Source organism: Lepidochelys olivacea (genome assembly GCF_965140295.1).
Source record: "Lepidochelys olivacea isolate rLepOli2 genome assembly, chromosome: 10".
In the NCBI taxonomy this organism is placed as follows: Eukaryota; Metazoa; Chordata; order Testudines; family Cheloniidae; genus Lepidochelys; species Lepidochelys olivacea.
In genome coordinates this window covers 26,452,517-26,524,605 of record NC_140420.1, presented here as the reverse complement: position 1 = coordinate 26,524,605, position 72,089 = coordinate 26,452,517, and the positions used below count along the sequence as shown (strand labels likewise).

At 41.6% G+C, this 72,089-nt stretch overlaps 1 long non-coding RNA gene across 1 annotated transcript; it reads right to left on the bottom strand.

Annotated features, from left to right (window-relative positions):
* Positions 1 to 22,021: 22,021 nt before the first annotated feature.
* LOC311527873 lies at positions 22,022 to 63,803 on the bottom strand. The gene is made up of 3 exons (XR_014713470.1): positions 63,443 to 63,803; positions 50,868 to 51,064; positions 22,022 to 24,680 (listed from the first exon to the last, which is right to left on the bottom strand). It is a non-coding gene; the product is annotated as an uncharacterized lncRNA (long non-coding RNA).
* Between the last annotated feature and the right edge of the window lie 8,286 nt (positions 63,804 to 72,089).

Genomic DNA, 72,089 nt, shown 5'->3' with positions numbered 1-72,089 from the left:
AACTAAGGACTGGACCCCATTGTGGTTCAGCACATTGGGGTTTTGCATGATTGGGCCACAAACAAGCATTTAGTGCCCAGGCCCTATTCAGGACATAACTTGAGCATGTGTTTGTGTGTGTTTAAGTGCTTCTCTGAATCAGGTCCTCAGTCCTGAAAGATGCTGCTGGCCTGACTTTCAGAGATGCTGAGGACCACAGCTGCTATGAACTTCCATAGGAGTTGGTAATGCACCAGCACCTCTGCAGATCAGGCCATGAGTGTCTCCTGAGAGCTGCTGAGTGTTCTGAATGCCCCAAGTACAGTGGGAGTTGGGGGGCCTTTGTGACCTTGCAGGATCTGGCCCTAACTATCTTCACATAGAATATACAAATATATCCCTGGCTTGTTTGTAATTTCTGTTATGCAGACATGAAGGAAAGATACATGTGTCTCAAGCAACCAGATACGGTAGCTTCCAAAGTATAGTGAGTACATAAGACCGTCTTTAGAACTTCAGCTATTCTGAAAAAAAAAAAAAATATATTTGTTTATACTTGCCAGCAGATTCCAGATTAATACTATCATGCAGGTGATAATTCACCTTGTACAAACCACTGCTGAGAAACATGATTATCACTTTAGTATGTTTTTAATTTAGAGGTCAACTTTGTGGGCTCTAGAATGTATGGCCACAATTAAAATGTTACAATCATTATTATACCGTCTTCTGATTCTTCATAGTTCCAACAAGTGCTATAAATACTATTGTTATGCTAAATTATGGATCCCCAATGTAGACATTTAATTTCATGGTATGTTAAAAGCCATAACAGCCTTATTAAAACAGGGGGGAAATCTGTACGTTTCCAAAAAAAAAAAAAGAAAGAAAGAACTAAATGCTCAGTAGTATTTCTCCAAGAGAGCCATTCATCAAAACCCAAATCTAAACAGATAAGTTATTTGAAATTCTATATTCCCCACTGGCTAATGAAAAGCTTGATGTTGACGTACTTTTTAGCAAATGTTCACTGCAATCTCAGAAAGACATAGAGATGGGAGATTAAGAGAGGCTGTGCTGAAACTCAATTATGCAGAATTATGCATAATGTATATGACTCTACCAAAGATCAGCCTTCTCCCTTTATTTTTATTTAAAGAACTGAAAAAGCTACAACCGTTAGTGATTTTCCTAATATAATGTGGTTGGAGAAGTCTTTGATACTGTACTAGTGCCCAATCCTGCAAAGGTTTGCTTAACTTTGGAACTGTGAATAGTCCCGTTGACTTTATGCACATGAATAGTCTCATTAGAGACAAGCATATGATTGGCAGGATTGGATCCTTAGACACTATACTAAGTAAACAAAAAGAAAACTGTGTCCATCCCATGTCAACTCTCAAAGCATTGTCATCACCAGGCTTAGATCTTTCGGTGGAACTTGATCAGAGCTAATGAGTTTAACCCACCATCCCAAATTGTTTCCCTGTACTTCCATAGCTGCCAAAACACCAACACTCAACTATCAAACCTTTCAGTGCCTAGGTCATCAGTACAAAAATCTATGGGATATCCAACACTGAAAATAAGAGGTGTTGCAATAGAAAAAACTCCCAGGCTACCATACTATACTGATGGTATGATTGAATTCCCTGAGTGCCTGTTTCAATGCCCTTTGAAAACAACATGATTCTTTCCCCTGGCATTAGGAAGTATTAGGTTTGTTCCTAAAACCCTACCTTTAGAAATTAAATGAAGTTGCTGAGAATTTTCAGCCACAGTGCTGAGGAATCCAGAAATGTTGGTGTAGGATTTAGATCCATTTTATGCTGAGGAGATACCATCTGGGAACCATGGAAGAAGCTGAAATAGAAAGAGCAATTAAAAAATGTGAAACTCAATAAAACATCTGGCCAAAGAGCTATTGGCCCATATTGTGCATTTGACCCATGTTCAGAGTTTCCATTGTCCATTATTATTTACATCCCAAGAGCACCCAAAATGTGCCAAGGAATGAACAAGTTACTGCAAGGCACAGTCCAGGCTCCAAAGATCTTGCATTTTAAACAGACAGATGAAGGTACCAGGGGGGAAATGTTCAAAACATTGAGTGGCCAAGCTGGCAAGCAGCCAACTCCTGTCATTTTTTCCAGATGATATCATCTCAATTATTCCCAAAGGTCCATCTTCCTGGCCATTATCAGCTGAGTAATTTGTAGGTGCCATGGTAGAAGTGGATGTTTAGGTGGGGGTCAAAACCTGGAGAATGTAGTGGCTTGGGAGGCTAGCTCAGCCAGAGTGTTCCATGTGTAGGCAGCTTGGAAGGAACCATGGGCATGTTTTTAAAAGTGGACCTGGTGTCACTGGTAGACAGAAGGAGACAGGGTCAATGTGAAAAGAGCCGCTGACAGTCATGTAAAGGGAGCAGAATATTTTGGACCTGGAAGGCGAGGACAAGAAGCTTGACTGTGATGGGAGTCAAAGAACATTTGACTTTGAACTTTCGATGTTGAGGCAGTAAATAATCAGGGTCTACACGAGTGTGTTAGCTGTGGAGACAGAAAGAGAAGGTTGGACCTTACAAATGTTTGAACATGGACTGAAGGCAATATGACTAGTACTGCTGCGGTCTTTCACAATATAATAAGTTTCTGCCCCTAAATTAACGCTTTTCTTTAAAGATCTTGAATCCAAAACTAACTGTCAAGGGAGCTTCAGAGAAGCGTTATTTATTTTCATTCCTAAACCTGACGTTGATCCAAATTTTTATTCCAACTACCGTCCCTTTTCCCTTGTAAATTAAGATTGCAGAGCTAAGTGGCTAAGATGGCTTCTAGGACTGAAAAAGCAATTTCCCACACCATAACTCAGTCCCAGGTTGGATTTGTTATATGTGGATTATGCACAAACAATGCTAGAAACGTCTATAGCATTATCTCTTGAGCCAATAAGCTCTTCTCCCCTACCAAATAGCACTTTCTAATGACACTGGGAAAGTGTCAGACTACTTAGAATGGGATTACCTGCTCCATAATCCTCCAGTGTTTTGGCTTTGGCTCACACTTAATAAATCTAATTTTTCTCCTTTATAAAAAAGCACCCCAAATGTTATGATTTTGTGAATGGTATTTTTTCCCATTGCTTATAATAGAGAGATATGAGGCAAAGATTCCCTCTCTGCCTATTTCATGGTTCCGCTACATGTCGTTGCTATGAGTAGATGAAGTTGTACATAGAGGGCCTATATATTTAATGAGTACTTGCACTACATTGCCTAGTGTATCCCAGGCATCACTAGCATGGATGGGTTTTGTGGGGGGCGGAGAGTGTCCATGTTAATTAGCTTTGGGTTTGATCCATTTCCAATAAACAGTGTGTAGGTCATCACACAACTGAAGATAGATTTGGTATCAATATCAGATAAATGTGTTGCTTTTCTCTGCAGCTGGGTTTAGACACTTGATCCTATAGACCAGGGGTCGGCAACCTATGGCACGTGAGCCAATTTTTAATGGCACACTGCTGTCTGCCGGACCCGGGCAGACAGCAGTGTGCCACTAAAAATCCTGCCCGGCCCAGCTCGCTCTTTTCCGCCCCGCCCCCGCTCTCTCCTTGCAGGGCAGGCAAGCTTCCGCCTCCCCGTGCCTCTTCCGCCCAGCGTGCTGGGTTCCTGCCCCTCCCCCTCCCCCTCCCCCTCCCTGCAGCCGATCAGCTGACGGCCCCTTGCTATGGAGGGGAGAGGGAAAAGCGGAGCCACAGCATGCTCTCTGCTCCGGGGACCTTGGGGAAGGGGGTGGAATCAGGGCATATCCCCTCCAGCCCCCTGCCGTGAGCCGTTCAAAGCAGGGGGCTGGAAGCACCCCCACGACCCCAGCCCGCACCCCCAGCCCTCTGCCCTGACCCCTGCACCCCCCCACACCCTCCAGCCCTCTGCCCTCACCCCTGCACCCCCACCACAACCCCAGCCCTGAATCTGGCACCCCCCACACATACCCAGCCCCTTGCTCTGACTCCTGCACCCCCCACACATACCCAGCCCCCCCACACCCCATGCCCTGACTCTTGCACCCCCCACATCCCCACTCCCACCCTGAGCACCAAACGGGAGCTCCTGCACACACACACACACACACACACACACACACACACACACACATATTCCCACCTGCACCCCTCACACCAAATGGGAGCTGCCCAGGTAAGTGCTCCACACCCAAACCTCATGCCCCATCCCTGATCCCCCTCCTTCATTCTAGCTCCTGGCCAGACCCTGCACCCCAACCCCCAGCCTGCTCCTTCGCCCCCAGCCCTGTTCTCAGCACACTCCCACCCTCATCTCAGTGCATAGAGAGGAAGAGAATGGCTAGAACCAGGGAGAAGGTAGGTATCTACTCTATGTGGGCAGGGCCGGGACTCCAGACCGGCAGCGGGCTGAGCGGGGCCAGCAGCCGGGTCCCTGGCTGGCAGGAGCTGGTGGACGGAACCCCAGACCAGCAGCGGGCTGAGCCTCTCAGCCCACTGCCGGTCTGGGGTCCCAGCCACCGGCCCTGCTCAGCCCACTGCCGGTCTGGGGTTCTGGCTGCCTGCCCCTTGCCAGTCAGGGTCCCGGCCACAGGCCCCGCTCAGCACGCTGCCAGCCTAGGTGAACGGAACCCCAGGCTGGCAACGGGCTGAGCAGGCCGGCAGCGTCAGATCAACATTTTAATTTAATGTTAAATGAAGCTGCTTAAACATTTTGAAAACCTTGTTTACATACGACAATGGTTTAGTTATATAATATATAGACTTATAGAGAGAAACCTTCTAAAAAACGTTAAAATGTATTATTGGCATGTGAAAACCTTAAATTAAAGTGAATAAATGAAGACTCAGCACACCACTTCTAAAAGGTTGCCGATCCCTGCTATAGACACTTACTATCAGGAGTAGTACTTACTTCTGGTGCTTAATTTGTAATGAAAGTGGTGCCGGGGCTCAAGCAATTAGGTACAGAGGCTCAAGCAATATTTTTACAATCATAACTGATGCAGCAAGCCCAGAGGTGCCAGGGCTGTGAACTGCCAAGCCTAGAGGTGCTAGGGATATGAACTGCGATGCCTAAAGGTGCCGGGACTCAGCCCTAGCATACCCTGGCACAAATTAAGCACTGTTTATTTCTGTAAACAGTTGCATTGAGTTCAGTGGGGCAGCTCATGGTGGGTAGTAAGCTCTCCTCCCAGCAGTGAGTAAGTGTCATTTCATGGCTTACAATGTGACTCAATTACTACGGTGCAGAGATCTTACTGCCCCCCTCCTACCCCTACCTCTCTCCTGTGCCCCATCTTCTTTATTCAGTAAGGGCTAGATTCAGACTTGGATTCTGTGTGAATGTAAGGGAACAAAAGGGAATAAGGACCCCTTATGTAGGCTACCTTGCATGCAGGTTTGTAAGGAGTAAGCAGGGCTAAGCACCCACTCTCTCTTCCCTTAGAGGCGGTGGATGAAGAATGGGCAGAACCTTGTTTATACCTCCCTACTCACTGGCCAGAACATCTGAGTCAGCAAGGCTTTTATACGCCAGCAGTAACTTACTGTCACTCAGGAGAAAGCAGAGAGTTACACTGACTCCCAGGCCTTGCATACACTAGAAAGGGGTTGCCAAGATACCTATGTAGTAGATATATAGCCAATACAGGTATATCTATCCTGATGAAGACACAGTTTATACCCACAAAAGAGTATTTTTGCCAGTCTGGTTTATACGAGTTCCCTGAAATAAGCTTTATTGACAAAACTTCGCATCAGGGACAAGATAATGGAGAATCAGGCCCCTCATCTCCCTGCCAAAGACACCAAACAAATATGAAACATGCTTAAACCTGGAGCTTCAGAAAAGTTCCTGGTTTTCCCTAATTCTTACAAAAGAGAGAGAAACACACCACCCACCTATCTACGCTGACAGTTCTTGGGAACCTGTGAGAAAATACTTTTCACAGAGTGATCACTCCATATCTGACCTTGCAATCCTCATCCTCAAAGGAAACTTGCACAGAAGATGATCATGGGAACTTAAATTCATAACTCTACTGGACACTAAAAATCATGGCCTTATCAGGGACACTGATTTTATGGCTCATCATAACAAACTGTAATACACTGCTGCCTACTAACCGCACTTCGTTCTACAACTGCAGAGGCGTTAAGTGCCCATTTCATTTTAAGTGGTCTCCTTCACCGTGTGTAAAAACAACGAGGAGTCCTTGTGGCACCTTAGAGACTAACAAATTTATTTGGGCATAAGCTTTCATTGGCTAGAACCCACTTCATAAGATGCACCACGTGTGAATTCCTTAAGCTTAACAATCTGTCCCACCTTGTATTTAGCTGTAACGCTCTAGTTACCATTTCACAACCTCTGTGAAGGACGAGCTCTGTGAAGCTCAAAAGCTTGTCACCTCCACCACCAGTCCAATAAAAGATATTACCTCATCCACCTTGTGTGTCTCATATTTTTGGAACTTATATTTGAAGCAACCCTTAAATTGATCATGTAACATATCGAGTTAAAGGTTTAAAAAAGGAAAACCAGTATGTATCTTTCAGCACCTTCTCTCTGATCTTCCAGCTCTGTACAGTCAGTTAAAGGCTAACAGGATGTACATCTCTCTTCTGTTTTAACCTAGAGTATTAGGAAAAACTTTTTGATAACAAGAACAATCTGGTAGGAGAACAACCTGTCTCCTGCATTAATGAACAAACTTGGTAGAAAGAAAAGTTAATTGTATCCAGTTTGCAAATTAATTCCAATTCAGCAATCTCTTGCTGGAGTCTGTTTTTGAAGTTTTTTTGTTGAAGAATTGCCACTTTTAGGCCTGTAATCGAGTGACCAGAGAGATTGAAGTGTTCTCCAACTTGTTTTTTAATGTTATAATTCTTGATGTCTGATTTGTGTCCATTTATTCTTTTACATAGAGACTGTCCAGTTTGGCCAATGTACGTGGCAGAGGGGCATTGCTGGCACATGATGGCATATATCACATTGGTAGATGCTCAGGTGAATGAGCCTCTGATAGTGTGGCTGATGTGATTAGGCCCTATGATGGTGTCCCCTGAATAGATATGTGGACACAGCTGGCAACGGGCTTTGTTGCAAGTATAGGTTCCTGGGTTAGTGGTTCTGTTGTGTGGTGTGTGGTTGCTGGTGAGTATTTGTTTCAGGTTGGGGGGCTGCCTGTAAGCAAGGGCTGGCCTGTCTCCCAAGATCTGTGAGAGTGATGGGTTGTCCTTCAGGATAGGTTGTAGATCCTTGGTGATGCGTTGGAGAGGTTTTAGTTGGGGGCTAAAGATGATGGGTAGTGGCGTTCTGTTATTTTCTTTGTTGGGCCTGTCCTGTAGTAGGTAACTTCTGGGTACTCTTCTGGCTCTGTCAATCTGTTTCTTCACTTCAGCAGGTGGGTACTGTAGTTGTAAGAATGCTTGATAGAGATGTTGTAGGTGTTTGTCTCTGTCTGAGGGGTTGGAGCAAATGTGGTTGTATCGTAGAGCTTGGCTGTAGACAATGGATCGTGTGGTGTGGTGTGATCAATTACAGACCTAAAAGTGGCAATTCTTCAACAAAAAAACTTCAAAAACAGACTCCAATGAGAGACTGCTGAATTGGAATTAATTTGCAAACTGCATACAATTAACTTAGGCTTGAATAAAGACTGGGAGTGGATGTGTCATTACACAAAGTAAAACTGTTTCCCCATGTTTATCCCCCCGCAACCCCCCCATTCCTGTCAACTGCTGGAAATGGCCCACCTTGATTATCACTACAAAATGTTCCTCCTTCCACCCCCCCCACTCCCACCCCCCCGGCGCTCTCCTGCTGGTAATAGCTCACCTTACCTGATCACTCTTGTTACAGTGTGTATGGTAACACCCATTGTTTCATGTTCTCTGTGTATATAAATCTCCTCACTGTATTTTCCACTGCATGCATCCTATGAAGTGAGCTGTAGCTCACGAAAGCTTATGCTCAAATAAATTGGTTAGTCTCTAAGGTGCCACAAGTCCTCCTTTTCTTTTTGTAAATACAGACTAACATGGCTGCGACTCTGAAACTTGGTAAAAAATTAATTAGAGCATAAGCTTTCATGAGCTACAGCTCACTTCATCGGATGCATACATTTTTGCGGATACAGAGTAACACGGCTGCTACTCTGAAACCTGAAACTTGGTGGAGACCCTTAAGTGAAGACTAGCAAAATAGTAGGAAATTATAGGGTAGGATCGTCCCAGTTTGTAGTGAAGCTGTCTTCTCATCCAGTTGTCCTACATAGGAAGGTCAGTTCTGGGTCTAGTGCCCTCTGCGAGTATGATCCTTCAGAGTGCTGTCAGTGCTGTTACATTCTGATTCTCCTCTGATCCGGAACTGATCTTTTTACCTCCTACACTTGCTCTGCTTTGAACCACTTGGGTGCCATGGCAGTGCAATTTACATCAATATTCAGCCTTATTTTTGTGAGCCAGTGGGAAGAACAATTAATCTGGGAGCCTTTACAAGTGAAGAGAGACAGACTTGTTTACCAGATCTCACATTTCTGGCAAACAGCTGGCTGTAGCTTTAATAATAAGCTGCTCATAATTGGCAAGTATTTAATCCACGTTAACACCACATGCACTACACTCGCTAATTGGGAATTTCTCTTTATAATAAGAATATTACTCTTGCTTTCTCAACTGATGCTGAAGAGCTGATACAGCGGAGAGTGCATCTCACTACATGAATCCAGCGAGCAGGCCCCAGCGCATGGTAATTTTTGAAGAAAACATATGGTAAGAGAAATGGCTGAAATCCATAGACAGCTTGCCTAAATTACAGTGCATCCATTGAAACCAGGACACATGCTAAGATGCTGAAAGCAAAAAGGTGTCATTAAAAAATGATTCATATACCTTTGCCTTAATGAGTGCTCACATCTGAGGATTTCCAGTTGCATGATCGATATCGTCAATGCTGTGCAGAACAAAATACTTTTGTACGAGGGAAATATTTACTATTGCCAAAGTCTGTAATTTGCACATATACACTTTTTGCCTTAAGGAATTTGAAAATAATTATTACTTTTTATTTTTTTCAGAGCTGTCTATATCCTAACCTAGCAAGTAAACAATCATGCACAGCCATATGGAGCAATTTCATAACAGCACATGGTGAGATTCTAATGAGTCTTACCATACTGTGCCTGACAGGTGAATCTTCAGCTTTGATTACAGGAGACCAAAAATAATTCATACAGGCCAATAAAGTTTGAGCCTCAATTATTTTTGCTCTCAGCCATTCAGAATGGTACATGCCGTGTTTTCATTTTCAGGCACACAAACTGGCAACAGACTATAATGGATATGTATTGGGCTCTCAAACTCACTCAGTTTTGTTTGCTTGGCTATTGTAATTGCCAATATACTGTAATCCACTGACTGCTCTCATTGAAATGTAGCTTTGGAGTTGTTTAAGTTCAACTCCTAAAATATCAGCAATTATTTTGAAGTTGTCAGTAGGTATTACAGTACTGTAGTTCCTGAAAGCCCCATTGTACAAATACGCAGCAAGAAACAATCCCTGCCCCCAAGAGCTTGCAAATGACCTTCTGTAAATTCCAGCCAGAAGACAGATAGGGTCAGACTCAGTCCTGACATAAGCGGGTGCCTCTCTGTACAAGTCAGTGGGCTTGAACTCTCTTAACAAGGTAGACTTTGCTAGTGAAGGATTAGAAGCATTTTAGGCAGTGTGTAATCTAATGGATAAAGCACCGGACTGGCACTCAGGAAACCTAGGTTCTAATCAGTGGCTCTGCAACAGTCCTATGAGGTGACCTTGGGCAAGTCATTTCCCCTCTCAGTGCCTCAGTTCTCCTAGCTGTAAAATAGATACTGACCTTTTGTAAATCACTTTGAGATCTCTTGAAGAAAAGTGCTATATAAGAGCTAGGTATTATTATTATCTTCCAGGGAAATATATATATCTCAGAGGTATTAGGAACTATGAATTGTGAGACTGGATCAGATCCATGGTCCATCTAGCCCAGTTTCCTGCCTCTGATATCAGCCAACACCAGATGCTTCAGAGTAGGATGTAAGAGTCCTACAGTAGGCAATTGTGGGGTAATCTGCACCCCACATACATCTCATCCAGGTCTCTAATAGTTAGAGAGCATCTTAAACCCTGAAGCACAAAGTTTAATATTGATGTGATAAACTAACCACATTCATTTTCTATGACAAATTCTCTAATATTCACTTTGATTGCTGTATCTGGGAGCACCCTTCACAGTAAACTTGGGCACTAAGAACATCAACAGAGAGTGAATACAAAAGGGGGTGTGGAGAACACAGCTAATGTGAATTAAATTTTTTAGTTGAGCAAATATTTGCGGAAACTCTTGGGGGATTTGTCCATTTCTAGTTCTTGTTTTATGTGAACTTTCTCACCCATTTCTAACAGATCTTGTTAAGTAAGAGTTTTTAGCTATATAGCTGTCACTCTGATTTTCATACAGTGTCCTGATGAGAATAGTGTTTAACAAAAGTCACAGTAGTTTTTAAAGTAGCTGCCATCTTGTGTAATATTCTGCTGTTTAACCTCTGAAAGAGAAGAGATGACTAGTTTTTTTCTTCTCTTTATTAATAAATTTGTACTGATTTGGGACTTTAACCCCTTCTAGCAGTTCTCAGGTATGGAGACCTGGATGCTTTTATGATCACTGATCATAGAGTCAGCTAGGAAAGGGATGACCTATTTTGTATCTCCCTATACAGACAAAAGTACAAGAATCACACATGGATAATGCAAGAACTCTGTATTAAAGATTCAGTGCAAGGATCAGGGCTAGTGAATAACACTTAGTTATTCTGTCCATGATTGTTGCATCATATATGAGTAATTCTGGAACTTTTTCTCTGTGTTGAACTGACATACGGTGGATAGTACTGTTGCTATTGCCATAAAAATAAGATAATAAGAGCCTATTTCTGCCTGAGATGCTCATGTATAGCTCTCACCAAAGTCACTTGGGGTTGCATATTTGGCCATAAGCTTCTCATTAAAATTCCTTCTTGGTACTGCTTCCAGTTTCTCAGCTGTCTTAGATAAACAGCAGGGTTTTATCATCTCACTTGATTTCCTTCAGCCCATTTCCTTATTCCTCCCCATCCTTCCCTCTTTGGAAATAGACACAAGTTCAACAGGTGAAAAATGAACATTTATGCCAGTTCACAAAATTGTATACAGTGTTGGTGTAACTGTATTAGTCCCAGGATATTAGAGAGACAAGGCTGGTGAGGTAATATCTTTTATTTGACCAACTTCTGTTGTTGAGAGAGACAAACTTTTGAGCTTGTTCACAAAATTGGCGAACAAGTGGAATATGTCATTTCTGCTTTGTGTGTGACATTTTATGCAAAGCTTTATCTCTGACCTTTCTTTTCTTACCCTTCGTTACGTTTCTGTTTGCCCTGGGGTTTGATACAATGAAAAGTTAATTAGGACTCCTGCTAGTCTTTAGGGTTTCCTGGGCTCCTCATACACATCTATAAAAATATACCTTAAAGATTCCTTTCATAAAAGAGCTACAGATCTTGACTATCTTGTACTTTCTCTCCATTTCTCCTCCTTTACTTCTAGTGGAACTTTTAGCCTTTAAGTACAGATGATGTACCTGTTCATTATGAGTAATAGTGGTTATAAATTTAGTCCCACTTTTTGGTTAGAGAACCATCTGTGGATTGATTATGGCGAGTTTTCAGAAATTGGTGCCTAAAATTAGGATTCTAAATCCATATCCTAAATAAGGCCTGATTTGCAAATGTGCTGAGCACCCAGGAGCTCCCGTTACTGTTGAAAATCTGACCAATTTTTAGATGCCTAAATATGGCATTGAAAACCTAACTTTAGGCATCCATTTTTGAAAGCATTGGTCCTGATTACCTTCAAATATATTAGTTACTTTTATTCACCAAATAGTTTGGATGAATAAGTTTCAGTTTATGGCCCAGATCCTCTGCTGCTATGAAGTGGCTCCAATGACTCCACTTGTGTTAATATAGCTGTATAAAATGTATTTGTTTAGGGAAAGTACTTGCCATCAAGCCTTTTCCATGGTAGTCATGGTGGGCTTGGGAGAAAGCTGTGATATTGGTGCTTAGAGAAGGACTTCTTCAAAGCTAGAGCCACCAGGATCATGGGAGGTGGTAACTCAACCAGAACTGGAAGAGCAGGAATCTTGTCATCCTAATTTAGAGACCAGACGCAATACTAATGTAAAACCAGCAGCACAGGTCAATTTAATTTCATTTCTGTCACAAGGTTCTCTGAAGGGAACATAATGTGTGCAACTCACTGCAGCCCCAACCTGATGGCTCACAGGCCTGTGACAAGATCTGACATGTTTGGTGTGAAACTAATTAACCCCTGTCAAGAATGGAGAGTTAAAAGCAGGTCAGTAATCTCTTATTTTGCTCACCAAATGCAGGGTCAGATCATTTGAAATCACTGTTACTGCTGAAGTTTAAAGGAGCAAGTAAACGGTTAAATAAGTCGATTAAAAAATTGTTGGACATTACAGGAAAAGGTGAAGGCTGGAAAAAAATGAGACGGGGCTTGTTTTTATCCTCTGGTTTTATGGCAAGTGCTTAGTAAGCTTAAGGTAACAAAAATGTAACTGCGGCACTGGCTTGCCTATGAGATCTAATTTTCAAACAGACATAAATACTACAGAACAACTTGTCACTTTAAAAGGGTAAACAGAAAAATCAAATAAATTAAGTGACATTTAAGAAGTTCAAGGTTTATATTGCTGCCACCAGGGAAATCAGAGACCCAAAGGAAAAAAAATAGTTTCTTTAAAGCATCGATGTGATAAGAGTTTGGGGAGCAAAAAACTAATTCTTCAACCATTGTCCAAATAATTTACAAGAATAATTTTGGAAACGGAATGTCACAAAGAATTAATGTTTTTTTTAATTGTGGACTTTGTGTTTTGGAATTAATTTTAAGCAAGGTGACTGAAAATTAGTTCAGTAAAGCTGTAAAAGAATAATTGCAGTCAGGTGAATAGAGGAAGGAAAAGAGCTCCATCCGATCGTAAAGCCCAGAGACATTGCTGTTTTGAAAGCTGCATAAATTGTTGCAAAGGAAAGAGAGTAGCCGGGGATAAGGGGGGAACTCTTGTCAAGGACAAAAAACAGTATTGTTTTAGAGGGAACCCCACAAAGTCATCTGTATATTGTTTTTTTTTTCCTCTTGAAGCAGGGAAGACTAAGGGCATTTTTATTTTTATTTTTTTTTGAGACTTGTGGAGCACCCATAACTCAAACAGAACTCAATGGGAGCTGTCAGTGTTTAGCACTTCTGGAAATCAGACACTAATGATTGGCCGTTGACTTGACTGACAGCTGGGTCAGACATGGAATGTTTTACTAGGGATATAAACCCTCCCAGGAGAGGTCATTACCCTAGCAGATAAGAGTTCTACTGGTATTTTAAGAAAAGGAGTACTTGTGGCACCTTAGAGACTAGCCAATTTATTTGAGCATAAGCTTTCGTGAGCTACAGCTCACTTCATCGGATGCATTCGGTGGAAAAAACAGTGGGGAGATTTATATACACAGAGAACATGGAACAATGGGTGTTACCATACACACTGTAAAGAGAGTGATCACTTAGTATGGTAACACCCATTGTTCCATGTTCTTTGTGTATATAAATCTCCCCACTGTTTTTTCCACCGAATGTATCCAATGAAGTGAGCTGTAGCTCACGAAAGCTTATGCTCAAATAAATTGGTTAGTTTCTAAGGTGCCACAAGACCTCCTTTTCTTTTTGCGGATACAGACTAACATGGCTGCTAGTCTGAAACTGGTGTTCTAGGCTCCTGGGGAACTTGACTAAGAATGGGAACAATTAACTGACAATGGGAACGTTAGCAGCCTGCCTACTTATTTGTTACATTTCTGCTCTGCCTCAGGGGACAGAGCCTGCCTCACAAAGCCCTTCCCCTCCAAGCCAGGAGCGTCACAAGAGCGAGTGAGAGGGACAGTGTGTCACAGGCACGTGCCCAGTCCTGCCTCCTTGATGTCTCTCCATGCACACCCAGCCCCCCCACCCCTCCGCGCACCGATCTACATCTCTGCCAGCTGCTCTGGGCAGGCGTGCCCAGGTTGCCAGGGAAGGGGCACAAATTTAGTTGCTCCACCATTTTTCTGCGGGGAGCAAAGAAATCTGCAGTTTGTATGAATTCTGTGCCCCCCAACAGTAACTCAACAGTAAAGTGGATAGTCCCTGGAAGGCTTGCTCAGAGCAGTCTCTAACAGTGGATGTTGTACACTTGTTCTCTTCTTTTCAGTGTGCAGTTAGATGTTGCTGTATTACCCTGTAACTGAGGAAGGGAGCAAGTACAAGAGCAAGGTCACCTCCCAGGCTATCACTGCGTATCAAATGGCTTGCTGATATTTCAAACCCCTAGCTTCAGGAATTCATTATCCTCACGCCACAGTGCAGGTGCTCTCTCAGTGCTGTGTTCAGAACATAACATAGGAGCTTAAGGCTTGTCTTCACAACAGAATGTAATAGTGTCAGATGACCTTGAAGAGTCCAATTAACTAACATGATGCTGACTGGTTTCAGAGTAGCAGCCGTGTTAGTCTATATTCGCAAAAAGGAAAGGAGTACTTGTGGCACCTTAGCGACTAACAAATGTATTGTGATGAAGTGAGCTCACGAAAGCTTATGCTCAAATAAATTTGTTAGTCTCTAAGGTGTCACAAGTACTCCTTTTCATGATGCTGACTGTGACTCTTCAGTAAGTGCAGAGGGCTAGTTGTATGAAGTATTGCATCCACTCGCTATGCTTAAACCTAAGTGGGAGCAGGGTTTGACCATTCTAGCCAACTCAGTCCTGAACATGACCCATCCGTATCTATCCTGCCCTGTGAGTGATAATTGCATTAGTTATCTCATTTCTTCAAGATCCTGTTCCAACATGATATGATTCCATAGCAAAGAGAAACCCTAAGGTAGAAATGTATTTTCATGACAAACCTCTATTTTTTAGTGTTTAGGTTGCAAAACACATCCATACAGGACTATTACTTGCTATACAGTTTCTTTCTTGATTTGTTTCCTCCTCAAAATGTGGTAATCCATATTCATTTTGGTCACACTTTATATTAAAGGTACATTCATATACAGTTTATAAAGTGTTAATAAAATGATTATGGATAACGAAACGGTTAATCAATTGTTATAGATTTTTAGAAAGCCCAATAGGTTGCAACTATCTGGAGTACCCTGTGCTGATGTGCATACAGCCATCTATAATACACCACTCATAAGTGTAACAAACTTATCACATCTATGAATCACTTATTACCCCCCTTTTAAACTATGTATAAATGAATGCTTAATATAAATGCTTAATATAAATTTTTAAAAAGAAAAATAACTGCCGGAGTCTTTCTCCACTGCCTCCCCCATGCCAGAGCTTTTCCCTGCTGCTCTGGAGTCTTTCATGAAGTGGGGAAAGTCTCCGGCAGCGCCTGTGGTGGGGAAAGGCTCCGGCAGTAGGAGGTAGCAGTGTAAACATGGGAGGCACTGCATGGGTGACTAGAGAGCTGTGTAAGTTATATAATCTAAGGTTCTGGTGTGTCTTTACTCACTTAAGCTGTGTTTCACCATCTATACTGCTATTAATAGCCATGCTATCTGGGCGTGTAGTATACATAGTCTACATGCTGGTGTAAATGTAGACATAACCTATGATAAAAGATCTCCTATAGCTGTGAAATTTGTAGTTATCACACATGTGCAACAATCAATGTCTGCATAGAAAATGAAAGCTTTGTAACACTCTGTCCTAAAGGGTTTCATAAAATGTTGTGAGTGGAATGGGTAATATTGCTTATAGCTAAGGGTGCTCAATGCTTTCCAAGAGAGGACCCTGTTTTCAGTAGCTTATAATTTTGCCAGGTTTTAACCCTTCAAGCTGAAAATTGTCACGCTGCGTGTCTGCCTCAAGCTGAATTTTTCTGGTAAGTTTCAGCAAAAGTGGTTCAGCCATTTCCAAAACTGGAATTGGGGAAAGAACTGTTTTTCCCATGTCAAGCAAATTCTTAAACCATTTAATTGGGAAGCTCTGGTGCCTCCATGCTTTTGGATTTGAAATGGGGCAGGGAGGCTGCATTAGTGCCAGGGATATGCCTTTTGCTGTCCCTGTGAGAAGTTGTACAAGTTATGAGCATCAGAAAAAATTCAGTTTGCACATGCTCAGTAGAGAGCTAGGGCTGGGCGGCTAAATTTTCCAGAGATTCTATCTGCACTGGGTATGATCCAGCCCAAGACTGCAGGTCTTAAGTAGTGCTTTCCCTACAGCTGCTTCTTCAAGCAACAGTAGCTCCAGACACAGGTATGGAGAACAGGCATCCTGTCTCTCCTGTGCTCACAATGTTCCTTCTTCCCCCACTGAAGCCCGCAGCAGGAGGTGGAAACAAGCTGCTTTGAATGCAGAGGGAGGAGGAAAGATGGGGGGCCAGGGCAGGGGTCAGGGAGGGAGGGTGTATTGAGAATTATCCACATTCGCAATTGGCTGTTAGATGAATTAACAATCCCCCCCCTCCCTTGTTGTTTAAAGGAGTCTTTAATGACCACAGTTGGTTTTAACTGAGCTTCATCCCAAAGACATCTCCCCTAAATCAGATAATTCCATGTGGATTTATGGTGAATGCAGATACCAGTCAGGTCCCAACAAGATTTTAGTTCTATTTTCATGGCATGTCTGTGGTATTAGAATCTAATCTTGTCAGTCGTTGCTTGCATCCAGACGTATTAGCTGTTACTAGAGGGGATATCAATTTGCAGTGACTTTGAGGGAAAGTTAATGCATATGATTTTCTATTACTTAAAAGAGGCTCCAATATAGTCACCATTAGTGTATGTGGAAATGGTAAATACAGAAACCGGGTGTAATCCCAGTATAACTCTAAAGAAGAAAACATTTAATTATTGATCTACTGGCACTGTACATTCAGGTTTACTCAGACTTGGAAAAGAATGGAATTCATTTTGAAAAAGGTCAACTAGCTACAGTACAAATATTTGTGTGTTTTTTTAAGGAAACACAGAGAAATGTGTTTTATATAGGCCAAATGGTGATGGCTTGTGTTTGCAGTATCTTTATTGGTCAGGGGGTTTATATTCATGTGTGAGATACCTTGGGAGTTTGCTGGATGGCACTGGAGACTATTGATATGTAGCTAAGCTAAGTGGTTCTTTGAAATGCAGTCATTGGTTAGTTAGAAATTCCAGAAATAAACAAGCTATTAGCTGTTGCTCTGACTTAATCAGAATGGTCTTGATTCAGGGAAGCACTTATGCATGTTCTTAAATCCATCCTTATTCAGGGAAGGGCTTAAGCCTCATTGACTTCAAAGGGAGTTAAGCATGTGCTTGAGTGCTTGTGGGAATAAGGATGCCTCCCTGCATCCAAGCTAGTACATACAAAATCCTGGAGGGTTTAGATGTACAATCTATTTTATCTGAACTTCCAAATTTTGTGGGATTTAGATTAATGGTTCTAGATAATTTCTAATTAAAAACATATCCAACTCGTAACATTAGAAGCCAAAGAATGCCCAGCTCCTGGTGATGGAATTCACCAGCATCTTCATGTCTACAGCAAAGGGCAGTAACACCTCATAATGTACCCAAGCACTGGAGGAGGTGACCAGGCATTTTATCTCAGTACCTTTGTGTCTGTAGCACTAACATTCTCCTAATGTTTGTGTTAGTTTTGTGACACAACACACGTATATTTATTTTGATTCTCTTTTAATTGCCCCTGGCTTTTTTCTTCAAAATGAAGACAACAAAACAGATACATATCCATGAGCAAGCAGACAAGTGGATATAAAAGAGATGCACACAGTATTCCTCTGTTGGCAGTACCAAAAAGAAAGGTCATGAAAAGCCCCATAAACAGCCTATATTACCAGGAAAGAATGCCTCAGTAAGTGTCTAACAGAGAGCTCCCCAGCTCCCAGTAGCCGTTAAGAGCAGAATTTCATATTCAGCCATTAGAACATAAAGCTTTTTAATGAACGGAAGATGTTTTTAGTCAAATTGTTTTCCTTTCATATTTGTTTCCTCCACTTGAACAAAATGGATATGACAAATGAGTTCCTAAGCTTATGTAAAAAAGTCACTGTTTAAGTGGACAGTGTGAATCATAATTAACAAAAAATGCTGTTTAAATGGAAACAATCCAGACATCATTAAAATAAAGTAGAATTCCTTTAGGGAGAAATTATTTCTGGTTTGATTTCTATCAAAATGACTTTGACTTTCAGAATTCTTTTACAAAATGTTTCCTGAGGCTTTGCCTTTGTGAAGGGTATTTAAACAAAGGAGCTATTTGCTTCTAAACAGGAGGAATCTAATAAAAGATTCCATTCAAGTTAAGTATCTCTGCCTCTTTTTTAACAGAAGCATTTCTTTATTATTTTATATTGTTTTAAAACGTCACCAGATTAGCACATAAATCTTCATTGTGGCCACTTGACAATCTCATTAATTTTCTGTGAATATTTCAGTCTAAAGATAAGATATAATTCCATGAAGGTAATTTATTTCAAAATCAGGTGGTTTGTATTTTTAATTCTTTGGCTTTTTTTAAATGAATACAATATTGATTGTATACTCCTGAACTCAGTTTTCCCTGTGGATATTGCATGATTACAGATCAATATTATAAAGAGTGTAAAATGTAGAAGGCCTGATTCTACTCTTATGAACATCAGTGTAAATCAGGAGTAACTTCACTAGAGCCACATTAGGATAAAAAACAATGTACGCCAAAAGAAACCAGGCCCAAAGGCTTCTTCAGAATTTTAAAAGCAAAGGGATTGATCCTCATTTACATTAGGGCAGTGGTTCTCAACCAGGGTACATGTACCCTGAGGGTACGCAGAGGTCTTCCAGGGGGTACATCAACTCATTTAGATATTTGCCTAGTTTTACAACAGGTTACATAAAAAGCACTAGCAAAGTCAGTACAAACTAAAATTTCATACAGACAATGACTTGTTTATACTGCTCTATATACTATACACTAAAATGTAAGTACACTATATTCCAATTGATTTATTTTATAATTATGTTGTAAAAATGAGAAAGTTAGCAATTTTTCAGTAATCATGTGCTGTGACACTTGTATTTTTATGTTTGATTTTGTTAGCAAATAGTTTTTAAGTGAAGTGAAACTTGGGGTACGCAAGGCAAATCAGACTCCCAAAGGGGGTACAGTAATCTGGAAAGGCTGAGAGCCGCTGCACTAGGGCCCCTTTACATTGCTGGAGTGCTGTGACAGAGCTTTAGTGTAAATGAGAATTAGGGTCAATACACTGAACCTTACATCCCGTTACTTCTATAATACTTGGGCCTGATTGACCACTGTGTCACTCTGGGTTTCCACCAGTGTGGCTACTTTGAAATAAGTGTAGCAAATAGGCACCCACTTTTCACAGATGGGATCTTTACAGCTCTTGTGCTATTTAGCCCAACTGACCATCCTCATGCAGTGAGACCTGCATAAACTGGACTGATGCAGTGATGAATCAGGTCCCTTACATACAGGGCCGGATTAACCTTTTGTGGGCCCGGCACCAAACTTATTTGTGGGCCCCCATGGGAGTAATGGAGCACGGCGCGGAGAGGTCAGTCCCCAGAGCGAGGGGCCAGCCAGCTCCGCCCGGCCCAGTGCGAGGGCACTATTTACAAACCGGCAGGTACCAGACACACACTGGCTCGCCCGGCCCTGTGCTGCCAGCATGCCCCTTCCCCTCAGGGGGTGGGCCCATGCCGTGCCACACAGCCCCCCCCCAACATCCTCCCAACTCCCTATGGCCAGAGCCCCCCCAGACCCACTGTGCCCAGCGCCCCCCATCCCCCTCCACACAAATGCATAGCGCCTTGCACAACACCATTCCTGCCCAGCATCCCCCTGCCCATAGCCCCACCACAACTGCCCAGCACCTCCCACAAAACCCCCACTCCCTAGTGCCCCAACACACAGATCTTCCCTTCCCTTTCACAGCCCAGCACTGCCCCTACAAGAAACCCACTCCCCCACGCCCTGCCTCTGGTCACACTCACCGGCCCTGCTGGGAGGCAACTGTGTGCCAGCAGTGCAGCCAGAGCTGGTACCAGGGTAGGGAATCGCTCTGGTCCCTCAGCCCTGGCCGGGCTCCCTCAAGATGCACTTCTCCTGGAGGGGCCCAGCCAAGCTCCCCGCATTGTCCCGTTTCCCCCCTTACCCCCCCCCACACCACCACCCCCCAGGCTGAGACTGGCCAGGCTTCTGCACCAGTCCCAGGCTGCTCAGCTCCTGGAGGACAGGTGGGTTCCTACAGGTGGTGGGAAGCAGACTGCCCGGAGTCGGAAGTGCACTAGGGTCCAGCCAGGGGGCAGAAAGGAGCAGGGGGGCAGGCCAAGAGGAGCAGGGGGTGGGCAGGGGGAGCCAGAGGGATCTCAGGGCACAATGCAAGTGGAGCAGGCCAGGGCTCCTTCTGAGCATGGGCCCGGCTCCATGGAGCCACTGGAGCCATTGTAAACTCGGGACTGCTTACATACACCGAAGCTGTTTGCTTTCTCTACATCTCCATCATTAAATTTCCGGTACATTCCCAGCAAACTACCCTAAGAGCAGCATTCTATGCTGGGGGGTACTTGCATGTTTGGGGCCTGATCCTCCACGGCCTTGTACTTATGTACTCATTTACATGTGTAAAAAGTGGGGGTAAAGTGCTACCAAATCTGCATTCTCCATTCACTTATCGCAGTGGCAGTGTTTTACTTCGACTTAGCTGTATCTTGAGTAAGCTTTGCTGCTGCTTTTCCTGTTTTATCCATCCTTTTGCAAAGCAACAATCGGCATTTTGTGGGACTTAGCCTGCAACTCTGCTGTCTCTTTGCAACCTTTATGGGGACCTTGCAGCGGAGTGGGGAAAGGGCGGAGCCAGTCAAACTCTCTGATCTTCTTCCCCAGGTAGATACATTAGCGCTGAGAGAGGCTATGTCAGCCACTGGACTGAAGTGAGTCTGAAGCATCTCCAATGCTGACCTCTCACTAATATATTTTGTGCACAGTCTACTACTGGGTCCCCATGTTGGATGCCTGAGTACATACTGTAAATATAGACTAGCAAACAATATCCTAAGTTTGTCTGCTCTCTACTCCTCTACTGAGGAAATAATCAACTTCTAAAATACAGCTCCTGGAGCCTGGACAATACCATACAAGTCAAATATTGTGGCTGTATTTTTAAAAGATTGGCTATATATAGCCAATAATAACTCTGTGCATAGTCCACTACTGGGTCTCCATATTGGATGCCTGAGTGCATACTGTAAATATAGATTAGGAAACAATATCCTGAGTCTGTCTGCATTATAATGAGGGTATTACTATTATATGTGTGAAAGCATGAGCTGGTCAGCCTCGGGGGCAGGAAGGATATTTTTCTCCATATACAGCGGTGAACAATTATCTTAGTGCTCTGGGGTTTCCTTCACTTTCCTATGAAATATTGGGTATTAGCTACTGGAGAGCTCAGGCTATTGTTGGACTAGTGGCCTGATTAGGTATAGTTGAGTCTATGTTCCTACAGCAAAATGTTTTCTTCATGATAATATCCAATTTTCACTGTTCCTGTTGTATCGTTCATCAGGTTCAAATACCTGTGCTTGCAAACCAACATTAGCACCTGAAATAATGAGAGAAATTGCATGAGATGGGAGCAACCTTCCTTCTGGTGGCTTGGACCTTTAGCAAATATAAAAAGCAATTTCCTGCATTGTCTGAGGAGTTTCAAAAACATGCAGAGCAGAGTGTACAGAAAGCAGCTTTCAAAGATGATTTTGGAAATTGCTAGTATTTGAAACCAGCTGGTGTAACAAGGTTATTGATGTGAAGAGAGAATTGCTGCCTGGAGACATGTATTAGAGGGATCAGAAGATGTTGCAAGCAAGTTCAATATCAGTTGCTATTTTTTATAGTGATTTCATTGCAACATTGACCATTGAGAACAACCACCCTTCATTTAACCAGCTAGGCAACTTCTTCGCCCCCCACCCTTTTAATCTTCCAGTGGAGGCAGCTGAATAATACTCTTTTTTTCAAGGCAAGTGCCTGATATATTACATCAATCACTAGAGTTTCTTGTAAGATCCACATTATACTTTAAACCTTGACCTTAAAAGCAATATCAGCATAATAATTTGTAGATATCTGAAGGATTTAATACTAGATCTAGGGAGCAAGGTGTAGAGGGCTTCTGTTATGAACCGTGACAAGTAGGAATAAGATTCTAATGTTCTCCCACAGGGACTGCATTTTCTTTTTCCCCAAAGTTTTTTCAAAGTGGTTATATTGGCTTTTAAGGGGACACATACCCATCTGTACAGTTCTCAGCTTAAGTAATAATAAGCAGTAATAGTAGCTACCAGGCAGACAGCCTTGGAGAGAGATGTGAGGTTCCCACACCAACTATATCATGGAGAGTAGCAGTGGAGGCATCATTGCATCATCCAACCGTGGTCTGGCAGGATCTCCCACCCCTAAGGGTTTGAAAGTAGTTCAGTCTTCATGGCCTGCTCATTCCTTGCCTCACCCCTGAGACTGCCAACAAGGTGACAGCTAGTGGTTTTGAAATGTTGGCTTCTGTGATGGGTTCACCTGTCTATGGGGAAATGGGCTGTGACCATCAACTCACTTTCACATAGGCTGCAAAATGTTCTTCAGGTTATAATGACTTTAGGTCCTAGAAGAGTCTGGATCCCTAGCCATTTACCAGTATCTCCAGTCCTAGAAGAGTCTGGATCCATAGCCATTTACCAGTATCTCCAGTCCTAGAAGAGTCTCACTCTGTAACCACTTAGTCTGCTATCCAATTCACTTGCATGTGATGCCAAAAAACTTTCAGACCTTCTTCTGCATACATAAAACATGGGTAAAGAAAACAGCCCCCAATCAAGTATATTTCCCTAATGCGCAAATGTCACTAATGCCTAGCAAGGCCATTGCGCTCTTCTCACATGAGGAGTTCATTTATCCCCATTACACTTCTCTGGACAAATCTTTAGCTCTCAAAATTTTGTTGATCAACACCTGTGACAAATGCCCAGAATGTTAATGCACTCATGAGGGTCATTGTTCAAGAGCTTTTGAATGACTCGTGCTCTGGGTCACCTGTGTCCAGAGCCACTCATGGAACTGGGTGAACCTTAAGTTCTTTGCAGGCAGTTTTCTGTCCATGGCAGTTCTTCTTGATGGTTGTTTTCCCTCAGCTGTAGCGTAGCCAATTGTGGCTGGGATTTTCAAAAGAACCCAAGGGATTTATGCACTCAGTTCCCATTGCATTTCAGTGGTATTTGAGTGCCTAACCCCCTTGGTCTCCTTTGAAATTCCCAGCACATGTGTGTTCTCTTCCTGGTATTTCATAGAAGGAGCCACATATTCTGACCACTGATTTCAGAAAATAAAAATTGCTGTTGACTGGAAAACAATTAAATAATGTAAACATTAAGTTTTGTTGGCTTTTGTCTTTATCTCAGCATGCCTCAGACACACACGAGAACATAGCAGTTTCGGCTGAATTATCCAGATGGAATCTCTTCTAGTTCACCTGACAAAATTGCTACCTTTGAACCAGGGGAAAAGACAAACTTGGGAAAGGGTGTTCAAGTGGTTAAGCACAGGACTGGGATTTAGAAGATCTGTATTCTCTTCCCAGCTCTGTCCCAGACTTTTTACTTGGCCTTGGGCAAAACACTTAACTTCTTTGACCCACAATTTCTCCATTTTTAAATGGAGTGATAATAGCTATCTCTTAGGGATGTTTCAAAGGTCTGTGCATTCATGTTTAAAACACACAGATCCTCAGACAAAAGGTGCTATACTTGTTCAACATATTCTTGTTATTCACAAAACTCTTGACAAAAATTTTCTCTTCCTCGCTGATCTCTTGCTGATGAGCCAAGTCATTGCATGAGTTCCCCTTCAGGGGATGTCACAGGATTTCGGCTGTAGCCTGTTTATCAAGGGGTTGCTCCAACCGCCACTGAAGTCTGTGGGTATCTTTCCACTGATGTAAATGAGACCTGAATCGGGCTTTAGAAAACATAACCATAGCCAAGATAGGGTAATTGGTGCCTTAGAACCATGTACAATGATTAGTGAGACAGCGAGATCTCAATAAAAACAGTCAGGTGACTGAGTGAGTGACTAAGGACCTCCCTTCCTCCTTGCAATATTTTATAAATAAGGATGGCTGAATTAGTGCTTTATTCTAATGAGCATTCTGAATGACAAAGAGTTGGATCTTACTTCCTGTGTAGTGTCTCCGGATTTAGCCCACCAAAATGTATCCATTTTTGGAAAAAAGGCATATTGTCTCAAGGAATACATGTGTACTGTGCACAAAGAAACACTTCTCCTGTAATCTACTGTGCTATTTCTGCCAGTATTTATGTTTGAATAGCATTTTTCCACTCCACTTCTCCATGCTTCTCAATCCAGTAGTGAAGTTGTCATAATCTTGCATTTATGACATCGTCCGTTGTCCTTGAATTTATTGTGATATGACAAACATAGCATTCAGACCTATAGGATCATCCAAAAGTAGTTGAGCTGTGAAAGAAAGAAAGACTTTGGTTGAACTCCTATTTTTAAGGTCATCAGTAGAGGTGACTAGGACAGCTATGAAACACATTTATAATGGCATATTTTCTATAGCGGTTAAATCCTTATTTAAGACAGTGCTAAAAGTCCTCCCTGGTTGAGGTAAAATCAGTCATCAAAGAGAAAATCAGTTGTTTTTTGACATGTACATTTTATTTTAGGGGACACAACTGAAGCCTGCTTATTATTTCCCTGGTTTGGTCTATTCCTGGGTCGAGTTTTCAAAATGGGGGCTTCATGTAGCATACCTACTCCATGCAAGTTCTTTATAATCATTTACACAAAGTAATTTCTGTTACGGCAAAACTGAAAACTATAAAGTACCCCCACCAAATGTTTTGATCTCAGCACATTTTCATGGTGTGCAGAAATCTGCACAATTCCTGAATGAATTTAATAAATAACATGTCATTCAGCTATTGGCTGGATTATAGCACATGGCATAAACTCAAGCAGTCAGCTGACCTCTCATTCCCCCCACTTTACCAATTCTGTTCAGTGTGAGCAGTTATAGAAGTTTTTTTAAAACCATTAATAGAACACAGGCAGAAGATGATGAATTAAGGGAGCCTCCATTAATTTTTCATTTTGACAGATTATCGTCCGTCAAAAGGCAGAGGAGATGCCTCTTGTACACAGAGCTAGGGAGCTTGTTCTTTGTAACATAGGCTTACGTTTTTCACATGAATTAGGTAGTGGGCACCAAAAGGATAAAAAATTCATGACAATCTATAATTTACATGCTGGAAGATAAATAATGAACTAAATCCTGTCATTAAATTGGTCTTTCATTTTTCTTAATCCCTGGGGTGATGAATCTGATTTTGCAACAACATTTAGTATAAATTGATTTTTTTTTTTTGGTGGGGGCAAAGCTGTTAAATATACCTTTGTTATAAATAGCTTAAGCTGTACGGTACATTGCCTTAGGCTCAAAGATACACCAGGCTATTAATGTAATATTACATTAAGATTGACATTAATTAAAGTCAATATTAACATCACCTTTTATAAACCAGGCTAAGCTACAAAAAAAATCATAAATACTGTAGGGTTTGGTTTAATTAACTTGGCTTTTTCTTTAGAAAAGAAAAAAAAAGAAATAAAATTACTGATATACAGTGACACCTCCTTTATCCAAATGGAATTAATGTGGATAAATGAGGGTTTTCAAATTGTTTAATACACATCAAGGGACATGACCTCATTTCACATAAATTAGGCTTTTTCTGATAGCTGAGGTTAGGGTAAGTGAAGTTTCACTGTGTATAATAAATAATAAAAGTGGAAACCTTAAAAGAAAAGCTTAACAATTCCAGCTCTAGGATAAACAGCTCACCTGGTGAATTTCATGGTGTTCTGTTTCGAAAAGACTGAAAGAACTCTGGGTATGTAAAATGGAAACCCTTTTGTTACTCCCTCTTGTTTCTTTATAGAAATTAGTGTACACATCATGTGGCATGGTTGACAGCTCTGTAAATTACCGTACCTATGTGTGTGTCTAGATATACCCCACAAGACATTGCCCGCATCATTCCCTGCATCTCAAGCAATTGGGCTGCTTTCAAGATAAACTTTCCTTTAAAAGAATAAGGCCCTGATCCTGTAAGCTGTTTCACCTGTGTGAACCCCTTGCCCCATGCAAAACCCCACAGAAGTCATTAGGACTCTGCAGGGGGTACTCCTGGATGGAACAGCCTCTCTAGCCACCGGCCTAGCATACAGTGAAATATTAGGTGCCAACTTCCTCTCTACCCGGGGGGTGCTCGACCCTTCCACTGCAGGCCCTATCCCCATTCCACCCTAAACCCACCACCTCTTCCCGCCCTCATTCCACCCCCACTCACGCCTTCCCCAAGGCCGCACCCTGCCCTGCCTCTTCCCACTCTGCCTCTTTCTGCCCCCTGCCCCGAGCATGCCCCATCCCAGCACCTCCTGCATGCAGCAGAACAGGTGATCTGCGGCAGGCGGGACGTGCTGGGAGGGAGGGGGTGAAGTTGATCAGTGGGGCTGCTGGCGGGCAGGAGGCACTGTGGGTGGAGGAGCTGGCTGCTGGTGGGTGCTAAGCACCTGCTAATGTTTTTCTGTGAGTGCTCCAGCCTTGGAGCACCCACTGAGTCGATGCCTATGAGTGAAATCCTAGCACTGAGACATATGTGGCCCATACACCTCCCCTGGGAACACACTCTCCTCTCTCTATCTCAAGGAGGAGGAAACCCTTATTTGACTTCCCCTAACTCAAGTGGTTTCCGTCCTTTTTGGGCAATTGGCACGCAGAGCAGAAAGGGCAGAGAACATCAGGCTATGTTATCCTATTCAAAAGGATCAGCTGAACTAACTGAAGCTGAGCAACCCCTGGTTGCAATTAGTAATGATAAATAAAGCAGAGAATGTAATCACCTCCATTCAAGGAAATCTAATCAGCACAGCTTTGGTCATCCTTCTTTATCAGATTGGCTATGGAACAAATCATTAATGATGATTACAGAAGCTGAAAGCTGAAGTCCATTTAGCTTGGATGTACTAGAAAACAGGTATCTTAATGCACTACTAACCATATCCTTTTCAATAATGGAGAACATTGTCGTGCTGGCAAAGGTCAGGTGGTTTTAGAACCTGCTGCAATATAAAAGGGAACTGCTGTACACAGCAGGATTTGCCATTTGATCTGAAGTGACGATTTGTTTGTTTCTTTGTTGGAATTGTTGCTAGAGGCAGGTAACCTAATCTAGTTAACTAAATGCATTCGGTCTCATTCTTATCTCAGTTACCATGGTTTAATTTAATTGACTTTAGTGGAGCTACTCCTGATTTACATGGTACAGGATCAGAATCAGGCTAATTAATTTAATGGTTGAGCCATGCCTCAATTAGAAATCTACCATTAATTATCAAGACATTCCTCCTTATGGAAAGATGCAGTCCTTGATGTGGCACTCTAACAGGCAATCCTACATGCAAAGAGTCGAGTGAAATTTATAGGGGGGATCAGTGATTTTGCTGGAGAGTCCTTTTCGCATCATTTTGTAACTTTCTGACAAAAAGAAAAAGAGGACTTGTGGCACCTTAGAGACTAATACATTTATTTGACCATGAGCTTTCGTGAGCTACAGCTCACTTCATCGGATGCATTCAGTGGAAAATACAGTGGGGAGATTTATATACATAGAGAACATGAAACAATGGGTGTTACCATACACACTGTAATGAGAGTGATCCCTTCAACTAGAAACTTTTCCATGCTTTGCCTTTTAGGTACTCAACTTGAGACACCTTCAAGGGGCTGGATTTTCTGACAGAGCTGAGCCCCCCACCCCCAACTCTTTGCAAACATCGCCACTTTGTGGGGTCTCAAACATCAATAACTTTTGACAGTCTTGGCATTTAATCAGTAAGACTGCAGTAGGTTTGCATTTTACTGTTTCAGTGGCATTGTGGGATTTGGCTTGTTACGAAACTCTTCTAGCAGCGGTCAATGATAGATATTTTTTCCCATTCTGTGCATGGCTAGGAATTTGCAGTGATTCCTCACAGATACTCACCTGTGGGGCAAGTGCATAGCCCCTTCGACTTCAGTGGAACTGTGCAGTTTGCACTTGTTAAAGATATGGCTCATTATCTCAATCTATCTCTTTTACTTTTACAGGCGTCCATTTTACAACCACTCCCATTTCCAGAGCCCTCGTAAGCACGAGGCCCAAACACAGTTCCTGAGCACAAGGATTGTTCGTGCCCTACTCCCTAGGGGAGCACAACATCTGAAATGGGCCCCTGTCCCTACCCCATCCTCACACCAGCCTGCTGAGGGCGACCAGCACAGTGGGGAGAGTAAGCCGCACTCAACGTAGGAGCATAGCAGTGAGCTCACTTCCCTTGTCCACCAGGAAAGAGTTCTGCCAGGAGCCACCCCCAGTGGGGCTGTGCAACTCTGCACTGCTCTTTGTTGTGAGCGATACCTAACGGGCACACTTGAGCCCACAAGCAACGGTATGTTTGCAAGTGGCAATTTGATTGTACAAGGATTAAACTCACTTAGATATAACAGCCACATTATCTCAAACCAGTGTGTAGTATTCTCCCAACTTTACGGAATCCAGAACTTGTATGTCTCTTTCTACACTGCTTATGTCCATCTTTTACACAAATACACTTAACTGGGTCCATAGCAGTCAATGGCTCAGTATCCCATCGCCTTGTATTTATATTGTGTGACTGTGATGTCCTGTGAAAGATACAGCTAGGTGCAAGCTAATGTACTGTGATACATTTTAAAATCATGTCTGTAGATCCTCTTTTGGCATCTCTCAGTCAGTTGCAGGAAATGTATCCTAAGGAATTACCATAAAGAAAGCTGGACTAACGACAGATTGATTTAATGCAAGTTCATGCCATTAATTTCTAGAGATTGGTAGATTTGAATGAGCTTCCTGAGGAATATTACAAAAATGTTTCAGTTAATTCCAGACTGGAGTAATGATCAGTAGCTCCCTTTCATGATCCCCTTTCCTGCACAGGATTTTATACATGAAGATTTCCATACAAAACACAGTGCTTGACACCAAATTTTATTATATGCCGTTGTGATGTCAGCACTAGCTGAATACAAAATGATATTGCACATGTAAAATTATCATTATCACTTTACATCACAATAAAGAGGCCTCATCTGCATTGTGCTAGACACTGTACAGATATCTAACAAAAGATGGTCTCTGCCCCAAGAGTTTACAATCCAAGTGTAAAATGAGAGACAACAAATGGACACATCAAGAAAGAATTAAAATGTAAGAATATAAATTAATGCCAGTCAATGTGGTTTTATGGAAAATAGGTCTTGTCAAAGAAACCTGATTTCATTTTTTATATTAAAGTTGGTTGATAAAGATAACTGCATAGATGTAATAGAGTTAGACTTTCGTAAGACATTTGACTTAGTACCGCACAACATTCAGATTACAAAATTATCACCAAAAAGTACCAATAAAGCACACATTAATGGTTTAAGAATTGGCTAACTGACAGATCTCAAAATATAGTTGTCAATGGGGACTCGTCTTTGAATGAGGGTATTTCTAGTGGAGTTCTGCAAGGAATGGTTACAAGGCCTGACCCTATTCAACACTGCCATCAGTGATCTGGAAGTGAATATAAGATCACTGCAGATTTAAAAAAAAAAGATTGGCAGAATGGCAAGTGATGATGAGGATAGGGCAGATATACAGAGCAACTTGGATTACTTGGTCAGAGGGGTCCACTCAAACAAAATCAATTATAATACATTTATATCTATGGAATGAGGTATCTTGGAAAGCAATGACTCTGGAAAGGCTTTAGTGGTCAAATTGGACAAGCAACTCAGCATCAGCTCCCAATGTGATGCTGTGGTAAAACAGGTTAATGCAATCCTTGGATGTGTAGACAGGGGAGTAGGGAGTAGATTTTTACCTTGGTATACAGCATTGGTGAGACCAATACTGGAGTACTGTGTCCAGTTCTGGTGTCAACATTTTTAAAAGGATGTTGAAAAAATGGAGAGGGTGCCAAAAAAAAAAAAAAAAAAGAACCACAAAAATTATTCAAGGGCTAGAGGAAATGCCTTGCAATGAGACACTGAAAGTGCTTCATCTGTTCAGTTTATCAAAAAGAAGATTGAGAGGTGTCTTCATTACAGTATATAAGAAGACCCATCACAGGGTGAAAATACTGAGTGCTCAAGAACTCTTTAATTTAGCAGGGAAAGACAGAAAATGGCTAGAAGTTGAAGCCAAACAAGTTCAGATTAGAAATAATGCAGATATTTTTAACAGTGAGGGTGGTTAACCAGTGAACAAACTACCAAGGAAAGAGGTGGATTCTCCAGCTCATGATGTCTTCAAATCAAGACTGTGAATGCTTTTTTGCAAGCTATGCTTTAACCAAACTCAAGTTATTGGACTCAATACAGGGGTAACTAGATGAAATGTAATGATCTGTAATATGCAGGAAGTCAGACTAGATGATCTAATGGTTCTTTCTGCCTTAATGTCTGTGAATCAGATGGGAAGAGAAAAAGGTAACAATGTGAATGTTAATAAGATGTTTCTTGGCACTTAATGCTGTAGGTCAGTGGTGGGCAACCTGTGGCCCGCATGCGGCCCATCAGGGTAATCTGATTGCGAGCTGCGAGTCATTTTGCTGACGTTGACCATCCGCAGGCACCGCCCGACCCAGCTCCCGCACGTACCTGCAGCCCGCCGCTTCCCGCAGCTCCCATTGGTCGGGGACAGCGAACCGCGGCCACTGGAAGCTGCAGTGGGCCGTGCCTGTGGATGGTCAATGTCAACAAAATGTCTTGCAGCCTGCAATCAGATTACCCTGATGGACCAGAAATTGCCCACCACCTGGTCTAGGTCATATATTTACCTTATCTCTTCAGGGCTTGATATTATTTCTGTAACTTTTGGAAATCTCCTAGATACTGCTCCTAATAAAACTTAGTTCTCAGTGTTGCACCACCTCTTTTTTGAAGAGCATCCTCCCTATCAGCCATTGGAGGATTTTGGATTACTTGCCAATTAGTGCATGGCAGCAGTGAGCTTACCCATGTCATTTAAAAATTGTTAGAGATCCAAAAGAGTGGCATAATTCAGATCTTTCCTAACAGGAGGTGCATGTGTGGTTTCCGGATAACAACGCAACATATTAAAACAAATTAGCTCACTAACCAATTGTCAACTCACCTATAAGGGAGACAGTGTACATGTGTTTAGATAGGACCTGAAGTAAAGTATCCTGATTCTTCTGTCTACTGAGCTCAGCCTTATAGACTGTAGGGAGTAGCAGTAAAATTTTCCAAAGCACCTAAGTTACTTAAGAGCCAAAGTCCCCTTGAAAGTCAATGAGATTTAGTCTCCTGAGCTGCTTAGGCACTCTTGAAAATGGTACCCTAGAGCATTTAGTAAATATTGCTTAGAGAAAAACTACTTTAGGCTACTCAGTTTACCATTAGTTTTGTTCATAACTGTCCATTTCTACTTAGTGTTCTCTGAAGATATTTTTCTTTGTATTGTTATCCCTTTTGACCTGAGCACCTATTCAATATTCAGGGCTTTGCTGAGTTGTTTCCATTCAGAGGAGAAGGGTTGGAGTCAGGTATTTATCTGATGTTGTTTATTTACAAAGAATGTACAAAGTCCTATTTCCCTGAACACAGCAGGAATCAAGCAACAGGAGGCAGTTGCTTTGCTCACAGTTCCACGCCTCTCTCCAGCCAACACTGTGCCCTAAAAGTTTTCTCTCTTGGCTGTGTTACCTGTGCTTCCCTTGATGTCTGCTTCTGGCTCTCCTAGTTTTCCTCTCTCATAAGCATGCCAGCTCATGCATTTGCATTCAACCTCCAGCAAAATCCCTTCACCCACATAGCTCAGCTTCTGACCAGCTTTCCATTTTGGGCCCTGGATCTTACTGTTTCAGCTATTTTACTCAAAGGAACTTAACTGCTTTTTACATTTATCCTGAATGTACGGTAACGATGAGGCTCACCAGCTTCAGGGAGGTTTCACCCAACCTCCATCATGAAATTATCTTCTGGACAGAAATCAGCCATTTCTGTATTATACTGAACATCTTTCATGATTTAAGATGATCCAAAATACTTTTGTGGAATTTGGGCCAGATGGGTGTAATGCCAGTTTACAACAGCTAAAGATCTGGCCCAATATTAGGTACAGTGTGCAGAACATTATTCTTCTGATTCGTAAGGCCAGTCATGGTAACATCATAAAACCAGTCAGGTGGAATCTCTCATTGCTGAAAAAGATTTCTTTAGCCCATGCAGCCTATACCAGTGGTTTTCAAACTTTTTTTTGGTGACCCAGTTGAAGAAAATTGTTGATGCCTGTGACCCAGTGGAGCTGAGGATGAGGGGTTTCGGGTGTGGGAGGGGGCTCAGGGCAGAGCGTTAGGGTGTGGGCTGTAGGGTGGGGCCAGGGATGAGGGGTTTGGGGTGCAGGAGGGGGCTCTGGGTTTGAGGGGGCTCAGGGCTGGGGCAGGGGATTGGGGCCCAGGGCTGGGGCATGGGCCTACCTCCGGCGACTCCCGGTCAGCCACGCAGGCTTCCTGCCTGTCCTGGCACCATGGTCCGTGCTGCACCGTGGAAGCATCCAGAAGCGGGCCCGGCTCCTAGGGGGAGGCGTGGCTCTCACCTGCAGGCATCGCCCCTCCCGCCCCAGCTCTCATTGGCCAGTTCCTGGCCAATGGGGGTGTGGAGCCGGTGCTCAGGGTGGGGCAGTGCCTGGATCCCCATGGCTCCCCTGCCTACGAGCCAGACCCGCTGCTGGCCACTTCCAGGATGCAGTGCAGTTTCAGAACAGGTAGGGACTACTAGCTTTTAATGGCCACCTGCCAGGGTCCTTGGTGCTGAGCAAGGTGACCCAGTGGCTTGCATTCCGCAACCCAGTACTGGGTCGTGACCCGAACTTTGAAAACCACTGGTCTATACCACTGAGACATTTGGGGTGAAACTCTGACCTCATTTAAGTCAATGGGAGTTTTGTCATTGACTTAGCAGGGCCAGAATTATGCAATCTGCATTTTCGGTGTTTTGTAGCAAACGTGTATAACAAATGCATAGGAAATACTGGTGGGTTTTCACTATGGATTAGGCTTTGGTAGTCTCCCAAATTATGTTGGCCTATTTAGGCATATTTAATGCTATTTTGGGCTTGTTGGTATGCACACTGCTCATTGCTTTAAATGTAGCCTCAGGGGCCCTTTGAGCTGGAGTTAGAGATTAGGTTCTCCCAAGGGGGCACTGTGGACTCATACATGGAGGATAATGGGACTGAGCCAATTTGTACTGAAGTCAGTGGTTGTAGGACCGAGTCCAGTATGATGATAAAAGTACTATGTATATGAGTGAGCCCGGGTATCACCTGAGTAAACAGAATGAAAATATCAGAGGAAAATCCTTGCATGCCCATTATTGCAAGAAATGTATAGATTTGTCACAAGAACGATCTTAGTTATACACTGATTGTGTAGAAGAAAAATCTACCAGGCATTTGCCACTGATGCTGCATGACACTTAATTTCTTTCAGGGAGGTTAAATCTGGGATGCCTAAATAGTCTGACAGTGTCTCTTTGTAATGTGATCTCAGATTCATGGGTCTAGCAAAAACGACAGTCCATCTACATTGGCAGTCTGCCGAAGGGATACCTGGACCTGGACTATCAAGAGACGTGCAGGACTGGGGAGCAAATAGAGACCTTGGTGAAATCCTGGCCCCATTGAAGTCAATGACAAAACTCCTATTTCACCCCTTGATCCAGCAAAGCACTTAAGCATGTGTTTAACTTTAAGCACATGAGTAATCACATGAAGTCTATCAAGTGCTCTTATATTTAAAGTGCGTGGCAGTGCTGTGCTGGATTAGTGCCTAAGAGCTTCAGTGAATATGGCTGGGATGAGCATGTGCTTAACACAAAGCATATATTTAGGTTCTTTGCTGAGTTGGGGGTCAAAATTATTTATTTGAGACTGCACTTTCTTGTATACAAGAACTTACACAATTAACTGGTAGGAAAGTTAACTTCCTTTATACATCATAAAAGATGACAATCTCAATCTGCTTTGGAATTTAGGTGTCCTACAAAATATATGCCTTTGCGTGGCCATTGTCCCTATACAAATTTCCTTTTACTAGTTTTTAAATGAGAAATGTGCTATATAGATTCCTTCAAAGAAGAATTAGAATTGAGGATTTAATCATAAAGAATGGCAATTTATACGTGTACATTATTACTCTTTCAATTTAGTAATTCTGAAGGAAGGGACATGTTATGAAACAACTCTCATGTATATGGTGAAACTGCTTGTTTTATCACATGAAACCAATAGATCACTATATTCTCTCCAGAAGGATTAAAATATGATATGCTTGAATATTGGGAAAATTTATCTCTCTATATCTTTAAGGAGTAGTAGATTTTCAGTGATAATCCATTGTCATAACCCTAGCATAACGACCATTCAGTTAGATGGGAGCAACACTGAGCACTTTTGAAAACCCAGCCCCAAGTGATAGGTGTCTTTAAAAAAATGTAGAGACTGGCAAGCCGAATTAATGCACTGTGATGATGGGATTTCACTTTTGATCTCAGAACTAGAAGCAATTCTAAAAAAAATTTCCTTCATTTATCCCTATGTATAGTTTAGTGAATTTTGTTATTTATTTATTTATTTTATTGTGGATCTCACTTGGAGCCCCAGTCATGGACCAGGACCCCATTGTGTGAGGCATTGTACAAACAGAGAACAAAATGGTGGGTCCCTGCCTCAAAGAGCAATCTGTTTCAATAGGTTTGTATTTTTATTATAAGAGGTTTTAACATAAAGGAAAATAAGACCGAGCATTTCAGGGTGCAAAACAAATGTGGGGAGGCAAAGAATGGACTTAGCACTGCATGAATGAATGACAAGCAGCATGATAGATTTATTGCCACATCAGTGACAGGATGGGGATTATAAGGCATCCACCCCCCTCCAAAAAAAAAAGTATGAATAGTGAGAAAAAGAGGTGATGAATGCAGAGTACAGTGATGAGACACATATGCATGACTTTTACAAAGGAAAGAACAAAGTTGGCAAAGATCAAAATGATCAAGTGTCTAGTTTAATGTTGTAATAACTGTCACTGCCAGTCAGAAAAGACCTCTTCTTCAAAGACATGGAGCATTTCAGTGAGCAGCAAGATGAATATTCAAACTTTCAGACAAAAGGAAAGATGATGATTGAAGAACTCTGGGAAGACAACATGTGGCTAATGGAAAAGGTGCTTGGAATCACAAATATTAGCATTGTAAAAAGGAATAGTGTGAGGCAAAAGGGATGTTTATTATGTTGGAAGAAAGCTGTGTAAAACCTTTGAGATTTGCCTGATGGATACTTCACAGGACAGTGATGCTCCGTTAACTTTGCATCCTAAAATTTCCTTGGGATGATATTTTCTCCTGACCACAAACTAATTTCAGTCTACCAAAGGACAACATTTGAGACCAACACAGCCATTTGGAACAAAGCTCTGAGGGAAAAAAAACTGTAACAATAAGATACAGCCATTCCAATTGACTAAATATTCTATTTTCAAAAACATGGCAGAATTTAAACTTCTATTATGTAGGATAATGTATAATGGGATAATGTCCCAGGGCCTAATACGGCTGATGATGAAAGCTTTGCCATGAACTTTCATGGGACTATGGTGGGTCCTGTTTTTCTAATCTTGCCGGCACTTGGTGGCCCATGCTTTTAAAAGGAAAGGACTATATGCTGCTGTTAGTTATGCTGTTGTAAATTCAGATGGCAATACAAAATACTTGTTGATTGCCTGTTCTGTTGGTTCCCGCAGAAGCACCTGGCATTGGCCACTATCGGAAGACAGGATACTGGGCTAGATGGATCATAGGTCTGACCCAGTATGGCCATTTTTATACCATCTGTGTAATGTTGGAAACAAGTCTAGTGTATCAGGGTGTGCCTGTGTCATTTGACTGGAATCAGAGGAGGTTCAGTGAGAACCTAGAATTCCTCATGACTGAAAAAGTTATTAACTTAATAATCATACACTGTAGAATATTATCATGTTACTAACTGGGGTTTCAGGATGCCAGAACACTGAGTTACATTGTTGTGGTTACTTTAGGTTAGATTATGGGATTTTAATTGCTTACTGTATATTTTTTGTCTGTTTTAAATACAAGAGCTTTAGATTTCAAAGTAGCAGCCGTGTTAGTCTGTATCCGCAAAAAGAAAAGGAGTACTTGTGGCACCTTAGAGACTAACAAATTTGTTAGAGCATAAGCTTTCATGAGCTACAGCTCACTTCATCGGATGCAAGAGTTTTAGAGAGCCTAAACTGCTCCCATTGAAGTTACTGCTAAAAATCTTGATGAGGCCAGATGCTCTGGTCCGGCCAGACTCTGATCATAGCACGTTGTCTCTGCGGTGTCTGGATCGTATAGCTGACCTTTAACAGCTCAATCCTCCAATGCATGTTAGAGCAGCCTTGGGGCTGCTTTAACTTCCATCAGCTGTTTCCTAAGTTTCTGTTTTGGGGGTAAGGACAGCTCCAGCAACAAGGACTTGGCGGGAGGGGTTAAAAAATAACTGCTCTAGAGGTTCTGCAACCCAAGGATCCCTCTACTTAGGGGGAATTCTCAAGTAGCCCATTAAGCCACCTTTAAAGCTGCTTTGTGCCTTTCAGGACTGACATTGACTTTAAAAGATCAGGATTCAGTCCAGAGTAGATAAACAAGGTCAAAAACACAAATGGTGAAATCCTGAACCATTCAAGTCAATGGGAGTTCTGTCATTGACTTCAGTGGAGCCAGGATTTTACCCAAAGGGTGTAGGATGAATTAAATCACTTACATACCATGGAAAACAAACATAATCTTATCTGTATGGAAGACTCAAAAATATAATATTTTCAGAGTATGTTGCGGAAAAATTAAAGTAAAAAACATGAAAAAATACAGCAATATTTTAATTAGGTATTTTACAAAAGAAGAGAAACTTAAGCAATTACTCACCAATTAGTAACAAATTACTCAACAGCTTAGCATATGATGATTTACTAAAGTGTCGATCAGCTGACTCATACAGCTGTATTTCAGTCAAGAAAAGGGACAACACTATGAAACTGGAGCCTAGAAAAACTTGGAAATAACAGACAGCAATCATTTTTGGCCTTCAAGGATTATCAGCTCTTACATAAATTAAGGATGGTGTGCAAGTTAAAAGGGTAGGCTGCTGTAGTAGAGCAATACATTGCCAGAATACCAATGCATGCTCTTGTTTACTGTAAGATCGTAAGTCTAAACTCAGTTATATAAGGAGGATTATGTTTCTATGAACATACAGGGCAAAGGATTTGCCTCTACTCTTAATTTGTTGAAAATGGAATCAGTCAAGAGCTATTCTGCTGGTTGAAAAGGAGACATTTGAATACAGAGAATCACCTGGTTGCTAGTCAATAATGGAGCTTAATTCAATATTCTGATATTATTGAAAGCATCTATCACTGTAGCATCTGGGTTTCAGATATTCAAGAGCTCAATAAGAGAGAAGAATGGAATATTACAGCAAGCAAAGTGCCAAGTCCTTATGAGTATACCACAATTCCATTGAAATGTTCACCAACATGGGAATAACTGTGCAAGTGGAAGTGAACATCAATGTACTAGTAAAGGGACCAGATTATGAACTCAGGTATACACAGGAGCTTCCTATTGAGTTTACTGGGATCCATGTAAGAATAGGAGGGTGGATTTGGCTCTAAAATGAAGCTGGCAAGAATGCTTAGGATGGTGATGCTGTTACTTTGCAAATGATTTTTTTGGGAAAATCATAAAAGAAGAAATTACATTTGAGACAATGAGATTCTGATCTTTCTAAAAGAGGATTCTGTATTCTTGTTATCATGTCTTAATCAGAGTGTCTTATAATACAGGAAACTGACATTATCCAAAGGAGAATTTAAATGGATGTAAAAGGAAAAGACTGTTAAGAAAATATCTGGACATCAGTTGTCTCCTTCTGTGAAATCTCTTAGAGGACCCCTTTATTACCATCCAGATTTGGTTTGAAAATTCGTGTTTACAATAACCTTTCACCATTAGGTAGTCCAGCTGTCTGTCCCTAGAACTATTGTGGGTTTAGATTATTTATTGAAGTTTGAAGTTTATATTCTTGCAACACTGCATTCCCCTTGGGGTATTGTTATTTTTGCTAAATGAAGAAGAAACAACATTTCTGATAAGAACATTTCATGAGAATAAAGTTATTTCTTTATGGTGAGTTAAACTAAGTGTTCGTTTTATGTTCTGAGATCAGCATTGCAGAAGCAATACAAATCTGAAATTTAGGAAGCAGTGCACTATACTTTCCATACATCACATTAAAGGGAAATAATCCCAGCTAATTTCAGTTTTCTGTTACACCCATGAAAACCTATTTACTCCACAGATGTAAGTGAGGGCAGAATTTGATTCTCCGTTCTAGCATAGCGTGCTTCTAAACCAGTCCATTGTGCTAGATTTATAAATGAAGAGGAGGTGGGCTCATCAGGGAGCCAGTTCTGGCTCTCTGATGCATGGAGTCAGATTCATCCCCAATGCAATTTAAACTGCTGCAAGGCAACTTTAAGTTCTATCACTGTTATAGGGTTCTTAATCGAACCTACACCAGCGGGAAAGAGCTGTGGGAGAGCTCTGCTCCATCACCCCCCTCCTCTGTGTCACTGCCACTTCTGACATGCCTCCCCACCCCCATGCTAGGGAGTGGGGTAGAAGCACCAGGACTGTCTGTGCCACAGATACACCAGCAGGTAGTGTTCCCATCTGTCAGAGGACTCTGCTGGTGGGCATCTAGGGCCAAATTATGGTCTCAGTGGCACAATGAGGCTGTAACCTGGCTAGAGAAATCTAGTCCAACATGTTTAGAGTGGTTAAGTTTTCCATACTGTCAGGACACAGTTTTTGTCACTCTAAAAGCACCATATGATTGAAATATGTGTCTTTTATACATTTATATGCACTATTGATTCTCACTTGCTTCCCATCTTTCCATTTCAGTTTGAAATGGAAGCACTTAAAGCACTGACTCCAGATCTAAGCCTATAGTTAGAACAGTGTAATGTCCTAGAAGAAAAAGATTTCTGCCATAAAAAGCCAGAGGTGGAGAAGCAGCGTGTTCTAGTGGATAGAACATTGAACTGGGACTTGGGAGATTTGGGTTCTGTTCTCATCTCTATTACTCACTGCTGTATGACCTTGGAGAGGTCACGTCTCTGGGCCTGTTTCCCTTCACACCCGTTCATCTATTTAGATTTTAAGTTCTTCTGGGCAGGGAATGTATCTCAATGTATGTTTGCACAGTGCTTAGCACAATGGAGCCCTGGTCTTGGCTGGGGCCTCTAGGCACTACTGTAATACAAGTAGTAAACCCGCCCTTCTTTGGCTAAAAGTTACAATGCTGCCTTTCCCAGTCTAAGGCCCTAACTCCATTAGAATAACTTGTACTTGTATAACTACATTAGTGCTGCTATTCTACACAAATCTCTAATGTAGATGTGGAAAGTCCTCCAGTGGGGCTTAGTTCAGGAATATAGCAAAGTAAGGTACTCTGGGTAGGGTCTCACTTCAGTGCAGTGCACTTACCTACACTGGGGGATTGTGCAGGTGTAACTACATTAATGGGGTTACACCAGTGTGAATTTTCTTAATGTAGACATGACGTAAGAGCTTGATCTTTCACTGCTTTGCAACTGATAAGGTGATATACTGCCATACAGAACGCAGGTAAATCATGAGCATTCTTAACTGTCCGCCCTTTGAACCACAAGTATAAATGGCGGTATGGGTTCCCTTTCTGGGACTTTAGAATCAATAAACATAGAGTGGCAAGCTCTTCAAATGGGAGATCTTTATATTCCCCCACAGACAATGGAACTGGGACCATTGCAGAGCAGAATTGGGTGATGGGAAATTTTGGACAAGTTTGCCAAGGAAAGCAGTTATGTTAATGAAAAATACTTTGTAATCTCTATCCACACAGAGCAGACTGGACCTCAGCATTTAAAGTTTAATTCAAAAGACCCACATCTAAGAATTATGGGTAGAACTGAGTTTATCTCTCTTAGAAGGGAGGATTGAAAGCTATGGTTCTCAAGAGACTAGAAGTCCATTACCCTGTGTCTTGCATAGGAATTCCTAAGTGACTGTAAATAGTTACCATTCTGATAGAGTTGCAGTTTACTCCCACCTTCCTTTCAATTCACATTGGGGTAAATGACTACACATAGTGCAGGGCAATGGAGAATCTGTCCCCAGCTGTTTCATACTGATGCTTACCCATTAAGCCATCACTATTACACTGCTACTCCTGAAAGTCATTTGTATTTGTGATACAGTGGTACACCTGAATGCAATATCTCTATTAGCAACTTTGTGAACCCTATTAGAGACTGATCTCATTCCATTGAGTTTAGTGAACATTGGATCAATCTCTAATTCTCTGTGACAAGGTGGTCTGGTGCTTTTTCTTTGGTCTTTCTCCTGTTGTAATTGACCCCAAACTCTGCTTTCTCCAGCAAGCCTCCCCTGGCCTTTCAGGATTAAATCATGTCTTTCCTGCCTAATTGTTGTTAAAATAACCCAGCTGATTCCCAGGTGTCCACATTCTCTGCTGCTCAGTTGAAAGAAAAGAAAGTGGAAAAGGAACTAGAACATAAAAATTCTGCAGCATAAATAAACCTAATGCAGGGAGAGGGGAAAAAACCCAGACAATACGATCTTTCATACTCCATTAATATCACATTCACTCACACTACATGCAACATAAGAGTAGCCTAATGTATCCAACCTCACAAAGCAACAGGCCATTGTGTCATACTCTTCTGAATGCACGGTTGTCCTCCTATCACTTTGACACATATACACCTCCAGCATGCGTTTTTGGAGCTAGCCTTTTAAATGCAGCAGAACCAGGTAGCTGCAATGCTACAGTAGCCATCTTGCAATGGGTTGCTGCAATTTTCTCTTTTCCAATTGGTAAGTACCTGTTACATTTTCCCTTTCTTGTTGCTGAGATGGGACTTTCTGTCATGCTGTATGAATCTCAGATAAAGAAACCTCACCCTTTTTTTTGTCCTAGGAGTGAACTGCAACTGTAAAGATGTTTTCAATATTTAAACTAAGAGGAAATGCAACTATTTGTACCACATACTACAAGTGCTCCATAGATGTGATTTTTTTTCAGTGTGGTCTTTGATATATTGTTTATTCTAAAAACATAGCTTTGCAAACCTATTTCTTAATATAAAATGTAACGAGAAATGATACTTTGTCCTTCTAACTTTCCTCCTTGTGTATTTCTGTTTGTTTTGGAACAAATTTTTTTACCACACTTGCACTCCCAATCTGAATCGGAAAGAATGAGAACTCCACAACCAATGTCAAAGACGAATGATTGTAAATCAATAGAGCAGTGCGTAGCAGTACCAATAAGCGTTACCTGTTGAAATAAAAGGGCTACTTATCTTGACTTCTAATGTGCTATGTTATTTCTATCATAGATATTGCTATTCTTTGAACTATGCCTTTGCCAATTAAATCAATTCAGACCAGCCACTTGCATCCTGAAGACAAGACAAAGCAGCTCCAGGAGAACATGAAGAATAATTAGCATTTTCCCCATATAGTAGAAGAAGAACAAAGTTAGACATACTAAAAAAAGCCCATACAGTAAAACTAAAATCTGTGGCAAACTTTGCAACCACAGAATCAATGAATACATGTATAAAGACCCCTAGAAAACTTCTCTGGCCCGAGGAAAGCCTTAAAGTGGCTATACATAGTTTGTGTCCTTGAGTATCATCAGGTTGTTTGTCACAACAAGCTGTCCTTTTATATCTTGTGAACTCTGAAATTACATGACAGAACAGCAGTGATAACTTCAATAGGCTTGTATGGTTAAAAGGATGTTACTAGCTTCTTAAAGAAAGCAAGCACTGCTTCAAACACTAGAATACATGTTTGAACGTTTTAGCGTATTCTGTACTTGGAATCAGTTTGTTTGACTTCGTAATAACGGCCATGTATACCTTGTTATAATTCTACAATATTCTTCCCAATGCACTAGATGTGTGGCTGAGAAAATTAGAAGGCTCAACTTGAAATGAGAATCCAGTTCACTGATACTTTATTTATGCTCGTGCAATGCCATGATCTCCTTAAAGCATTAAGCACATGCTTCACTTTAAGCATGTGAGCAGTTCCATTGAACTCAGTTATTTTTAACTACGTGCAGGGGCAGTGACTCATGGCAATATGACCTTGCCTCCAGTGATGTCGGTGGACAACAATAGCAGTGACTTCAGAGGGACTAGTCATGTGCCTAATTGCTTTGCTGGACTGGGGCCTAGGTCGGTAATAACTTTGTGTACAAAGCCAGTGGAAGTGCTTGTCTATACAGACAATTAGTATGTGTTAAGATGGCAGTGTAAATCTAGAGCACACTAGCTTGCTGGGCACTAACTGGCCAACCCTGCTAATGTGCACTAAAAGTTCTATGCTCTTTAATCTACTCCCATTTCAAACTGCAGTAAAGCATGCTATGGCATTTTCAGTGTGCAATAGTAGGCTCCATACAGCCAGACAGTGCACTGCAGACTAGTGTGCTATGGGTTTACACCCCAGTTTACCGTACATTAGTTTTCCATATAAACAAGCCCTATATAAAAGAATCAGGCCCACGGAAGGCTGTGGGGGAAAGGATTTGATTGCTTTGCTGTTTCTAAAGCCATAATCCCAAAGGTATGCAATGTGTTTGGGTCTTCTCTTCTCTTTTAACTGTGGCTATTTTAAAAACAAACATCTGGGCTGAGATTTTTCAGAGCTTTGCAGGGGGTTTGGCCACATATCTTCTGTTAATTTTCACTGCTTTGAAAACCTCAGATCAGACTGTAGAGACCTTTCAGCTGGGAAAAATGTGTGCCGGGAAAAGTTGCTAATTTATAGGCACATCAATGTTGGGAGGAGATACAGAAATACCGGAGGCACATTTAGACTCCCGCTCTCTCTACTCCATTCTTTGCACTCACATTATTACATCATAAGAGTTGTGCAGCACATTTTATCTTAGGATCAAAGTGATCTGCAAACACTGATGCCTTTTAACTCACAATTGCACTGGGATGTAGATAAATAAGTGTAATCCTCACATCACAGAGAAAAAAACAGAGGTACAGAGAGTTCCAGAACTTGACTACTCAAAAACTTGAGAAGTTTGAATTTGTGATGCTGCTGGAAATCTGATGAGTGACATGGGAATCCAGAATGCAAAATGGGTTGCATTGCCTACACAAGAGGCCATGTGGTGTCTGCTGCTAGCTTTAGATGGAGAGTCATGTTGCCACTAGTCTCTGCCCTTGTATGTGGGATGACAGTTATGGTCCAGTGCAGTAGTAATACACAGATGTGGGGAGGAATAAAAGAGGAGTAGGGAAATGTGTGGTGTTCCTTCTGCATCTTGGCTGACGCAACTAACCAGGGATTGAGCCAGAGACTGAAACTTCACATCTCTGCAGCTTGAGCTAAAGAGCCAGGCTGCGTAGCCTGGAACATATCCTCTGTGGGTTGGGCTCGGAGAGGTATTTGTCACATACAGTGACCAGTTGGTTGCATGTGCAAAAGCATGAGTGATCTATAATCCTTCCCTGTTTTAATAGGAAATAAGCTTAATAGTAGGTGTTCAGCCTTCTTGTAAATCAGTAAGGGCTAAATCCTGCAAAGTGCTGAGCACTCTAGCACCAGCGCAGCAAAGCACTCAAGCATGTGTTTATCTTTACCTGAGTTTTACCACTGAAGTCAATGGGAGTCCTCACAGTGCTTTGCTAGATCTGGACCAGAGGCTCAGTCCCTCGTAGCATCAAGCCCCAGGGTCCCAATCTTGCAAATCACCAAAATACGTGTGTATTTGTAACCAGGCATGTCTTTAATCTAGTCAGCACATGCTTAAAGTGCTTTGCTAGACTGAGCACCAGTTCCTAATATTCCTGTACAGTGGCATTCTCTCTTGAGAATAGTGCTAGCAGAGCCAATGCAGAAAGGTAGCCCACAGGCCTACTAGCAGGCTGTAGGGTAAGCATCTCTGTGGAGTAATTTAGGGTGGAAGAAATCCTCCCCCGGTGCTGGGGAGCTGCTGCACTGATGCTGCTTGTGCCTGGTAGATGAAATGGCCTTAGTAATGCCATCATCCTGGTGGGAGGATCTGTAGAATCTGGGCAACAGCCTACTCCGTTCACCCCTTGCATGTTATCATGAGTCCCTATCGTGGCAGGCCTCACACCAGCGATGCACAATCCAGGCATGGCCTCTCAGAATCCAGCTTCCTCCCTTGTGCTGTGGAACAGCACTGGTTCCAGAGCCAGGAGGTGCTCTGCTGCCAGAGGGGTGGGGACTGGAGCTCATGCTTAATGCAGGCACTGTATGTTATCCCCTCTTTTGTCTAATGTCACTCAGTTTATTAGTCTGGCTAGGTTGGGTTTTTTCCTTTCCATTAATTTTTATGTCAGCAGCATTCATGCATTCTTCCCCAGAGGCTCAAGGAAAATAAATAAGGGAGTTCAATTGAAAACTAAGGAAGAACTCTGGTATTTAAGAAAAATAAACAAATAAAATTGATTATTTATATAACAGAAAGGATTGACTTTGCGATTTAAATGATTGAAAGAAACATTATTGCCTAAGAAAAATTAAACTACATTAGTGTCCAGACAGCCCAAATCATGAGTCACAATTATACTTTATGATGGAAAGCATGATTTTGACATGTTTGTGTATGTATTCTATGTACACACTGTATAAAATATAAAGTATGATTGTGATGCACATGTCTATATACATATTTTATATATCATACGTATAGATATAACACACATATTTTCAACATCATAATCATGCTTTATTTTATATATAGTATGTGTAACTAATAAATAGGACCCTACCAAATTCACGGCCATGAAAATCATATCATGGACCTTGAAATCTGGTCTCCCCCAAATGAAATTTGGTCTTTTCTGTGCTTTTACCCCATACTATACAGATTTCACGAGGGAGACCAGGGTTTTTCAAATGGGGAATCCTGACTCAAATGGAGTTGCAGGGTTATTTTAGGGGGGTTTCAGTCTTGCCACCCTTACTTCTGCGCCACCTTCAGAGCGGGGTGGCCGGAGAGCGGCAGCTATTGCCCAGGCACCCAGCTCTGAAGCCAGTGACCCACCAGCAGCAGCGCAGAAGTCAGGTTGGCTGTACTTCAACCCCTTCCTACGATAACCTTGCGACCTACCCCCTCCCCTGCAACTGCCATTTGGGTCAAGACCCCTACAATTACAACACCATGATATTTCAGATTTAAATAGCTGCAGTCACAAAATTTACGATTTTTAAAATCCTCTGACTGTGAAATTGACCATGTATTTGATAGGGCCCTGCTAATAAAGCAGATTATGGTATTTGTGAATGTATAGATACACGTGTATCAGAATCATTTTACCTAATCTCTAGATTTATATCTAGAAGACATTTTATACCTCAAAGACATAGATATATATAAAATAAGTCATTGGGCTTGATCCTGCAGTATTTAAGAAAAATTCCTAGTGACTTCAGTGAGGCATTTAACTGAGTAAGAGCAACAGGATAATAGTAAATGCTTTGGGTGGTCAAAACTGCCTTCGGGATTTGGATTCCAAATTCTCTTCCCCAGGGGAGCCAGAGCTCTTCTACAAGCTGTTCTCTCTAGCATTTAATCTTATGCTGTCGCACAATTTTTGCCTACCTTTTGTCATTAGCTCAGCAGTCTGATTAAGTTCAAGTGATGCTTTAAATGCAGGAGAGAATGTCGGAACTTTGACAAGTTTTCTGAGATACCATGGGCTCTTTCCCATAAAAATAAAATGAAGTTGGGTGTTTGCATCTAAAATTAATGACCGTATCACTAGGTAATCTGTTCTTTCATCTTTCCTTCCTTAAATTGATTGATCCCTACATTCTGAATACAGCACCAAGCTTTTGTGGCAACCTGAAATAGATTTTGAATTGTGCTGTAATGGCATGGATGCTTGTTAAAAGTTTCTGAAAGTTTAATCCACGAATGATTTATGGGTTTGTGTAAGAGCAATAGCAAACATTATTTGTATTTATCACGCCCCAAACCTATTATCTGACACCAGTGGTAATTTTTTATTGTTTGTACTTCAATGAATTTGAATTATAATTATGTACAATAGCAGCTTTATGATAAATATCTTAGTGATTTACAAAGTATAATTAATCCTACTCTAGAGATGGGGAAACTGAGGCCCAGAGATGTTAAGCAGCAGGCTTGAGTTCTTACAGAGAGCAGAGCGGGAAGTAGAATTCAGATCTCCTTGTTCCCAGTCCCATGCTTAGACTACTACCCCACATGTCAGAGGAGTATAAATGAGGGGAATAATAAGAAATGAACTGAATTTGAACTATTCTTAGTTTTAAAATGTATGAATAAGTGACACTTTTCTCTTGTACCCCAGTTCCTCTACTACTTCTCCCTTTACAATTAGATGGCCTGAGCCTAAGAGTTCCCATCTCTTTCTCTTTATTTGTCTGCCATTTGCCCTAAACCACTTTATTTACTTTCTTGCCTTGCTCTCTCCCCATCCCCGTCCTGATATTCCTGTTTAGACTGACCAGACAGCAAGTGTCAAAAATCAGGACAGGAGGTGGGGGGTAATAGGTGCCTATGTGAGAAAAAGACCCAAAAATCGGGACTGTCCCTATAAAATTGGGACATCTGGTCACCCTATTCCTGTTGCAGGCTGTCACTGGGCTTGCCAACTTTGGTTGGACAAATTCCTGGAGGTTTCTTCATATGACACAGTCTTTAATTAAAGATTAATCTTTAATTCCTGGAGACTCCAGGACAATCCTGGATAGCTGGCAGCCCTAGCTGTCTCACACTCGTTAGGTCTACCACTCTCTGCTGGGCCAAGTTGGTGGCTGTATTAAAATCCTGCATAAGCAGGTTTTTCCCCCAGGTCAGGGATATCTGCATATATTATGTGCCTCTCTGGGGAAGCTGAGGTTTAAAGCTAGCAGCCACCCCAGCAGAACTGACCAGGTCACATACACATCTAGTGCCCTGCAATACATTTGTCAAGGTTCAATGAAACTGAAGGCAGCATTTTTAAAGGTGATATGAAGAAGTACTTTTTCACCTGACTCATAACTAGCCTGAGGAACTCATTGTCACAAGATCTCATACAATCTAAGAGTTTAGCAAGATTTAAAAATAGGATATTTATATGAATATTTAGAATATTCAGAATTAAAATGTATAAAAGTTTTTTGGAAGGGTATAAACCTTTATGCTTGAGGGCACAAGCCAACCTCTAACTGATGGAGATTAGAAAGCAACTTTCCATTATATATGTAGTACTCTAACTGCCTACTGCAAGGTTTCTTACACAGGTTACTGAACTGCTCTGGTATTGCAATTTCTCTGTCCCTAAAATGTCAGAGAAGGTGATAGAGGAAATCAAAGAGTGTGGGTGGTGTTCTGGGGCCATAAAATAACTTAGGTCGGGTAGGGAATATTTATCTGTAATGATCAAACTTTTCTAAAGTTCAGGTCAAAATTTGGTCTTGAATTTTAAGCAGATTCTTAATTAGTTTGAACCAGTTTGCTTAGCTTTAATGAAGAGGATATTTTTCTCAACACCTGTAGGGATTTTTATTTTTTTTTAATACAATTTGTGCTTTAAATGTAAGCTGAATCACTTCTATGGGGTATAAAGATGGACAAACGCAAACCTCCGCAGACTTAATGTGACAGGTAATAAAGGCAACATGTGAGATAGCAGTATTAAAATTTAATAGTCTAATAATAAGGAGAATGTGCTGGTCATTGTGTAGGAAAACAAAAGTTAAAAGTTCAGCCTGTGATTACAGCTTTCCATGTTGAGCCTTAAGGGCCTAATTTAGATCTGTGGCTTTGCAGCACAATGCGGTGGAATCTTTCAGAAGAAAGCTGCATACAGATTTCAGCGCAGTGTTCATCTCTCATGATCTGAAATACAAATGGCTGCAAACATAATTGCGTCATGTAAAAGAGATGGGCTTCGTTCAGTCTTCTCTGTGAGGCTGTTGCCACGGGACAGTATATTTTCAGCTAAATATTTCTGTTGCGTTGCCAAGAACATTTTCTCCCTAACTAAGCTTTCAGAACAGTGATCTTCAAATTAACTGTGGTGCTGAAATGCTAATATTGGTATGTAAAGGCATAGCTCACTTAATATGCAGGACTCCTAGTATTGTAAATTGGATCTAGATTCTAGGTATTTCAGCTTTACGAAGTTAAACACTACAATCTTGGACCAGTCATTGGGAATACTTGACACTACTTTTGACATAGTATAATAGTTGTCATGGCAAAGCAAATTATCTAGGTTGCCTCCGTTCATCATATGATGTCTGTTGCAAAGGCAACTTAGTGTAGATATTGAACTGATTTCTGCACCCATATCTAGTATCTCAGAAGTAAACAGGATACTGCTTCTTTGGATATGAGCTAGCCCAGCAACTGCTCAGAGCATGGTCATAAGAGAAGGAGCCACTTGTTCAGTTGACCCTGCTAAGGAAATACAGGAGAGCTTTCCTGAGACTAGCTGAGGGGAGAAGCAGGGGAAAAGACTATATCCTAGCTGCCTCTGCCAAAGGAGTGGAGAGAGGTGTGTCTGGAAGAACATTCATTGGTCAGCATTAACTCAACAGTTATCACAGAAATTCTATATTCTAACCAAACAGAAGGGATGTGGCATCGTAGTAAACACTGACTTTTTAATGACAGCTACAATGTGAGAGACAAAAACTCATTGTCCCAGCCAGCCAAAATCAAAGGTAAAGTGACACTACCTTGAAGTGTTTAGTTCCCAGCATGATTTTTAGGCCATGTTGTGTATGTAAGCTGAAATAACTCGGCAAGTAATAATGTCCCCACCTAGATTTAATCACTGATTAATGTATTTACTGGATGGAGAGACACTTTGTAAGCAAGTAATTTGAAGTTTAAAAAAAAAAACATGTTGTGGCTAAACTGATACTTTGTCCTGAACTTTAGACATTGTGCCATGAAGATTTTGAATTTATTTTACTTCTCTAAACAGAAAGGGTCATGTTAGTTTTCTCATCAAAGGCTATGACTTTTCTTTGAAATTGAAGAATGGTTAAGAATGTCTAGGTTGGTTATAAGGTGCACAATGACCTCTAGTTCTTATTCATGGTAGTATCACACCTTAAACATGAACTTCTAAAAACAATAGGTATTGTTAAATTAATAGAATCCAATAACATGAACAATTATTTAGAGGTCATTCATTTTGATTTAGTGGCGTTATTTCACTGGGGTTCACACTTCAGTTAAAAACTAGAGGCCATAACAATCCTTCTGTAGATTTAAACCTCAGATGGGTTGAACTGTCAACCTCCATCTTATTCATGTTTCTGTACAACTCAGAAAATATTTCTGATTTGCATTGTATATCTGTATAATTAAGTTATGGTTATGAACATTTTGCTCCTTTTTAAGGGAGTCTAGTAGCAGTTCTTTAATATTGTGGTGTGGTTTATTTTGATTTTGAAGTAGCAGTTAGTGTTGCTTTGTTACAAGTGCTGTGTGAAAGGTAAAATTTGAAACCTAAAACTAAGCAAACTCTGCAAATTTGGACTTTGAACCTAAAAATGGAACAAGTCAAAGTTTACATGAACCAGTTTTTATCAAACCAGGAGATTTTGCTGCTTCTAAACACATATGGTTTAAAAAAACAGTGTTTTTTGTGGTTGAATTTTGGTTTTGTCTAAATGTTTTTAACTTCCATGGTAGGTTTTCTCAGTGGAATAAAACTCAAACTAGCAGGCAATATTCTGGAGCTGAACATAACGTCAGTCGTTCATTTTGAGTTCTGGATTTGAAATGAGTGTGAAAACATGTGAATCAAAATTAATGAAAAAGTTAGCTGATATCTGTGTGAAATGAAATTTGCGAGTTTCACATAGCCCCATCGGTTGTGATTGATTTGACTTTAGTAAAAAAAAAAAATGCACCTATTTCAAAGTCATCTTCATATTTAGCATCAGCAGTAATGATAAAGGACCCAATCCTGAAGTCCTACTTGGCAAAGCATCCCATTAACTTCATTGGGAATGTTGTCTAAGGACTAAAGGCCAAATTCTGTGGTCCTTACTCCCACTGAAGTTAATGGGGAATTTTGTTGTATCTGAGGAGCCCAGTATTTGTTTTACATTAAGAACTTCAGGACTTGTTCTTAAGTAACTGGAATATAAGCTAAATATATATATGTGTGTGTTAGAATCAAATGACACCTACATTATATAGTCTTCCTTCAGTGTTGACTAGAACCCTGATCCTCAGGAGCCGCTCTGGAAAATTCATATTATTGGTCATGCATATAACACACAATTGAAGTAGACCACCATGGACGCTGCAAATCACTATTACTAATTCATCTTCAACAGTGGATGGATCACTTGATAATTACCTGTTCTATTAATTCCCTCTGAAGCACCTGGCATTGACCACTGTCAGAAGACAGGACACGGGGCTAGATGGGCCTTTGGGCTGACCCAGTATGACCGTTCTTATGTTCAACACATGTTGAAATAATGTGCAGTAGTGGTCACTCTCTTGTAAACTTTCCAGTTGCCTTCTGTAAGTTGATAGGTTCCCTTGGTTTGGCTGTAAGAAATACATAGAATATACTGCAAATACAGAATTAAAGTTATTTAAGGCAATATTCAGACTCACTTTGACTATACATGTGCTCCCACCTAAGTCCTTGGGGCTAGTTATGGAGTAAGATGCTACTCATGAATCAACATGTCTGCATTTGGCCATTGTGACTGAAGGCAAGTTCTTACGGGTGACCATTGGGTCCAACACACACAAATTGACAAAAGAGAGGAAATACATATTGCTAAAATTGTAGCCTGATATCACAGTCATCACTCTGCCATCGTACAAAGGAGGACATGCCAGCTTGACTTGAGGTTGGATTATTAGTCAAAGTTTTTCTGTCTTTGCTATGGATTTTCTTATTTTTGCAGTCAGACTTTTTGTCATTATGTAAATCAATAAATCTGCTATTAGAAAGTGTATATACTCTGCAAATATTTGCCGCATCAAGTAAACAGGGATTAATGCAGGTGGGCAAACTGTGGCCCAGGGGCTGCATCCGGTCCGTCAGACACTTTAATCAGGCCCTCGAACTCCCACCAGGGAGCGGAGTCTGGTGCTTGCCCCTCTCCGTCGCTCTAGCTGGGGAGCGGGGTTCGGGTCTTACCCTGCTCCATGCAAGCCATGGTTCCGCGCAGCTCCCAGAAGCAGCGGCATGTCCCCACTCCAGCTCCTATGTGCAGAGGCAGCCCAGGGGCTCCACACGCTGCCCCTGCCCCAACTGCTGCCCCCGCAGCTCCCATTGGCTGGGAACTATGGCCAATAGGAGCTGCAGGGGCAACACCTGCGGACAGGGCACCACGCAGAGCGGCCTGGCCACATTGCCACGTAGGAGCCGGAGGGGGGACATTCCGCTACTTCCGGGAGCTGCTTGAGATAAGCGCCGCCAGGAGCCTGTACCCATGACCCCCTGCCATGCCCCAACCCCCTGCCCCAATGCAGATCCCCCTCCTGCCCTCCGAATCCCTCGGTCCCCTCCCGGAGTACCCTCAACCCCTCATCCCCAGCTGCACCCCAGAGCCCACACCCCCCGCCGGAGCCCTCACCCCCCCCCCATGTGCCAGCCCGGAGCCCCCTCCCACACCCTGAACTCCTCATCTCTGGTCCCACTCCTCAGCCCGCACCCGCAGCTGGAGCCCACACCCCAACCCCCAATTTCATGAGCCTTCATGGCTCACCATACAGTTTTCATACCCAGATGTGACCCTTGGGCCAAAAAGTTTGCCCACCCCTGGATTAATGTATAGTTGACATTTTTGACTGGTTGTGGTAACTTCTTTGGAATCTAGTCAAGGGCTTATTTTGAGAATGTAGAGCTCATAGGTCTGTAAGCTGTCTGCCTGAGATCAACTCAGGTGTCATATGTACAGTATTTAGTGGATCCACGTGCTACAGTTCTTTGAAAATGTTGTGTTTGCAATGGAGACTTTCTGTAAACTGTCTCTGCACAATGTAATGTCTGAGAGAGATTGTGCATACAGTCAAATTTTGATTACTTGAAAAATTCCTTTATTTGAAAAGAGACATTGTATTAGATATGTATTAGAGTACACTGAAAAATAAAGCGACGATGGATGGTCTTGTGGTTAAGGAACTGGCCTCTGTCTCTGGACACCTGGGTTCAATTCTGAACACTGCAGTAGAGTTCCAATGTGACCCTAAGCAAGTCACTTAGTCTACATGCTTTGGTTCCCCAGCTGTAAAATGGATGTAATATTTTCCTACCTCAGGGGTGTAGGGGGGAAAAATACTTTAATGACTGGGAGTGCCTAGATACTATGGTAGAGAAGGGATGGGTCATATATAAGAAGTATTCTTATCTAGAAAGATAGATGGTTCCCTGCTTTCCCAGAACTATGTTTATTTGAATTATTTTCATCTACTCCTTTTATCTGGATAAATGAGTGTTTGATTGAATAGCTACTGTAAATAAAATCTTGGGTTGGATCTCTTGGGTCTGCAAAAACCAGCTGGAAAAACCCTTGAGGAAAAAGTTTCACACCAGATTTCTGGTGTTCTTCTAGTCCTAGTTGCAGGCTGAGATTTCAAGAGACACCGAAATCTGAGGGGCAGGGAGTGAATAGGAAAGGAGATTTCTTACAATTTTTACATTACTAGAAGTATTAAATTACGTGCCAAAATGTCATGGCAGTGAAGTATAGGAAGTGTAATAAGTATGATGATAAAATACAGCATTCTTGTCCTTTTTTCATTTGATAATTCATTCCCTATCAGAACAACAAACAAGTCAACAGCTGCCATACGAAAAAGGCAGTTGCTGCTTGCTGGCAAAGCAGAGGTTAATGTTTCAGTTCTCTTTATGCCTATCCCAGCACACAGCAGCCATTTGCTTACCCCCAGCCATTCTGAAGCGCATAGACCCCCTTTGCTCATGAAGTTCAATAGCACAGAGTAGCACATTTCCATGCCCTGATTAGGCATTCTCTTGACACAATTTATGCTTTGTTTTTAAGCATGTTTTCAGAGTACAGTGCCAAATGGATTTACTTGCAGTATTCACTTGACATTGCATCCCATACCATCCTTGGCAATGTAAAATTTGCCTTATTTTGCCATCCATCCCTATACCAGCACTAAGCTGACTGCTGATTTAAGGTTGGCATCTGAAGCACCCAGATGTCCAGCTTCAGGAGGATTCTCTTAAGTACAATCATCTGCTTGACAATTCATTTTTTCCTTGGCTGTTTCTTGGCTTTGTAGCAGGACCCGCCTATGCAGTGGTGCAGGGCCTGACTGCTGCAGCTCTATGGATTTTATTTTTATCTTGATGGATTTTATTTTTCCCTAAGCTTATTTAAAAGAAAACTGTGTTTCCTCCAGTGTGAGACTGAGAAAAGAGTGGGGCACAATCTTATCACATCCCGTAGACTATAGAAAAGATTTTCTCCTTTCCACATACGTTCCTTGTTTGGGGAGTATATGTTCATGTGCAAACACACACCCTAAACAGGGGAAGATTGTGGAAAGGAGAATTTTTTTCATCTCATGTGCATAAATATATTTTATAATGCTGCAATATGCCACATTCAATAGGGCACATGTAGTGATTTTTGTGGGTTAACTGAGGATCATAGAATCGTATTGTAGGACTGGAAGGGATCTCAAGAAGTCTTCTAGTCCAGTCCTTCTAGTCATGGCAGGACTAAGTATTAAAGTCTGGGGATGCCTCAAGGGGACAAAGTGTGGACTGTCAGTGCTTTCTGAAAATCAGGCCCCTGTTAAGGTGGCTCGATCCAGGTACCCAAAATCACTAGTCACTTTTGCATCTCAGGTGCCACTGTGTGTTAGCTGTTAGCAATTATTGTATTTTCTCAGTCAGGAATTGTGCTTGTAAATTCAATTCCCTAATTTTGGACTCTGTGCCTACACTATGTATGAGACAGAAAGGGCAGCTTAGTTGGAGATTCTGTGCTTCCCCTCTTAGAGGCCAGAGAGTGGGAGGAAGAGTAAGGGGGGGTAGGGATAGCTCAGTGGTTTGAGCATTGGCCTGCTAAACCCAGGGTTATGAGTTCAATCCTTGAGGGGGCCATTTAGGGATCTGGGGCAAAAATTGGGGATTGGTCCTGCTTTGAGCAGGGGGTTGGACTAGATTACCTCCTGAGGTCCCTTGAAAGCTGCCAATTCTGGGTTGCCCTGGAAATCACAGTGGACCCAGGTATGACTTGCACAGTTCTGGAGGCTGCCTGTCACCCACTGCGTATGGGCAGGAGCACTGTTCAGAATCATCAGAGTGCTATGGCTCCACCCCCTCCCAGCTTTGGCATGTTCCCCGTGGCTGGTTTTGTGAAAGAGTCCTTGGAAGGCAGCCTGTGGCAGTCTCCCATAGGCCTTGTCTACACTACCGGGGTAAGTCAACCTAAGTCAACCTTGTCTACACTACCGGGGTAAGTCAACTACTCCAGCTACAAGAATAACGTAACTGGAGTCGACATAGCTCAGGTCGACTTACCCTGGATTCTTCACTGCACCGCGTTGACGTGAGATGCTCTCCCATCAACTTACCTTACTCTTCTTGGGGAGCTGGAGTATCAGACTCTAACAGAGAGAATGCTCTACTGTCGATTTAGCAGGTCTTCACTGGACCCACTAAATCAACACCTGCTGCATTGATTACAGCAGCTTGGATCTCCCCAGTAGTGAAGACAAACCCTTAGTTCCTGTGCCTGGAGAATTTTCCCCTAGCCAGATCTAGGGTTTTTAAAGACCCTTTATATGGCATTCTGCAGCTGGGTTGGGGCCTTCCTCAGATTCCACAATATACCTGTGTTAGAACTAGTAAACAAATCAAATTGTGGAATATTTCAATGAAAAATAAGGTGGATTTTTTGTGAAAATTTTTGCCAAAAACTTCCTATTTTGACCAGTTCTTTAGCTTGTTGAAAAAGAGCATTTCACTTTTTTTCCACAATAAAGAGACAAATTTTTATGACCAGTGTCCCATCTAAAACCAAGGTCTGGATTGTGCTGTGTACAGCTGAACTCTAGGCTTGCTTCTGAATAGCAGCCACTCTTATTAATTGTTGGTTTTACCTCCATTTTGAATTAAACTATAAATTGGCCCAGTTGTGTTCAGAGTTAGGTTATCACAAAGTTTTGTACAAAATTTAATGGAACCTGGACTAAATGTTGAGTTAGTAACAAGTCCTTATTACTAGGAAAATTGTACTGTGGGAAGGGGGCCGGAATTGTTGGGAACATTTCCCAACTCTATTCAAAATCATGAAATACATTAATTACATTAACTGGCTGTACAATATTTGCTATACGGGAAGACTTGTCTTCAGCCACTGTTCAAAGTTCTGGCAAAATTGTTCTGTGGCGGTTGGCTTCTGTTAAAAATGTACTCAGAATACTTGAGGAATACTTTGGCATGGTCTCTCAAGACAGGAAATTGCCTAGTAGGGTGCTCTCTTGTACATTGTCCCCTGTCAATATAGACTTTGAAGAGGATGTTATTTCATATTTATAATGTCCGACTATGATATATGCAACTCATGATGGATTTGTACTGGCCAGACTAGTATACTGTGTCCTTGAGACTGAACAGGTTCCATAACTATGTAATAATTTCAGTCATTTGTTTGCAAAGTTCAGCTTAAAGACAACTCTGGTATTTTTGAGTCAGGCAGAGGAATCTCAATAAACATTGGATAGCATACAACCAAATTTTATACAATCCTCTAACTTCAAAATGGTTAAGCGTCTTTGCTTTTAAATTTCATAATAAATGAGTGTTCCCTGGATAAGTCTTTGGACTTGGGTTTTTAAGCTAAGCTTTCAACCCATCTAAAGGTATAGGGTTAGATCATGCTTGCTGCCCATAAGGCTCTGAGTGTAGGGACTAATTTATAACCCCTCTGCTTGGGGTGCAGCATACTTCAGCTGATTCTACTTGCCAGTGCATAGCTGTGATAGAGCCATGAGTTAATTTACTCCCCACCCCTCCTTGCCCCTTCCCTGCCTGGTTGTTCTGTGGGGAAGTATCTGGGGTGCAGCCCCTGTGTTCCCCTGAGCCTAAGTCGGGAGCAAAGAGGCATTTCTGACTCCCTCCTGTGCCCTTCCCAGCTGTGATAGTGCATTTGTCTATCTAGTCTTAGGAAGTGGCTCCTAGCCTCCTTAGCAGGGGTGCAAACATCGGGGCTAGAATCATGATGGAGGGTATGATTTTCTGGAGACCTGAGGAGTTACACAGGATGTAAAAATAAAACTGTTTTTCTGGGCTCAGTGGAAAGCAGATGCTAGGCCAATGAGTTATTGATGCAGCAGAAGGACAATATGTAGATTGTAAGTAACCAACAAGCAGAATCCTTTACAAGGCTGAAGTGAAAAATTGAACAGAAAAGGGGGCCTTGGTATATGGAAAGGGGGTAAGGGTGGGAAAGGTGAACAAGCACAAAGGGCTGATCTGTTTTAGGGATACCACAATGCTTGATACCGCTCTGCAAGATGGCGAATGAGTCACAATTCACTACTAAAACTGAAATGCATTTTGTGGGCTGTTCCCATCCCATTAATTGCCTATGAAAGTTCAGCTCTGGTGTTCAACACGTTAATTACCCAACAACATTTACAGTAGGTTTTGCAGAAGGAAACACAGAGAGGCTGTAACTGATCCAATAAAGAAGTTGGAGAGAAGATTTTAAAACAGTTCTTTGGAATGTCACTCAGATTATGTTCTTTTGGGGTCAAATGCTGCCCTCTGTTATGCATCATGGAGGGGAGCAAACATACAAATGTAGCCCAAAACAAAGGGAAAGGAGCGGCAGCTACACAGCAAGCTCCGCTGCTGACGTGCCTTCCCGAGCCCCATGCAGCTGGAACACTGAGATTTGGAAAGGCATAGCCAATAGCTTGCAAGAAGTCAAGAGCTGTATTTGTCCAGAAATCCAGGCAAAGACCTGGTTCATGCATCTTTCTCCACCTCCACTCTTTTCCTCTGCTCCATACTCTATCCATCAGAGTGGTATCTTGGCACTACGGACTGTGTAATATTGACAGTCATCCATCTACTATATCAGATCCAGATCCTCTGCTCATGTCACTCAGCACGGCTTCACTGAGGTCATTGACAGCAGCTGTGGATCTGGCCTATAAAGTTTAGGGAACGGCATAAATGGATAAAATGTAGATGACTCCTCATCGCTGAACAAGTCAGTTTATATATGGGTAAATAACTATCTACAGATTTGATCTTTATGGTGTGAAATCTCAATGGGGTACAAATGAAAAATGTATCTTTTCTATTGGCTGTCATCAATTGTGGTATGAAGAGCATTTATACTGTACATCGGAGAAAGGGTGTTTCTTTGAATTGGAGGGAGTTAAGGCTTGAGTTATTATCAGAATTAATGCTTTTTATTGACTCTGATAGTCCAACTTTCCCAACCATTATAGTTTTACCAAAACATTAAACTACCTTAAAACTTTCACGTCCCCTTTAAAACTAAATTAGTTTTCTTCTCTCCAGCACTAGTACCAACCTAACGCATGCAAGTTACAATAGAGTGAACACATAAACAGCAATCAAGACATCATAATAACTGTCTGGGCTACCCCAGTTGTGTCAATTAAAAAGGAACTACTTCAACAGGGACCTTAATCAGATATGAACAATACAGATGGCCTGGAGGCATATGTGTATGGTTTTTGGGGTGAGAGGTCTTGGGTTCAATTCCCAAACTTTCCAGGATGAATGGAATAAAAATTGCAGGCACTAACAGTTTCCTTTAAAAAAAAATTGTGATTACCCAACGTTGGGGTTTTCAAAACAGGTGGAGGGAGCTGAGTGCCTAATTCTGTTTGGCCTCTTTGAAAATCCCAGGCTTAGTCAGTTATGATGATGATTTTTAAGTACATCAGAAGCAGGAAGCCTTCAAAACAATCAGTGAGGCCACTGGACAATCGATGTGCTAAAGGAGCACTCAAGAAAGACAAGGCCATTGCAGAGAAGCTAAATGAATTCTTTGCATTGGTCTTCACTGCAGAGGATGTGAGGGAGATTCTTACACCTGAGCCATTCTTTGTAGATGACAAATCTGAGAAACTGTCACAGGTTGAGTGTCAATAAAGAAGGTTTTGGAAGAAATTAAACAGTAATAAGTCACCAGGACAAAATGGTATTCACCCAAAAGTTCTGCAAGAACTTAGATATGAAATTGCAGAACTACTAACTGTTGTATATAACCTACCACTTAAATCAGCTTCTGTACCAGATGACTGGAGGATCACTAATGTGATGCCAATTTTTAAAAAAAAGATTCCAGAGGTAATCTTGGCAATTACAGGTCAGTAAACCTAACTTCAGTACCACGCAAATTGGTTGAAACTATAGTAAAGAACAGAATGATCAGAAACACAGATGAACACAATTTGTTGGGGAAGAGTTAACACAGCTTTTGTAAAGGGAAATCATGCCTTAACAATCTATTAGAATTTTTCGAGGAGGTCAACAAACAGGTGGACAAAAGTTACCCAATGGATGTAATGTACTTGGATTTTCAGAGAATCTTTGACAAGGTCTCTCACCAAAGCCTCCTAAGCAAAGTAACCAGTCATGGAATAAGAGGGAAGGTCCTCTTCTGGATCAGTAACTAGTTAAAAGACAGGGATGGGGAAAGGGGAAGGAATAGATAGTCAGTTTTCAGAATGGAGAGAGTTAAATAGCAATACCCCCGACGGATCTGTACTGGTAAGAGTGCTGTTCCACATATTCATAAGTAAACTAGAAAAAGGGGTAAACAGTGAGGTGGCAAAGCATGCAGATGATACAGAATTAGTCAGGATAGTTAAGTCCAAAGCAGACTGAAAAGAGCTACAAAGGGATCTCTCAAAACTGTGTGACATGGCAACACAATGACAGATGAAATTCAGTGTTGATAAATGCAAAGTAATGCATATTGGGATTATGTTTTCCAACTATACGTACAAAATGATGGGGTCTAAATTAGCTGTTCCCACTCAAGAAAGAGATCTTGGAGTCATTGTGGATAGTCTTCTGAAAACATCTGTTCAATATGCAGTGGCAGTCAAAAAAGGTAACAATGTTAGCAAAGGGATAGATAATAAGACCATAAATATGATAATGCCAATATGTAAATTCACGGTACATCCACACCTTAAATACTGCATGCAGTTCTGACTGCCCCATCTCAAAAAAGATATATATTGGATTTGGAAAAGGTACAGAGAAGGGCAACAAAAATTATGAAGGCTATAGAACTGCTTCCATCTGAGGAGAGATGAAAAAGACTGGGACTTTTCTTCTTGGAAAAGAGGTGACTAAGAGAGCTTATAATTAAGGATTATAAAATTGATGGGTGTGGAGAAAATGAATAAGGAAGTGTTATTTACCCCTTCACATAACACAAGAACCCCGGTCACCCAATAAAATTAATAGGCAGCAGGTTTAAAACAAACGTAAGAAAGTACTTCTTCAGACAACACACAGTCAACCTGTGGGAACTCATTGCCTGGGAATGTTGTGAAAGCCAAAACTATAACTGGTTCAAAAAAGAATTAAATAAGTTCATCAATGGCTATTAGCTAAGATGATCAGGGATGCAACCTCATGCTCTGGGTGTCCTAAGCTTCTGACTGCCAGAAGCTGGGAGCAGATGATAGGGGATGGATCACTTGATGATTGCCCTGTTGTTTGTTCCCTCTGAGGCATCTGGCATTGGCTGCTCTCAGGCGACAGGATACTGGGTTCGATGGACCATTGGTCTGACCCAGTATGGCCACTCTTATTATGATGATTCAGCATTAACATAATAAATGTACACTTGACATAGAGAAAATGAGTATCGGAGCACATCAGTGAACCATGCAAGAATACTTAAGTGACAACCAGGCACTTAGACCTTCCTCGATTAGGAATTTCAGTGTTGTAACTCTGATTTCAGTTCCTTGCATTTCAAATCAGAAGCTTTTTTTGAGAGTGAGCAGTGGAAATGTACAGCTTATTTATGCAGTGTCTGTCTTTAAACAGTAATAAAGAGTTTAATCACAAATTAATGCTCACTGAAACCAAGAACAGCAGAAAGGCATCACATCATTAATCTGGCTAGAAGAGATCCCAGCAGGGGATATTCTATGTAGAAAGGTACTTCAGGGTGCTCCAGCAAGACCTTTAGCAATGTGTGGGCACAAACCATGATTTCATGGAAAGAACTCAAGTTCCAGAGGGCTTCCTTGTTACAAGAGAGGTTTATTTTACTACTGGGAGTGGGTGTCTCATAAACTCATATCTAACAGTATTTTATGCAGCAAGTGAAACCAAAGCACATTCAAGGGCAATGGAAGAACCTGAGCAAATGTGTTCGCTCAGTGCAGCTGGACTTACTGAGATGGCATGTAGGTGATGCCGCCAAATCTATTTTGGAGCATAATTGCAGTTGGGTAATCTCTAAGGATCCTTGTGTAGTTTGATAGCTACAGAATTCTTTGAAAGCAGAACCCAGTACTGTGTGTGCATCTGTATGCAAATAGATAGCAAGTTTAATGTTCAAGGGCATTGTGTCGTTCCCCAAGTATAATGAGCCAAATTATCCCATTCTTACAGTTTAAGGCCCAAATTTAGCAATGCACAGAAGCACCTGCTTAACTTTAAACTTTGAAGTCAACAGGACTTAAACACATGGTTAAATGCTTTGCTGAATAGGGATGGTCTTAAAGTTAAGTATGTGCTTAAGCATTTTGGTGAATCAGGGCTTAAATAATGTGCTGTTATAGGCCAGTGGAACTTGCAGTGCTGACCAGTGAATATTACTTTTCTCCTGCATTTCAAAAAAGGGAGAAGCTTGAATGCCTAGCAGTTTAGGAGGACATATATCTTGCTTGCTCTCCAAAGCAATCTCCTCTGGCAAAATCTGGCACCAGAAAAAGGACTGTGAAATTCTGTAGTTTAAGTGCCATTTTGCCAGCTCTTGGATGTGGGGAGGGGTGAGCCAGTCTGCTGAATCGGAAATGAAACTTACTTTGCTTTTCCTTGTAAGTAACAGTTGCTATTTTTAAATAGGGGCCATACTGTTTAGAAAGCACTCATTTCAAGGTCCACACAAGTCTGGCGCATCTCTCCTGGCAATGTTAATTCTGCTTGGTTAGCCACAGTCAGCATTTTTTATCATTCACTTTCTGTTTTAAATCCTTCCAACCCAGGAGTCATTTGGTGAGTGAGAGAAAATAATTATGCACTAAGCTCTTCTCAGCTGCAGATTTCCCACTCTTTTTTTCTATGTATCTAGTCATAATCTGGCTCGTATAAAACGTAAGCACTGCTGCACCATTAGCATTTCCCTCTGTGAATTTTTCTAATAATGTGCTACCAATTTACTTGAAAAAGAAGCCAGAATCTGTGTTCACAGCTAACCTGTCTAAATTCTGTTATGATATTCCACGAAACAGTAAATTGGGTGAAAAAGTCACTAAATATTCCTTTATTATATTCTTCGCAAAGCAATCACCTGGAAGGATTATTATTCATCCACTGGCTTTAAAATAATGTCACCCTGAAACTCCTTGTTCAGGCAAACAGAATTACTTCTGACAAGAATTCCTCTCTGCTAACACTGAGAAAGAAAAGCATTGAAAGACTACATAGATCTTACTCTGTCTAGTAAAGGGGCTTAGGGATAACAAAAGGCCAGCACCTCAGAACAACTCAAAAACTCCTGAGTAATTAAGGTAACCTGATTTGATTTGTACTTGGAAAAACTGAGCACTTGTGTGTGGAGAAATGATCTGTAAATGAAAGAGTTAGAGCTACATTAGTATTCTGCATTATTTGCTGCCATAGAGTGAAGTGAAGGAGAAAACAAAAACATGGAAATAAAAGGAAGAGGGAATGTGACAGGCATGAGAAGAAGAAAATGCTGCTTAGCTGTATGCTAGCAAGGGTGTTCTCTTTCCACTGGATCCCTTTCATGCAGCACAACTGGTGCTGAGTCCAAGCTGGGGTAGTCCAATTTGAATACAATCAAACCCCAATGAAGCTCTATCCATTTCTAGAACTGAAACTCTCTTAAGATTCTGAAATATCAGATTGTTTGTGCCCTTTGCATTTGCAGGGCCAGAGCCGGGCATGTTGTCAATTTCCTCAGAAAGGTTCTTGTTGAGAAATTTCCATGTCAGCTTTGCAGTTTTGAGAAGTTTGAGTAGTGGTGATGCAAAACTCTAGGATGCTTCTCCAAACTACACCGGAATTCCAAATCTGGTGGGGTTTATTCAGTGCACCTTTAAAGAGAAGATTTTAGTGGCATAGTCAGCTGAGTAAATATAGGTGCTTTTGTTTGTATCCCAGCAGCTATCTCTTTCAGATGTGAATACAGAGAGTCCTCTTCCTTTCAGGGTTAAGTAGGAGGCCTATGTGTATAATAAGTAGGATCTTTCTGCCTGCACCAAAATTACCACACGTTACTTGAAAATGAGTGGTCTGATATTCAGAGGTGCTGACAACCTACAATGAGATCAGTGGGATCTGAGAGTGCTCTGCCTCTTTTGAAAAGCTAACCAACAATCCATTCTCACCATAGTGCAGTAGGAACCGTCAGTAAGTTAGCTGAACAACCCTTTGATTTGTCTTTGTCCTTCTATGCTGTAAATTCTTCAGGGCATGGACTGTCTCTTCTTACACAGCTGTACTGTGCTTAGCATATTTTGGGTGCTACTATCATTTTAAAAAAAAGAATAAGTGACACTGGTATGGCAGAGTTATGTCTTTGCATATACCAAAAGATGAAAAAATGTCACTTTCACCTAGAAAATGTTTAGGAAAATAATACCTAGCTGTTTTAGTGGTTTTCATCTATAGATCCTTGCCACTATCCTGAGGAAACAGAGATACAGAAAGGCAAAATGACTTACCCCAGGCCATCCAGCAGTCAGTGGCAGACCTGTGTCTCTTGAGTAGTTCAAGTGCAGGACTTTATCCACTAAGCCAAGCTGCTTCTTCGTGTGCATCAGGAAAACTCATCTGGAACTTTCCTTTCTCAGTTATTAATCAGGTGCAGACTAAGGGTAGGATGCTCACACAAGCCCTCTAGTTAAAAGTAGGAAAAATGCGTAGCAAGGATACTCTAAATCTAAATGTTCTTCAGCCACTTCCTCCTTTTGGGGGATGATTCCAACAATGAGCCCTCTCGCTGGGACACATGTCAGTTAAACAGTGCCCTAGACAAAAGAGCCTGGTGGCTGTCCCAGTTATTTATAAGTGTGGACTAACATGCGCCTGTGGTTACAAAGATGTACCCTCATTAGGAAAGCCCTGCCCAGGTCAACACTTTTATCCCACACACATTCATTCTCTTTTCTTTCTTTCTAGACGTGAACTGCTATTATAGAAAAGGGCTTACTTGGAGGTAAAGGTCCAGTGGGTAGCAGAGTTATGCCAAAGCACGTCTAAAAATAATTACTGCAACTGTATACAATGATTAACTCTTTTCTTCGTGCAAAACGAACTAGCTGCTACTTGGCAATTTCAAGCAATGTGACCCCCTACTGTAGCTATCTTAGCTTGTTCTTTCAGCTTTTAGTTATTAATACAGACACTTTAGTTATCAAAGGTTTGACAGAAATGAAGGATTGACCTCCTGTGATTGAAGATGCAGACAATCTTGGCTTGTTAAAATAATAAATGGGTACCTGTCAAAGAGGCATTCAGAGCAAATGTGACCCTTGTAGATATCTCTATTGTAGATTTTTAAAAAAATCCTTCTTAATTAATTAATAATACTTTCTTTCACAGAGATAGATGGAAATACTAATTACTTTTTCCCTGTGAATCCCTCACTAGTACCACTTATCCTCCAATAATTAAACAACCTGAGGGAAAAAATGGTTGGTTAGAAGAGGTTAACAATGACAACTGCTGGAAAAGAATGGCATGTAAATTATTTCAAAGGCAGCAACAGTGGTTGTTAAGCCATAAGTGACCATTCATAAAGAATATAACAATGTGAAAACAGCCACAAGGCTTTGTTGTATTCTACCCTCCAATTTCTCGGCTCATCGTTCTCTTGGCTCTGAAACTGGGCAATAGAATTGTCTGACACCAATAATATGGCACACAACAAAACCCCCGTAGAATTATAAAGTCCCACTAAAGAGTGTTAAAACCCAGGGAGAGAGAAACAGACTTTTCTGTCCCATTCTGTATGGGCACTGCCATACTAACCTTTTTCAGCACTTAGAGCCCTGCGCTGTGATCTAACCGGATGCCCTATTGTACCCATGTCGAGTCCCACTGAAGTCAGTAGGACACAAATGTAGGATCAGGTTCTCAGCCCAATAGCGAGACCTCAGACAGATATTATATGCGGTACTGTATCCATAAACACAGATTCCCACAAAACTACAATCAATCCCTTTGTATAGTCTCTTCCCACTAATCCCCCTCAGCCAGTATGTCTGCTGCCACTAACTACATACAACTCAGTATGGTGTTCCACTGTGGCTGCTATTAGCTCCACTGGTAAGAGCCCCAGGTTTCAGAAGGAAGCTAGCTTTACTATACAAACTTGGAGGGCCAATTGGGGAAAATGGCACATGCAGAATAACCCTATCTTTCAGTTGCTATGTGCATGGCAGTGCCCAGAATGTCCAACTTTCTGTGGAGTTACTCTGGATTTACGTTAATATAAATGAGATCAGTCTCAGGCCCCTCATACCTTGTGAGTTCAAGCCAAACCTTCCTGAGATATTCAGATGCCTTTACTGTCGTGGAGATATGAGACTATCAAATAAAGCAACAGGTCATTTGTCTCATTTCTCTGAGGAAGGTTGGAGATGGCTTTATTGCAAAACTCTTCCAATTACTAATTCACTGTATTGTTAAGACCCCTGGTGTACTGCTTGAGAGGGAGGAATTGCCTCTTCCTATATGTACAAAGTAGGGAAGCCTCTTCATATCTAGAGTGAGTAATTGAATACACGTGTAAGTTCGTCCATAATAATTGTTAAACAACATTAGTTTAGGGCACTTGAAGCGTGCTGTGGAGAGAGATAATGAAATGAGCTGGTATTAAGAAATAGTCATCAGAATCTCCACTGGAAGCAAATCTAATGCTTCCAAGTATTTCTTAAGGTAATTATTTTAAGTAACGGATAAAAGCTGGAATTGTTATACTGGAATTATGTGGTGTGGGATATAATATAGCAGAAATTAAAAAGAAATGGAACAACAGAGTGCACAGTTAATGATTCAGATATCTTCTTACTTTGCTTTTTATATGCAAGAAAATGGACTCCAAATGTCCTCTGCTAAAAGCAAAAGAAAGAGACTTTTTCCCCCCCCAAAGTTAATTTTATTTACATTCTAGGCTTGTATTGTGCAATCTGACCCACTTGTGTGAACCCCTGTGCCAGCACAGAGCCCCCTTCAAGTCAGTCATACTCACTGGTATTTGCACCAGATACCTAATTCTAGCAGTAATCTTTATCCAGTCAGGAAGCAGAAACATACCTCGTGATCCCTGTGAAATCATACAGCTCAGATTTAAATACTCACATCAAGCTGCTTGTAAAAGAGTTACAAGCCAAAAGTTATTTGCAGAAATTGTTCTGCAAATAATTCTGAATACAAAATTAATGTGTGAAAATAATGGTCTGTTCATGAGCTATTTATTACCAGCGGAAGAGGTGAAATCTCTCATATAAATTATATGCTGGGTATTGTTCTCCTAGCTCTACTTTTCCTAGTGAAAGCACATTTTAATTTTTTTTTTAAATAGTATAGACAGACAAACACATAGGGCCAATGGGAGTCTTGCATGAGTAAAGCGAGCAGGATTTGTCCTATGATAAATTGTGTCCTGGTCCTGTAATGTGTTGGAAATGGGGGGCAGCAATGAAAGGGGAGGCCCTACACACATGCAGGGGTCAGACTATGAACAATGCATTTCAGGAATGAGCTTCTTTTAGTAGGTAACATTGCATTGCTCTTATTTATTTGAGAGGTTTTTGTGTTGTTTTTCTTTTGTTTTATTTTGGAATAATTCTGCTGAGTTCTGTGTTTCTAGGCTTTGATGGTACCAGTGATCAAGTACAGCATACGTGATCAGGTCCACTAGCGTGGACCCTTTTACCGTGCAAAATCACTCGCAGGATCAGGCCTTACTTTGTGGCAAGAATAACTGCCAAAGTGAGAATCTGATTGGTCACTGAAAATTCCAGGCCCAAATGTTGTTATGTATGTTGTGATCATCAGCATTTCCAGGACCTGAAATGAACGGAATGATAGTTGAGGGTGATTATTTGAGGGGGAGAAGGAAGGGGGATAAACTGTCTCGATCGCTAGCACCTCTTCTACCAAATTCCAGCCTGAATTACTTTTTTTATAACTTCCAGAAGACCTAGTCTGAGAAACTGCAGCAGACTCAATGGTGCTGTTGTAACAGACTTCCAACAGTTTCCTCATTTGTGGTGTTAGGTAAAATACTGTGGGTTAAGAAAGAAAAAGAAGGGAAACTTCAGTGGAATTCTCTCTGCAATAAATCTGGTTGCAGAAATCAGATCATTAGCTTTGAAATACTGAGAACAGGATGTGAATAATTTTTAAATCAACTGAGGACAAAGGAACTGATACTGGTATTCATTAGTCTAGCCAATAAAACAGTATCAAGGCATCAGAGGTCTTACTAAGATTGATGGAAATTGAGGCACAAATTAGGGTTTTTTTTGTCTATGGATAATCAAAATCATTTACCACTTTCCAGCCACTACAGTATCTTTGGGACTAAAACTAGACTTGGAACTTTCTCAGTATATCATGATCTTCAAGAGGTCTCTTATGTTCATTTATTAAAGCATTCCTAAGAGATTTCCAAATAGAAAGATTTTTAAACTGATCTGAAGCAACCCTGTATGAGGCATTAGTGTCTTGCAGAGGGAGAAGAGGGAAGTCTTACATAATCTCAGTTTGCTATTTTAGGCTTCCATCCTACATCGAGAACCACATAGGCAGATCACTGCAGAATCACTTGCAGGATTGGAATCATAATGAGATGAAGAGTCTTTATGACTTTGGTTTCGTACCATTCTTGCAAAAGCCTTGGCAGGAGTGTTTAAGGCTATGTCTACATGACCACGTTTGTCAGTAACATTTTTTGGTCAGGGGTGTGAAATAACACACCCCTGACTGCCGAAAGTTACACTGATAGAAGCACCAGCAGGAAAGCATCTCCCACTGACATAGCTACCGCTGCTGTTGGGGATGGTTTAATTATGCCGAGGGGAAAGCTCTCTCCCATCGGCATAGAGCGGCTACACAGGAGACCCTACAGCGCCGCAGCTGCAGTGGTACAGCTTTGCTGTAGTGGTCTGTAGTGTAGACCTGGCCTCAGAGTCTGATCCTCTTTCACTGAACTCAGTGGGAACTTTGCCATATGCTGCAGTAGGTGCAGGATCAGACCCTGGTAGAGGATCACCATTCCATGTGCTGCTGACAAGAAGCTTGTTGGTAGCAGCTCAGTGTTTCTGCTATGCAGGTTTCATAATAGACAGAAAGAAAATATAACTGGCACATAACCATTGCTGAATGGTTGCTAGTAATGAGATGAGTATTTCTTCAAGGTGGTAATCTATAATATGGCATATATTCCATTACTGTCCATGATGTTAAAATCTTGATAAATCATTTAGTTCTCTAAAACACACTCAGAGATGTATTAAAGCCATCTACTGCAACACAGAATATGGAGGCCAAGATTTTAAAGAACTAATGAGTTTGTGTTTGTCAATTTTTTGGTGGCAAGATGCACATACCTTTACAGGGACCCATCTCTCAGAGGTGGTGCTAAGCTCTTGAAGAAAGTCTCAAATTAAGGTATCTCAAATTGAGCACCCAAATTCCATAGCCACTTTTTAAAATCTCAGCTATGGCATCTAATGTGCCACTATTGGCAAACCGTGATGCATTTCCTCAAATACTGAGGAGCTGTGCTCAAAAATTCAATTACCAGTACTTACTATTGTTAGATTTATTTTGATGTTTCACCTCTGAGGTTATGGGTAGGCAATTTTCTTTTAATGTGCTCTTTCATAAGCAAATCAGATAGCATAACAGAACACAGACTCACTTGGCAGATATCAGTAAGATCAACGTTAAATGTGCACAAAAGAAGGGTGTAGCATATTCTGCCTATATAGCTAGATGTTGTTAAAATGAAATCTCTAATTCCCCCAGAGATGCACAGTTGGTCGAGAGGGAGTGCCCATGGCTCAGTGAAAGAGTTCACTTTCGTTTCCAAGCAAAGAGAGCTTGAAGGAGGACATGTTCAAGGCTGGGTGTAACTCTGTCCTGCCGTTCAGACTAAAGGAGTGTGAATAGCAGTGCACACCAAAGTGCTGCACTGTCACTGCCCCACGTGGATGCTGTGGGCGTGAACTTAAAGGTCCTCAGTGCGCACTAATGTAGTCCTCTTCAGAATTCCATTGACTACATTAGGGTGCATTCAGGACCTTTAAGTTTGCACCCACAGCATCCACACAAGGGAGTTACAGAGTAGCACTTTGGTGTGCGCTGCTATTCACACCCCCTTAGTCTGAATGGTGAGACAATGTACACATGCCCTTAGTTCATTATTTTCAAGGGGGTTTGGCATTGTCCTGAAAGCCTGAACACAGAGAAAATAAATATAGGTGTGGCTATTCTGTATCCCATTTCATCTTCAGAGAATGGATATGGTCACAGATAAGAAACAGAATATCAATTATCAAATATCAATCATTCAAGCATGGTGTCTCACAAATACCACCTCTCTATTAGGACAGCTTCTTCCATGTCACTGAACCCTGTGGACTGATTGGAAGAACAAACTTCTTGCTCCACCATCTCTCTAACTTGTCAAGCTTTAAAATACCATGGGTGAAATCCTGTCGTTACTGAAGTCAATGACAGGACTTCCATTGACATCAGTGAGACCAGGACTTTACCCTATGATCAACACATTCAGAGTATTGCTGAAAATTCATGTTTCATCATCTTCCCTTTTAATAATTTTTAATTATTTGTATTACAATAGTGCACAGAGGCCCTGATGGAGATCAGAGTTCTATTGTGGCAGACACTATAGAATCATAGAAGATTAGTGTTCAAAGAGACCTCAGGAGGTCATCTAGTCCAATCCCCTGCTCCAAGCAGGACCAACACCAACTAAATCATCCCAGCCAGGGCTTTGTCAAGCTGGGCCTTAAAAACCTCTAAGGATGGAGATTCCACCACCTCCCTAGGTAACCCATTCCAGTGCTTCACCACCCTCCTGTTTTAATAGTGTTTCCTAATATCCAGCCTAGACCTCCCCCACTGCAACTTGAGACCATTGCTTCTTGTTCTGTCATCTGCCACCCCTGAGAACAGCCTAGCTCCATCCTCTTTGGAACCTCCCTTCAGGTAGATGAAGGCTGCTATCAAATTCCCCCTCACTCTTCTCTTCTGCAGACTAAATAACCCCAGTTCCTTTAGCCTCGCCTCATAAATCATGTGCTCCAGCCCCGTAACCATTTTCATTGACCTCCATTGGACTCTCTCCAATTTGTCCACATCCCTTCTTTAGTGGGGGGACCAAAACTGGACACAATACTTCAGGTGTGGCCTCACCAATGCCGAATAGAGGGGAATAATCACTTCCTTCAATCTGCTGGCAATGCTCCTCCTAATACAATATGCCATTGGTCTTCTTGGCAACAAGGGCACACTGCTGACTCTCATCCAGCTTCTCATCCACTGTAATCCTCAGGTCCTTTTCTGCAAAACTGCTGCTTAGCCAGTCAGTCCCCAGCCTGTAGCAGTGCATGGAATTCTTCCTTCCTAAGTGCAGGACTCTGCACTTGTCCTTGTTGAACCTCATCATATTTCTTTTGGCCCAATCCTCCAATTTGTCTAGGTTACTCTGGACCCTATCCCTAACCTCCAGCTTAGTGTCATCTGTGAACTTACTGAGGGTGCAATTCATCCAGGTCATTAATAAAGATGTTGAACATCCCCAGGACCGACCCCTGGGGCACTCCGCTTGATACTGGCTGCCAACTAAACATCGAGTTGTTGATCACTACCCATTGAGCCCGACAATCTAGCCAGCTTTTTACCCACCTTATAGTCCATTCATCCAGTCCATGCTTTTTTAACTTGCTGGCAAGAATACTGTGGGAGACAGTATCAGAAGCTTTGCTAAAGTCAAGATATATCACGTCCACCACTTTCCCCATATCCACAGAGTCAGCTATCTCATCCTACAAACATGTAGTAGGAAGAGAGTCCCTGCCCCAAATATCTTGCAATCCAAATAGACAAGATAGACAGAGGGTGGGAGAAAGTATTATCCTCGTTTTACAGATCAGGAAATTAGTTTTTTATGCTTCTGCTATCGGAGTACCTTCCACATAGTTGGAGAAGTGAGTCACAGAAACCTTAAATGATTTGATAGTACAAGGTGAAACTCCTAGAACTATTAGAAATCCCAGCGTGAATGATAAATATTAGGTTTCCTTGGAAATATGGGTCAGATCATCAACTAGTGTAAATTGGCATAGTTACATTGACTTCGGTGGATCAGCACTCGTTTACACTGGCTGAGGATCTGGCTCTTACAAATCTTTCGTTCATTGAGTAGATGGGAGGGCTAAAATAGTCCACATAAAACAAGTACATATGGTGCTGTCTACATCACAGTACCAGAGAAAGACTGATCACACATTGGGGTGATCATATCAATAAATACCCATATTTCTAGCACTTAGTCATAAATGTGTCGTATTAATTGAAATTAGTTTGCCTGTCTGCAAATTGTTTTGCTAGATAATGTTTGTTACCAATTATTGCTTGATTAACACATGTATAAGCTATGATCAGCTATTACAAGAGAACAGTATGTTCCATTAGTTTAAGTAACTCACAGCAACATCATTAAAAAAAAAAAAAGCAAGACAGTGCAAATGTATCAGGAATGCTCTGTGCGCTCAAACTTTTTCATGTTGAGCATCACAATTACAAGTAATTTCTTCTGTTTCCAAAGTAATAGGTACAACACCTTCTTTAAACTACTACACAAACCTGGGCTCCAAAAAAAGAGATGATGTTCTATTAGGTGGTGATAGGCCCCTCTGAGGTCTTTTCCGTTTGGCACCCCAGGTGTTCAATTAGCCTGTGTTGGGAAGGATCTACTAATTCTTCTCTCAGTGACTCAAATGAAAAGACTCCCAGAGGAACATTTTCCCAAGTAGAGTTTAGTGCACTGAAGAGACACTGGAGATTGAGTACCACTAAGTATAACCAATTATATCATTCCATTGATGTGCCACCCAAAGTCTTTCGTTGATTCTTTGAGAGAGACAAGGTGGGTGAGGTAATATCTGTTATTGGACCAACTTCTGCTGGTAAGAGACAAGCTTTTCAACTCCACAATGCTCTCCTTCAAGTCTGAACAGTCCTGGTGACCAAAGTCTTCTGATATATACAAGCCAGTTATGTGCTGCCCTCCCAGTCTGACTCAGTCCTAAACTGGAGAGATCCACTCCA